General features: G+C 39.3%; 9 protein-coding genes across 16 annotated transcripts; 5 read left to right on the top strand and 4 right to left on the bottom strand.

Moving 5' to 3' along the window:
- The first annotated feature begins 5,767 nt into the window (after positions 1–5,767).
- LOC133725585 (myb family transcription factor PHL6) lies at positions 5,768–10,581 on the top strand. Of its 4 annotated transcripts, none has more exons than XM_062152884.1 (8): positions 5,768–6,131; positions 7,649–8,343; positions 8,701–8,908; positions 9,035–9,111; positions 9,209–9,248; positions 9,666–9,738; positions 9,825–9,894; positions 10,075–10,581. In XM_062152884.1, the coding sequence occupies exons 2-8, from the start codon at positions 7,720–7,722 to the stop codon at positions 10,426–10,428; spliced, it is 1,446 nt and encodes a 481-aa protein (XP_062008868.1). In that variant the 5' UTR covers positions 5,768–6,131; positions 7,649–7,719; the 3' UTR covers positions 10,429–10,581. The 4 variants fall into 4 exon arrangements, with proteins under 4 accessions (XP_062008868.1, XP_062008870.1, XP_062008869.1 ...); XM_062152886.1 differs by lacking the exon at positions 5,768–6,131 and adding an exon at positions 6,185–6,556 and having other exon boundaries at positions 7,353–8,343; positions 9,212–9,248; XM_062152885.1 differs by lacking the exon at positions 5,768–6,131 and adding an exon at positions 6,200–6,556 and having other exon boundaries at positions 7,353–8,343; positions 9,828–9,894.
- Positions 10,582–13,421: 2,840 nt separating this feature from the next.
- LOC133742245 (uncharacterized) lies at positions 13,422–16,842 on the top strand. Its single transcript, XM_062169923.1, has 3 exons — positions 13,422–13,643; positions 14,338–16,055; positions 16,184–16,842. The coding sequence occupies exons 2-3, from the start codon at positions 14,360–14,362 to the stop codon at positions 16,564–16,566; spliced, it is 2,079 nt and encodes a 692-aa protein (XP_062025907.1). The 5' UTR covers positions 13,422–13,643; positions 14,338–14,359; the 3' UTR covers positions 16,567–16,842.
- A 2,791-nt stretch (positions 16,843–19,633) lies between these two features.
- Positions 19,634–26,021, top strand: LOC133725584 (uncharacterized). 3 transcript variants are annotated; one of them, XM_062152880.1, is made up of 14 exons: positions 19,634–19,924; positions 20,063–20,287; positions 21,328–21,490; positions 21,610–21,700; positions 21,928–22,011; positions 22,360–22,473; positions 22,711–22,896; positions 23,058–23,195; positions 23,556–24,061; positions 24,385–24,484; positions 24,588–24,647; positions 24,789–24,881; positions 24,979–25,098; positions 25,193–26,021. In XM_062152880.1, exons 3-14 carry the CDS (start codon positions 21,450–21,452, stop codon positions 25,511–25,513), a joined length of 1,854 nt encoding a protein of 617 aa, XP_062008864.1. In that variant the 5' UTR covers positions 19,634–19,924; positions 20,063–20,287; positions 21,328–21,449; the 3' UTR covers positions 25,514–26,021. The 3 variants fall into 3 exon arrangements, with proteins under 3 accessions (XP_062008864.1, XP_062008863.1, XP_062008865.1); XM_062152879.1 differs by having other exon boundaries at positions 21,185–21,490; XM_062152881.1 differs by lacking the exons at positions 19,634–19,924; positions 20,063–20,287; positions 21,928–22,011 and having other exon boundaries at positions 21,171–21,490.
- A 611-nt stretch (positions 26,022–26,632) lies between these two features.
- On the top strand, positions 26,633–29,191 carry LOC133731044 (uncharacterized). Its single transcript, XM_062158520.1, has 5 exons — positions 26,633–26,889; positions 26,974–27,226; positions 27,324–28,095; positions 28,292–28,437; positions 28,520–29,191. The coding sequence occupies exons 1-5, from the start codon at positions 26,633–26,635 to the stop codon at positions 29,189–29,191; spliced, it is 2,100 nt and encodes a 699-aa protein (XP_062014504.1).
- A 5,120-nt stretch (positions 29,192–34,311) lies between these two features.
- On the bottom strand, positions 34,312–36,533 carry LOC133742236 (coniferyl alcohol acyltransferase). The gene is made up of 2 exons (XM_062169915.1): positions 36,037–36,533; positions 34,312–35,440 (listed from the first exon to the last, which is right to left on the bottom strand). The coding sequence occupies exons 1-2, from the start codon at positions 36,448–36,450 to the stop codon at positions 34,481–34,483; spliced, it is 1,374 nt and encodes a 457-aa protein (XP_062025899.1). The 5' UTR covers positions 36,451–36,533; the 3' UTR covers positions 34,312–34,480.
- An 8,562-nt stretch (positions 36,534–45,095) lies between these two features.
- Positions 45,096–47,146, top strand: LOC133731018 (uncharacterized). Its single transcript, XM_062158497.1, has 5 exons — positions 45,096–45,122; positions 45,387–45,456; positions 45,562–45,621; positions 45,829–46,310; positions 46,812–47,146. Exons 1-5 carry the CDS (start codon positions 45,096–45,098, stop codon positions 46,920–46,922), a joined length of 750 nt encoding a protein of 249 aa, XP_062014481.1. The 3' UTR covers positions 46,923–47,146.
- Positions 47,147–47,524: 378 nt separating this feature from the next.
- On the bottom strand, positions 47,525–48,798 carry LOC133725582 (uncharacterized). The gene is made up of 3 exons (XM_062152878.1): positions 48,263–48,798; positions 47,993–48,037; positions 47,525–47,863 (listed from the first exon to the last, which is right to left on the bottom strand). Exons 1-3 carry the CDS (start codon positions 48,652–48,654, stop codon positions 47,806–47,808), a joined length of 495 nt encoding a protein of 164 aa, XP_062008862.1. The 5' UTR covers positions 48,655–48,798; the 3' UTR covers positions 47,525–47,805.
- A 375-nt stretch (positions 48,799–49,173) lies between these two features.
- LOC133725581 (protein HIGH CHLOROPHYLL FLUORESCENCE PHENOTYPE 173, chloroplastic) lies at positions 49,174–53,738 on the bottom strand. The gene is made up of 13 exons (XM_062152877.1): positions 52,979–53,738; positions 52,658–52,870; positions 52,287–52,491; positions 52,097–52,172; positions 51,839–51,974; positions 51,633–51,737; positions 51,254–51,334; positions 50,769–50,858; positions 50,575–50,640; positions 50,026–50,082; positions 49,852–49,929; positions 49,732–49,779; positions 49,174–49,620 (listed from the first exon to the last, which is right to left on the bottom strand). Exons 1-13 carry the CDS (start codon positions 53,606–53,608, stop codon positions 49,549–49,551), a joined length of 1,857 nt encoding a protein of 618 aa, XP_062008861.1. The 5' UTR covers positions 53,609–53,738; the 3' UTR covers positions 49,174–49,548.
- Positions 53,739–54,065: 327 nt separating this feature from the next.
- On the bottom strand, positions 54,066–64,106 carry LOC133725580 (histone acetyltransferase HAC1-like). 3 transcript variants are annotated; one of them, XM_062152874.1, is made up of 17 exons: positions 63,722–64,106; positions 62,907–63,219; positions 62,602–62,710; positions 61,985–62,282; positions 61,425–61,910; positions 59,494–61,253; positions 58,528–58,824; positions 58,161–58,439; positions 57,666–57,794; positions 57,353–57,553; positions 57,116–57,258; positions 56,708–57,020; positions 56,356–56,495; positions 55,914–55,992; positions 55,430–55,822; positions 54,802–55,019; positions 54,066–54,690 (listed from the first exon to the last, which is right to left on the bottom strand). In XM_062152874.1, exons 2-17 carry the CDS (start codon positions 63,101–63,103, stop codon positions 54,579–54,581), a joined length of 5,154 nt encoding a protein of 1,717 aa, XP_062008858.1. In that variant the 5' UTR covers positions 63,104–63,219; positions 63,722–64,106; the 3' UTR covers positions 54,066–54,578. The 3 variants fall into 3 exon arrangements, with proteins under 3 accessions (XP_062008858.1, XP_062008860.1, XP_062008859.1); XM_062152876.1 differs by having other exon boundaries at positions 62,006–62,282; XM_062152875.1 differs by having other exon boundaries at positions 62,907–63,130.
- Positions 64,107–68,152: the final 4,046 nt, after the last annotated feature.

Genomic DNA, 68,152 nt, shown 5'->3' with positions numbered 1-68,152 from the left:
GGAACGACCTTTATGTGGGTCAGAGAGGTACTCAGCATCAGCAAAACTAACCAAAACATCATTTGGGGTTTCGGTATAGTGAGTGGCGCTTTCGCCATCAACATTTCCTTTAGGGATTGCAATTCCATCTGCGGTCCCTCTTGTCTCTCTATAGGGAAAGAACAGTCCCAAGTCAATGGTTCTTTTTAGGTATCGGAAAATGTTCTTGATACCATTCTAGTGACACTGCGTTGGCGCTGAGCTAAATCTAGCTAACAAGTTCACTGAGAATGCAATGTTTGGTCGAGTGCATTGGGTTAAGTACAATAATGCACCTATTGCAATTAGATAGGGAATTTCAGCTCCCAACACCTCTTCGTCATCTTCTTTTGGATGAAATGGATCTTTCTTTGCATCCAAACTTCGACCGATCATGGGAGTGTTAGCAGGATGCGCTTTGTCCATGTTAAATCGCCTAAGCATCTTTTGGACATATGCAGACTGGTGGATTAGTATTCCACAAACTTGGTGTTCTAGTTCAAGGCATAGACAGAATCGAGTTTTACCGAGATCCTTCATCTCAAATTCGGATTTCAAGTAGCTCGCGATTTCTCTTATTTCATCCTATTATGTTCATATCATTGACATATACAGCTACAATTGCAAATCCGAAACTTGTTTTCTTTATGAATACGCAGGGGCATAATTCATCGTTCTTATATCTCTTCCCAATCAAGTAGTCACTTAGACGGGTATACCACATCCGCCCGGATTGTTTCAATCCGTAAAGTGAGCGTTTCAACCTAATTGCAAACGCACTCCGTGGTTTAGAGTCACTTGATTTGGGTAATGTAAGGCCATCAGGCACTTTCATATATATCTCTGAATCAAGATCCCCATAGAGATATGTAGTAACCACATCCATGAGCTGCATTTCCAGTCCTTCGAAAACTACCAAGCTAACTAAGTAGTGGAACGTTATAACGTCCATTACGGGAGAGTATGTCTCCTCGTAGTCAATTTCAAGGTGTTGTGAGAAACATTGCGCCACAAAGCGAGCCTTGTACCTCAGGACTTCATTCTTCACATTACACTTTCTGACAAAGACCCATTTATGTCCTACAGGCTTTACACTAGCTTGGTGGGGTTAGCACTACCGGACCAAATACCTATCTCTTTGCCAGAGAATCTAGTTCTGTCTGGATTGCTTCTTTCCATTTAGGCCAATCTGCTCTTTGTTGACATTCTGCAACAGAGCGTGGTTCGTTATCATCGTGCTCTATGATTTCTTGAGCAACAGTGTATGCAAATACAGTATATGGTAAATATCATATCAGAAAATTCTCAATCTCTTATTCCTTTGTTCTGTTTGACTTGAAGTAGATCGGCCGGGCTTTGCTGCTGTCAATCACAATCTCAGACAATCAATTTGTTATTCAACGAGGCAGATAGTTGTGGCGGTGCCGAGCTTAGCGATGGCAGTCCTGATAGGCCAACGACAAAGCTCGTGATGCAGTCTTTTTTCTTTTCTTTTTTTGTTCTAGATTCTTGTTTATTTCTTATGATTCATTATTAATTTATTATACCATTCTATTATCATTCTCTTTTCCACCAAGTAGATGATGTTCATGATTTCTACCCCCAAAATCTGGAAAACAATTGACTTGAAATAATAGACTAGTGCAGAGATACCTTTCTGAAATGAATGAGTGACATTCAAGGTTTTTAGAATACATCCAAAGTTTAATATAGAACCCAGATTATAATATCAATGCCGAATGGCCTAGTTGATGTGGCGGAGCTCCGGGATCATCAAAGTCCTCGCTTCTCCGTGTTTTTGATGAAGAAGCTGATAAACCAGAATATATATGTCGATCCAAGACTGGCCTTGTCTTCTCTTTAGCCTCATCCCAAATGCCAAAATACTAGAAAACCCTCATCCTTTTACCATAACGGCACAGGATTTACAGTTAACACAAAGTTAACAGTCAACAAAGTTTCTGTGTGGAGGAGAAGAGGCCGCGTCATTGGGCCCACTTTGGTGCAAAAATATTTTGGTTCATTGCAGCCTACTCCGAAAGAAAGGGAGAAAGTAGCAAGATTCAATTTGATGAACGAAAAGGATGTGGAACCCCTTCCCCTTTTTATCTATAGTAAGCTAGTCAAATACTACCCACTATATATAATATTACTCGGAACATGAAAGCAGTGCATGCATTATATAGTTTTGAACGGCCATAACATTGTCTAATACCTTAAGCAAACGATTTTTAGAAATTCATGTGCGGAACACCACTAAAAGTCTAGTAATAGTTACTTGTACTAGTAGATCGATTTACTCAATTTGCATTATTCCTCAACATGAAAGCTTCGATCTCTATCCCCATCAATCAAAAAAATGTTCTATGAGGTTATATAGGTGTAAGAACTAAGAAGTCATGAGTATATGCCTTTTTTGGAGTAACTATATAGGTGGATGATATATAAGTCTCAAATTTCAGTGATTAGACCCAACAGAAAAGAACGTACACCAATAAGGAGCGAGGTTTCAAATTGACAAGTGAGCCCCTTTCATGTTCATATGCATGCATTATTTTTTCAAATCAGATACTTTTTTTTTCAGTTATTATTCAATTTTTTTTTCCCTTCTCTTTGATTAAATCATAGAAGAATACACTCTGCGTGATATCAATAGGATAATTGCAACTAAGTCCTCTCTCACCTAGAGAAACCCTAAGGCCGGCGTTTTCTGTTTGTTGCAAAATTGTTCTCGTCCGGCAACGCCCCAACATCTGGATGGCCTCCGGCCTCCCCACCGTCATGGGGTGGCTGCCGGACGGGAGATCGATCTCTACCGCCCATAGGCTTTGTTAGAGGGGTTGTGTTCCCGGTTTTGTCAGTTTCGGTTCAGCTGGGCTCGTGGCGTATGATGAGGTCATGCGGTTACAGGTCGGTACTCGGTCCCTGCGATTGGTCTCTTGGAGCGTCGACGCTGCCTGGAGTTTCAATCGACGGTGGTATGGGGCTGTGAGAACCCAGATCGAGGATAGTATTGTTCCATGGTGATGCAGATCAGCAGCGTGGCTCGGGACGACGTGGATCGGCGGCATGGCGGCGTGGATCGCGTCTACGGAGAGCGGCGGCCTGGATCGGCTGGAACTTTGCCGGAAAGTGATGTACAACGAGGGAATGGGAGAAGATGGTGGTCTGGGCCCGAATCAGGCTGCTGGGCCTGGAGTGCTCCCCCTGGGGACTACCCTATTAGGCTTAGTTGTTGGGCTGGGGTCCTATCTTAGTCCATTAACTTCTATTTGGGCTAGGGTTTAGGCTCTTGGCCCAAACCTATGTTTTTAGATTTTTTTGTCTAATTACAATAAGTTTCCTTGTATCAGGAACTTAGAATTTTAGCACCTCCGGCGTAATACCAAATGAGGATCTCCGCTATCTCTATGGTCTGAAATTTGTAATGAATGGGTCTACTTCTACGTACCATTGTGGGTACTACCACTACCTTCTTGTCTGTCTATGTCCTTAAATGATAGCGGAAGGGTATGTAATGGCCTATTCTGGCTTGTGATGAATATATTATTTCACCCCGTGGGCTTGATTCAAAAAAAAAAACAAATCATAGAAGAATACGTCAAGTTTTTTTTTTTTTTTTGATAATACACGTAATTAAAGACTAAACCTTCAATATTGCATAGGTAAGGTTTTCACTTTTAAAGAGTATTTAATCTGTGTGTTTGGAAGTTATGAATTCATATCATCTCCTCAAATATTATATGTATGAAACTATTAACCTCGTAAATATTGGAGAGTGAATATCCCACATCAGGAAAGTGGTTAAGTTGGACAAATATATCAATGCCGTAGTGGGACATGGGCGACGTTTATCGTTGTTTAACAATAAAAAGCTGTAAAGATAAAATCCACTATTGTATTTGCAGTTATATAACTGAGTTATGCTCTGCCATTTAGTTGTTTCCACTGGCACACTGTAATAGTAGCGAATAACTGCTGAGCAATTCCCTTATCACTTGAAACAAAAGACTTTTGCTTCATTATCAGAATCTCCTAACCTCTGAACGAGCAGCCAGCACAAGTTAAAGAAGTTATACGAGAAGAGACCGATTTGAGCCAACTCAAAAAAGTCTTCATCAAGATAACAATGAATAGAGAAAAAGAAATATGTATAAGGAAAATGTTTCTATGCACCGTCGGTGTAAATGAACCAGCAAACAAATTCATAGATAACCTTTTTTTCAATAATCTGAGTCATTGATAAATATGAATAGATCTGAGTCATTGATATTCCTAGATAACCTTTTTTTTTAATAATAAAAAATTATACTTGATGTTATCCAGTCGTTTATTCTTGTTAGTGATATATGCGTAAATACAAATCAGGTGGAAGAAATTTTTCACTCAACAAAGTAAAACAAGGAAGTCATTGAAATGATTATGTATTCAATTTATCCTTATAATACCCAAATTAGAGTTTGTGTGTATTAGTGTTTATGTTATCATTACAAAAAGGGTAAATATCACAAATGATCACTGAACTATAACATGTTCGACACTTTGGTCACTAAACTTTTGAATATATCACTTTAGTCACTCAACTTGTATACCGTCTATCACTTTAATCACGGCCATTAAATCTACCGTTATAAACTATTAAATCGAGGGTACTTTTGTCCAATCACTATTTCTATTTAAAAATAAAATAAAATAAAATATTTTACAAATTTCTGCCATCTCTTTCGTGCTCTTCTCTCATTACTCCTCCTCTCTACTAAGAAATTCAAAGATCTTGATCTGCTTCTTAATGAAATAAATGAAATAAGATGGGCATTTTCATATCTTGTTCATTGCCTTAATCTGGGCTTGAAGTTTGGGTAATTTGGTTAAATCACGATCATCTCTGTCTAGAGCTCTTCAAGCATTTCTTTCCTTCTTTCTGCACTCACCCTCTCTCTCATCTCATAGATATCATCATGGATTCATGGCTGAGATAATAGATTTTCATCCCCTATATCCACAAGCCCATCTCTTTTCAGACCTCTTCTTGTCTCTCCCAAGACCTCTTCAACCTGGCCTCCCATATCTCTGTGAATTCTCCGCTAATTGCAAAGCTACCAAATGATCTGCAAGTGTTCATATCTTAATTCTCTGTGATTCGCTTACCTTGGATCCAAGTGTTCAGATTTTGGTTCAGTTTCAGATTCTCGATAGCTTGATGACATGATTTGGATCTCTGGATTTTTATTCAATGGGGGGCTTATGAAAATTGGGTTCCTCCATGGGAAGAAAGAGACGAGGAGAGAAAGAAACAATTAAAGAACAGAAAAAGTTATAAAAAAAAGAAAAGAAAAAAAAAAGAAAGAAGAAGTTACTCTTTTTAGTAAGTTGGTCAAAATAACCTTGACAGAATATATTATTTACAAGATTTTAACAGATAAAATAGACAAAATAGACGGAAATAGACTAAAGTGATAGATAGTATATAAGTTGAGTGATTAAAGTGATATATTCAAAAGTTTAGTGACTAAAGTGTAGAACAGATTATAATTGAGTGACGGTTTGTAATATTTACTCTTACAAAAACAGAATAATCAAAAGTATGAGGACATGAGAGATAAGCTAGCGACAAAACAACCACTTTGTCCACTTGGCCTACCTAGTTTGGAATACCTCCCATTGGCCCGTGCCCTTACCTCCCCTCACAACTCGCGTGACCCTAAAGTGGCAAGTCGTCATCGTTTTGTCCTCTTAAATCTTAATCTTCCATGAGTCCTTTGCTTACGTACTCGAAGCTCTCAAGTGTCAAGCTCAATCATTTGCGCGCAGCCAAACAACCAAAACCGCCGCCCCTCCCACCCCCAAGAGCGTAAGCCTAAGCCTAAGGCCATTATTAGCTCACATTAGAGAGATAACATTTCAGTCTTTGCAGAGCCAGTAGCCCAAAGACTCGAGCTTTTATGAGCTTTGAGTTCAGAGTTTGTTGCTACGACGTCAAATTTTGGTTACATTTTACACCAGTATTAACGTTGGTGTAGTTTGAGCGACACTACATACCTGTCTCACTGACTCAGCATTTCATTTCCTCAGTTGCAAAATCCCTGCAAGTACAAGATCTCTGTCTCTCTCAGGCAAGTTCTCTTATCTTATCTATCCCTCTCCTGTATCTGTGTATGTCTGCATCTATATGTTATATCTATGTCTTCTTTTTTTCTGAAAGATTTTCTTTCTGCGCTTCTTTGCTGTGTTGGGTTTTTGTTGATTTTTCTATCATGAGCCTATGTGAGATTTTAGCTTCTGCCTCAGATCAGTGATGGGTTTTCTTTTTCTGTGGTGAATCGTGTGGCTTTTGTGTGGTTATGATTTGAAGGAAGATTTGGAGATTACTAGGAGAAATAGTCATGTGATCCTCTTTTGTTTCTTTGATTTTTTGTCTTCGAATTTTGATATTAGATTGTCAGTTAGAGGAGGAATGAATATCAGTACTGATCATCAACTCAGTTCAGAGTGTTCTCTTTGATCTTGAAGACTTGCCCAGTTTGGAAACATTAGATTGGTGGGTGAATTTTCCTGTGGACTCTGTGGTCTGTAGAGTCCTTTATTGCAATAGTTGACCCTATTATTTAGTTGAAAGGAGATTCATCCTATTTGACTGTTTAAACCTTCTTTAAGTGAACTAAAGCAGAACCTTTACATTGTTTACAACAGCATATTGATGTTGAAAATTTCCTGTGCAATTCATAATGCTAGTACAGTTTAACTAAAAGTTCCGAGAATGAAATTTGCAATCCACACTCCTCCTTTCTATTTTTCGTTAAAATTCTTATAAAAAGACAAAATTCAAGTTACCGACAATAGAAACATAGAGTGTGGATTGTAAAATTTTGGTGAACTCTGTAGCATATTTTTTATATCAAAGAAAAAAATTGCACACCTTCTTCTGACTGATGAGCGTAAAATTAGTCCACTTTTTCATCATCTAAGTGGTAGGATTTTCTAGAAATTAGGTTTTACCTGTAAATCTATGAAATGGTATGACTGTGATCTGTTAAAAGTTAAAGTTCTATAACGTAAGCCAGTTCTTTGTTTAAGTCTTCTACTATTGTGACCATGTCCTGCATGTAGGGATGAAAAATGGACTATATAATTAATTGCTGTATGATTTTGTACATTACCTATAAGATGATTATTTAGGGGTTCATAAACAGTTTTCCCCTCTTATTAGATTATGAAATAGATTTATCTTGTTTGTGACAATCAATGAATGGATTTGTTATGTCTGTATAAAATTAGTTCATATCAGTACTATATGCTAGAATTCTGATCACCTGTGTTGGTGGTCTGTTTTTCAGATTATGTACCTTAGAAGATGGCATTCCACCTGATAAGATTGTCTTCCGGCTAAGAAGATTATGCTTTATATGTCTCCTTGTACAGTTTACTTGGTGTGCTGGATTTGACTTGGTCGTTTCACCTCCTAGTACTTTTACTGTGGAAATGTAGCTTGTTGCTGATGATTCTTTGAGTGGATTTTGAATTTAAATGAAACTCAAAGTCTGCTAGAATAGTGTTCAGTGTTGTGCAGCCATATCTCACTTTTGATCGTCTCACTTATTCCTTTATTCTAATTCATTGTCTCCCAATCTAGACATATACATCCCTACCAGTAGATTTCCTCCACTTGATTGTGGCACATTTCACCACCTATCTGATACATCGATGAAGGTAGGGCTTTCACATGTAATCATGAGTCACCATGGAGTCAGTTCTGTATCACAAAGTCAGACTACCAAAGGAATCACAGAGTCATACTGTACATCCCTATCCCCAGTACATGATTTTTTGGGTTGTGAATCAGAAGGCAGGAGTTCAGTGGCCCGTGAATGTTCATCAGCACGCCTCTCACCTTTCATACGGACAGAATCTTTTAGCTCTCCTACTAATGTGCGAGAATCTAGTCTTCAACATTCCAAGAGCACATTTTCACGTTCTTCTGTTTTTTGTACAAGTTTGTATCAGTCATCTTCATCGAGTTCTGAACGGCAGCTTGGAAATCTGCCATTTCTTCCCCACCCTCCAACATACAGCCAGTCCATTTCTGCTGTTGATTCAAAATATCCAATGCTTTTAAGTGCGGATATGAGCGATCAATATGATGATGAACAATCAGAGTATCTCATGAAAGACTTTCTTAATTTGGCTGGAGATGCTTCTGATGGTAGCTTCCATGGAGTTGGCTGTGGAAGTGACACTGTAGCACTTACAGATCAATTGGAGTTTCAGTTTTTGTCAGATCAACTTGACATGGCTATCACAGACAATGGAGAAAATCCCCGGCTTGATGTAAGTACTCTGTATTCGTTATTCATTTCCATATTTGATCAAATACATTTTCTAGAAAAACGTATAGATAAATAGATAATACTGTTTTTCATTTTTAGAAATCTCGGATTGGGATTATCATGGTGTAAATTCCATAAATATTGTGTGAACCACAAGCATGGCATTTAAACAGATAGATTTTTTACTATCTGCAATGTAGATGTGATATTCAGAAGAATGGGTTGACTTATAAATTACTTGTATTTAAGTTAAATTTTGAATATTTTGTTCATCATATGCTTACTAATAATTTTGAATTATGTTCTTTGTGTAGGAAATATATGCTAACTAATAATTCTTTTTATGTTCTTTGTGTAGGAAATATATGAAATTCCTCAAGCCTCATCGAAACCAGCCATAGAATTAACATGTGGTAAGAGTTGTGGCTCGACAGCACCACCTGTTGATGCTCTTTCAAGTCACCCCTCTCCTGGGCCTTCATCTGCACATAGACCAAGAATGCGATGGACGCCTGAGCTCCATGAGCGTTTTGTAGAGGCTGTAAAGAAGCTTGATGGGGCTGAAAGTAAATACTACAATTTCTAATTTATTATGTCCTGTGCTTTAGTTCATTTTCAATAGGAGTGCTAGTTCCTTGAGTTAATCTATTATGAGTTGTACTTGAAACTCAATAGTTTACTATGAAATGCAGAGGCTACTCCAAAAGGCGTTTTAAAGGTTATGAATGTTGAGGGCTTAACCATCTATCATGTGAAAAGCCACTTACAGGTAATTTTTTTATTATTTTTTATGCATTTATCTGGTGAGTTAAGAATAATTGTCTTACTATTTGAGACAATATCATTATTTTTCATGTCATCTGCAGAAGTACCGACTTGCCAAGTATATGCCCGAGAAAAAGGAAGGTACGGAACATGTATATATACGAGAAATTAGAATCATGCTTATGCTATCCTTACATATCACAGTTATCTGTCCGAAAATAATGACATTTTTATCGAGTTTGCAATCTCAATTACGGATTTTCACTCTACAAGTAAATCTATGTTTTGGTCTGCTGCAACCTGACAACTGAAGTAACCTGACTTGAAAGATCGAGTACATATATAAAGGGATTCTAATTAGTTGATGACTTGCATACCAACGGATTTGTATATGTAAATTGAGTGCAATCATCATACATAATCAAATCCATATTGTGCATCCATTTCGCTTCATGGCTAGCTATTCATGTGTATCAAGTGTTGCTACAAAGTTGGAAATATTGATTTTCTTAATTCACTACAAAGTTGTTGACTCCCACTTTTCCCGTTCACCTTTAGATAAGAAGGCCTCTAGCTCTGAAGAAAAGAAAGCAGCTGCAAGCGGAATGGAAAGCGATGGACGAAGAAAAGGGTTAGTTAACATTGCTCTCCATGTATTTTCTTTCTCAGTTACGTATATGCATATCTTGTTTTGCTTAGTTTTGCTTGTTTTCCTAGGAGCTTCCATATCACTGAGGCTCTCCGCATGCAAATGGAAGTTCAGAAACAACTGCATGAGCAGCTTGAGGTGAGCGTGTGTTTGTTTTAATATCTGGCACAGTAAGAATTAATCTAAGCATGTTTGGTGATATGCTTCCTTTTTCCTCTTGGCTGCATTTCCGGTGTCAGTAGTGGTTCAATTATTGAACCATATTACATACTTTGGCTTCATTGTAAGCTCAATTTCTTCACCTGTTTCTGTAAATAGGTTCAAAGGTCTCTTCAGCTGCGCATAGAGGAGCATGCAAAGTACTTGGAGAAGATCTTGGAGGAACAACAGAAAGCCGGTAGTGCGTTACTTTCTCCACAAGCCTTGTCGTCACTGACTACTAATTCCATTAAAGACCCTGAACAGCATCCTTCCCCATCAGCTGGTGTATCACCTTCACAACCAGCTGAGTCTGACTCATTGTCACCTCTGTCACTGAAGCACAAAGCTGCTGACTCTAGTGACTCTGAGGCACAAGCATGCACTAAAAAGCTTCGCATTGAAGAAAAACCAGATGAGCCTGTAGTTGAAAATCTCTCGGCAACAGTAACTACTACTACTACTTCCCAATAGCTGCACTAAAATTCATTATTTGTAGTGTAATGTATAGAACTTTCGGGCTTTTGTAAGTAAAGTTGTAACAAGACGTGCTGCTTTGTATCTTTTAACAGTTGGTAGTTCAATGAACAAGAAAATCAGCTATTCTAGCTAAGTTCAGTCGCAGAACCCACTTGATCAACAATTCAGATTTTTTTTCTTTGCACAAAATGGCAGGGACCAAAAGCGGGATATGTAAAGCTTTATGAAGAAAGGTGCCAATGACAAGAGAACTAGAGAAGTATAAAACTTGGCACCGATACTGTGGTACAGAATGAAGCAGTCAGTTCCCTGGAGCATTGGTGGTACCATACATTGGTAATCTCAGTTCTACCGCTTGTGAAACTTTGGCAATATCCATGGATTACACTTATTGCATTGAAGCAGGGTTCCAACAAGATGAGATTGAAAGTGAGCAAGATGCTCGGGAAGTAAATCAAGTAATTGCGAGTTTAAATAGTCCTATGGAAGACCTTAGTGATGAAGGTGCATTGATTGCATGTTAGATGCATGTGGCATGGGATTGAAAGTTTCCAGTCAATTTCCAGTAATGTTCCAAACACCCTATGGAAATACTAAAACCTATTCCATTCCATATTGGTATGGAAAGGAAAATAAATCATTTTCCTATTTTGACATTCCTGTTAACCAAACGGGGGCTTACTTTTTGGCCTTCAGCTTAGTAGAGAACTTGAATATTAGAATGACGTGTTATGTGTGGACTACAAATCTAGGCATTGGCTATAGGACACTTGTTATATAGTTCTTAAATAGTTCTACAGCGATCAGTTATCAAACTTTCCAAAAACAACTTAGAGCAAGTGCACCGGTCTTGCTTTGCCCGGGCAAAAGGGGAGAATGATGATGTGGTGACCGGGCAGAAGGAAAATTTTGCTTCCACCGGCCAAGGTTTGCCTTTTCATGATCAAGGCCAAGAAAAAAGGCAAGGCCGTGACTTTTTTCTTGCCCAGGCTCGCCGGCTGCCAGCTCGGAGAGAGAGAGAGAGACTTGACGAAGGACGATGATCGGATTCGGTCTGATTTGCTCCGAGATCATCACTTCTTGATTCGAGGACGAGAACCAACATCAAAACAAGCCCAGACATTCCAGAATCGCCGCAGTGCAAGGTAACTCCGACGAAGCCGAAGGTACCCAGAATCGAAAAGCATTAAAAATCGATCAATTCCAACAAGTAAGTATACCCAGATTAGAGCTCGACGAGAGGATTATGTTTCATACCTTAGGTGACCCAAACGATGGCCGGAGTCGCAGGAAAAGTCAGAAATTGCCGGTAAAGCTTCAAGCTTCCGAGCTCGAATCTCTCTCCACAGTCCGTGCATGGACGATCCGTGGCCAGAGGTGCGCCGGCGTCGTCAAGACGAAGCGAATGCCAGTGGTTCTATCGCACTTTCTTCAGGTTAGACCACATAGGCCCTTTTTAGATCAAACGAATAGCTTAGTCTGAAACTTTCAATCCCATGCCACATGCAATGAGGGAGTCAATTTCCAGTCAAATCTCATTTTTTTTTTCCTTTCTAATCTCTTAGTACAAACAAGCGACACCTTTAAATGGAAAATGAAATTAATTCTCGTTCCATATCATAATTTCCTGTCATCCAACTGGGGCCTAAGTGCAATTCTAGTCATACCTCCCGTCACACGTCTTTAATTTGTCGGTTACATATTGGGCCGAGGCTCAAGAACCATCTATTAGAATGTGGTGTATATGAGATGTGTGCTTGATATCGCACTTACTTTCTATTATTTGTCAAGGCAAAAGAACATACTTTTTATACAATAATGTTCACCTGGCCAGTAATTGACCAAGAAATTTATGCTCAATCTTTCAATCATCTTTGGATGTAATTCAATGGTGGAAAAAATTATTTTTAAGTTGATTTGTTTTGTTTTTCACCCTTAGATATAAATTCAAAGATAAATGAACATAATTTTCTTGATGAATCATTGACCAAGTGACACTACTAACTTTTTATAAAAAGCTGTTAAGCACAAACTAATTTTTGATCAAGAACAATTAACACCCTCCTTCTTGATACCAACACTAAATAGGAATTTAAATTACAAGTCTACGCTAGAAGACCTGTGTTTAGTTTGTGAAATAACAGGACTTGAGAAAGAAATTTATTTCTTTCTTATGTTTGGTGTGCACAAGGAAAGAAATAAACCTTTAAGAAGGAAAAATATGGAAGAAATTGAATTCTCCGATCCTCCAAAAAAATTCATTTCCTTTTTTACTTACTCTGCATTAATTATGTAATATAAATACATTTATATCTTTTTAAAAATTATTATTCACAATTTTACTTAAAAAGTTTGAGAGATTTGTGTGATTATATTTTTTAGTATATGAGGATATTAATGGACTATTAATATGATTTAGTTTTATTTCTGTTTGAACCCACTGGAGCCAAACAATTTCCTTGCACATACTAAATACTAAAATGCAAACAAACATATATCTTCTCGTTGCTTTCCAAATATTCCAAACAACGGAGAGGAAATCTAGTGTGAAGCTTGCACAAACCAAACTATAAAATGGAAACAAACTTATATCTTCTCATTGCTTTCCGAAGATTTCCAAAAAGCGGAGAGGAAAGCTAGTGTGAAACTTGTTTTCTTTTTTCGTAAGAGATACAAAAAGAATGATTTCCTTTTTACGAACCAAACGAGACCAAACTAAACTAAATTAATATTTTGGACTGAAAAAAAAAAAGGAAAGGAGAAAAAAAAAAAGACTCAATACTTTAAACATGGAGAGTCACCATCCTAAAACGAAGAAAGTCGCATAGATTTGGACCAGTTTGACCAGTCAGTGTATGATGTGACAAAGTGCTGGATGAGTTGAGTGGGTCACCGGTCACAGGCTCCGCATCAGCGGCGCGTGGGTTGTGAAATCACTAAAGGACAAGTGCATGAGAAACAAGGGCGACTGATATAGGCAGCGCGTGCAATATAAATGTTAAAAATAAAAAGTTTTCATTTCCAGCCAAGTTTGCTTTGTCTACGTCAGCTGTATAACGCTTCACAAAACACATAATCAATGTGAGGGAGTCTGATGCTCGGTACCAGACCTCAACCAGACACCACCCTTTGTTTTGTTGCAAACCTTCTCAATCTATCTGTTCCAAACCTAAAGCTTCTGCTTCACTCTTCCTCCTCACTTTGCAAAGGTTTGTGCTCTTCACTTCTTCTTTTTTTCATATATACATTTGTGTCTGTATTTTTGTATCATGATTGGCATTTTAGATGCTTAAAGATTCAGTCTTTTTTTTTTCTTCCAGTTTTTCTTGTTTGTGTTTGTGTTCGTGTTCTTAGAGAGAATTAGAAAAGAGAGATGACCTAGGCTCAAAAATGGGTTCCTTTTCTCTTTCTCTTTCTCCTATATTGACTAAGTGGGTTGTGGGAGAAAGGACATCTTTTTCTGTTTTGATCACATCAGTTTCACCTATGATTTAGTATGTTCAATTTTGTTTGTGGAATTTTTCTGACCATTTAGTAAAGTTAGATTTTTTGAAAGTTTTTGGTAAAGAGAAACAGGGTGACCAGCAAAAAGAAAGATTTTTTTTTTTTTGGTTAAAAGATTCTTTGTTTTAGTCTAATTACTAGCTTGATCCTTTCAAAAAAAAAAAAAAAAAAAAAAACTTGCTTGGATTGAGTTTCACTAGTGACATGCATGATTTAGTATAGTTAAAATTTTCTTTGACCATTTAGTAAAATTAGACCTGATGAAAATGTGATGAAGATGCAAATTCAGATTGTGGGCAAAGATGAGATTTGTTCTGTTTTAATCCTTGTTTGGTAGTCTAATTACTTGATGAAAGTTTACGCATTGATCATAAAGTTTAGGCTTAATCTGCTCTGCAGGGCCAGCTTGCCAAACGGCTAGATGAACACATTGGGCATTTTCACAAACATTTCTCGAATCACTAATATTCATGATCATGGAAGAGTTGTTGATAGTAAAAAGGGTAGATTTCAATGCAACTACTGTGATAAAGAGGTGAGCGGTATCACCCGTTTGAAGTGCCATTTAGGAGGAGTAGGGCCGGAAGTAAAACCATGTTTAAAGGTTCCTGTTGAGGTGAAGGAGCTGTGGAGAAACAAGTTGCTAGAAAGTCGCGGCAAGAAAGTTAACCACTCTTCCAGCTCAAATGGTGTTAAGCGTAAGAGGCGTGAGACTTCTCAAACTTCTAGTTATCAGGATGGAAGCGAAGAAGATACAGACTCTATGTCAGAAGAAAATGCAACAGATCATGTCAGCAGTACCAATGGAAATATAGGCATTCAAAAAGGAGAAAGTAATGACATGAGAAATGTTTTGATATCAATGAACCCCGAAAGATGCATTGGTAGGTTCTTTTATGAAACAGGCTTAGAATTTACTGCTGCAAATTCTCCTAGCTTTAAAAGAATGATAAATTCTGTTGCTGGTCCTGGTGTGAATTACAAGATTCCTAGCTGTGAAGAGCTTAAAGGTTGCATCTTTCAAGATGAAGTGAAGGAGATGCAAGAATATGTGAGAGAGATTAAGGAATCCTGGGCTACTACTGGATGTAGCATCTTGTTGGACAGTTGGATTAATGAAAAGGGTAGAAACCTCGTTAACTTTTTGGTCAACTGCCCTCAAGGCCCTGTTTATCTCTGTACTCATGATGTTTCATCTTTCATTGGTAATGTCGATGCCACACGTGCACTATTGGAGGGGATTATTAAGGATGTTGGGGCTGACAATGTTGTTCAGATTGTGGCAGATTCTACAACAGGTTGGGTTGGTGCTCTAGGCAAGGAGTTCAGTAAGCGCAAAGGAGTGTTTTGGGCAGTGAGTGGATCTCATTGCATTGAGCTGATGCTAGAGAAGATTGGAATGAGTACCTCCACTAAGGGGGTTTTGGATAAAGCGAAGACTATTACAAAGTTCATTCATGGGCATGAAGAAGTTTTGAAGATTTTGAAGAAACATACTTGTGGACGTGACCTGATTAAGCCCTCCAAGATAAGAGGAGCAATGCCCTTTATGACTTTAGATAGTATTGTATATGAAAAGCAGGAACTAAAAGACATGTTTGCCTCATCTGAGTGGAACATGTCAATCTGGGGTTCGAGAGTGGAGAGCAAGATGGTAGCAGATATAGTGGAGGATCAGTCCTTTTGGACTGGAGCTGAGATGGTCTCGAAAGCAACTATGCCACTGGTTCGTGCTATTGAATTGATCTTTGAGGCTGACAAGCCACTTGTGGGGCACATATATGAAACCATGGATCAAGTGAAGGAGAGAATTAAAGAAGAATTAATAAACAAAAAGTCCCAATACATGCCTTTTTGGGAAGTTATCGATGACATTTGGGATAATATTCTCCATATCCCTCTCCACGGGGCTGGTTATTATCTTAATCCAAGTCTCAAATACTCGAGTGACTTCTACTGTGATGATGAGGTTTACCTTGGGCTTATGTGCTGCATTGCACAGATGGTGCGAGATCCTTCAATTCAAGATGTAATACACAATCAACTCAAGGAGTACATACGTGCTGAAGGCAGTTTCAAGGAGGGGAGTTCCTCTGGCCGAAGAATAACTCCTCCAGGTAAAGAAGATAAAAATGTATGAATAACTATTATATATGTTTTGTCACTCTGTTACAATTGGGTGCTTGAGTTTTATTGCTAATCAAAAGCCAAGATTTGAAAATGATTCATGTTAAACTGAATGCAGATATGTGGTGGTCTTCTTATGGGAAACAATGTCCTGAACTCCAGAGGTTTGCCATTAGAGTTTTGAGCCAGAACTGCGATGGTGCTTCAAGATATGGACTCAAAAGGACTCTAGCTGAGAAGCTGGTTACAGATAGAAGGAATCCTATCGAGCAGCAACGGTTGAGTGATCTGACTTTTCTTCATTATAATTTGCAATTACAGAAGTTTTGCTCAGGTGTGAAGAGTGGCATTGACGCTGAGGATATTCATCCAATGGATGACTGGATCATCGATGAAGCACCAGATATTGTTTCCCAGAATGGGGATGTGAAGGTGGAGCCTGCTAATGGAGCTACCAGTGAAGGATGTTCAAGATTTCATCTTAAAACAGAGTCCATATAAGATATTTGGACAGGAATAAAATCGATCAGAACATCTTTTGTGACATTTGATCAACTTTTTATTTTGGTAAAATATGTGGTATGTAGCAGCTTTCAGCAATAGAATCTATAAACTAGACATGCCTTGCTGTTTTGGCTTCATACTGTTGTGACTTTGAATCTTGGCATGAAGTGCTAGAAGAAATAAGAAAAGATGGTATCAGGTACCTGAAAACTATTGCAATATCCTTACTCTTTATGATGCCGGAGCATATGAGGCAACATCAACTACATTATTCCAGCATTTAATTATAGATTCATAATCTTTAATAATTTATTGTCGAGATATTTTTTAGGGTATCTTTTTACATTTAGTTTAAGATTTACTTTTAATTAGCTTTCTATTTTAGCTTAAATTTACTTATTCTCCAAGTAGTGTAAACCCTATAAGTAAGAGTATTGTAATCATTATTAAATAGCTTACGGTTTTATGATTAAAATGAGTTTAATTGTGATATGGGTTTACCTTATTTTACAATTCTGCTACTTCTTATTTCTATATTTGTTGAGTGAGTATTGGAAGCATGTGTTCTATACCAGATTCCCCATCACCTTCGAAATGCTTACATTCGGATTAAAATTATCTTGAACAGAAACAATATATTGTAAAATTCTAGCATTTTCTTCCATAATCGACTAGTGCTAAAGAATCCACTCAAATTACATTAGTGTAGTGTCGTTCAAAATTGTGTGCTACAACATGGCCTACAAAGAAAAAGGTTGTGGTGCCACTCGAAATCTCCTATGGGACTGAGAAAAAGAAAACACAAAGCACACAAATCATATTGTTCGAACAAGACGCACTACTCCCTTTAGCTTGGTGACCTTGCCGAAAGTTCTATCCTAACATCGAAAGACGTCTTTACTAAGCAGGTAGCAAGCCAAATGCCACTGCCGTCCTTAGCGGTGGAAACCCCATTTTGATAGCATGGACAAGCTTTGTTCTCCAAATGAATAAGCCATAGATGATATGACACTGTTCTCCAAAAGAAGGTAAAAATGATATGACACCGAGTTGAATTCTTTGTTTGGTTCTCTCTATTATTTACAATATATTCAGCTAATTTTATGTTCCCGACCAAAAAGTGCTATACATGATATTTTGGTCCAATTGGCCGCTTGACCGTATAAATTGTAACTACATGCACGGTAAGGTTCCTAAATATAGTTTCAAAGAAAGGATCGAGCCGGCCAAAAATCTATTTATAGTATTTTTCAATTTCTTGATTTCACAATTAAGTGGGAAAAGAAAGTGAGTAACAACTTTTGGTATCCATCAACGAAAGCTATTCTCCATTTCTGTTCTTGTTTTTCAAGAACTGTGAGTCCATGACCTTCATTTCAACACTGGTGCTAAACAAATTTTGAAATTGTTGTCTTTGTAAAACTAAGGGCTAGTTTGGGATTGTTGTGACTTTACAAAAAAAAAAAAAAACTGCTGCTGCTATGTTGTGAGAATAATCAGTTGTGAATTAAAACAGATATGTGTTTGGTAAAGAATACTTTTAAAAGTGTTGTCAGTACATAAAACAACTTCAGAGTGTGTTTTAATTGAACGCAGCTTCTAAAAGCAACATTTGGATTGCTTTTAAAATTTGCTGCCAGTGGCCTGTAAAATTCAGTTGTGAGAATAATCAGTTGTGAATTAAAACAGGTTTGTGTTTGGTAAAAAATACTTTTAAAAGTGTTGTCAATACATAAAACAACTTCAGAGTGTGTTTTAATTGAACGCAGCTTCTAAAAGCAACATTTGGATTGCTTTTAAAATATGCTGTCAGTGACCTGTAATTTTCAATTAAAGCTGTTTTTCATTTATTTACCAAACAGAATAAAATCTAAAATTTTAGACAAAAGCTTTTTTTTTTTTAAAAAAAAAAGCGAAGCAATCCCAAACGGGAGTCTAAGTTCTATAGCAAGAAATATTCGGTCGTTTTGGAATGCTTCCCACAAAAATTTTCAAAAACGATTCTAGACGCGTGGTGGGGTTCTACGCAACTATAATTGGAAGTTATGAATAGTGAGACTAGAGTATAAGCGTTTATCCTTTTTCTTTTCTTTTTGGTGTTGACGCAATTTTTAATTGTTTAGTGTAGCTAGGAGAGCTTTAACTTTAGTTTAAGTAATGTATTGCTAGGAGGTTGGTCCTCCTTGGCTAGTCGATTTATGTGATGCAAATAATGGTGTAAGTGCTTGAAGAGGCAGTTCTTGAATTTGGCGATTGTTAGCTAGTTCATTATCGCAATAAAGTTCATTCTTAATAAAAAAAAATTAAAAAAAAGTCTTGTTCTAGATTATTTGGTTTCTTAAACTCAAATAATTCCAAATACAGTAAACTTTCACTTCGAAAGTTCAAATCGAGTTAAATATGTTTAGATCGCGTTATCCCAAGGTATTTTACCTTAGATCTAAAGGCTTGGCCACCCAATTTGTGACTTTGAGCCACTATCAGACAGCCAATTCCACCAGAGAGAGGCTGACTAGGTCGGAAAAGACTAGCCGTGCATAGCAACTACGACCCAAACAAACCAAAAGAACAAGCAAACTGGAGGTCCGGAGGTCCGTCTAGCTGCCCTAAGTTTATGAACCCCTAACCCTAACGTGTGAAGCGCACAGCCAGACAGACACCTCCACGAGACTGTAGGCCTTGTTACCTGCACTTCCCAACTTCACTAAAATCCAAGGTCTAAAATTGCTAAAGACCTAACATGGGAAATAAAATGCTTAAAATGTCTCTCCATATCTGACCGACAGACCACCCTGTCATCTACATTAAGACCTCGCATTCAATGAAAGGATTCAGAAAATTAAGGTCTCCTAGTTGATTCATCACATTCATACACACAGAACTTTCGTCTCCCTAATAAACACCCTTAATTTACGTCAGAACCAGCCATGGTCAAACATAACAGCACCCTTCAAATTTTACCCAATATGCCCCTCTCCCCTCTCCCTTTTCTCATCTTCCTCGTGCTCTGGTAACTGTGAACAAATAATATCAAATCAAATAAATGCTGTTATTTTCACGCATCTCAAAGATGGAAACTGCTCTATATCACTCAAAAAGCTCAACTACCCATATAACATAATTAGCATGGTTTTCTGGCAATTGGGTCTTTTCTGTTTGTAATTTCAAATTTCAAACACCATTCTGAAAATGTGTATCTATGTGTGTGTCTCTATGCCACCCACGAACAAAATTTGAACCAAGCATCACACTTTTACTTCACTAAGCTCTGTGCAGAAACAGACAGAAAAACCAGCCGTGCATGAAACAGGAAGCTGTTCTATTTGATTATGCGTCACTGTTAGTCAAAGGGCAGGTACTATTTTAGTCTCTAGCTGGTTGGAACTAAGCTCCAATTCTCTCCGAACTTCTTGTTCCTTTGTTTAAACTAAATCTCAGTTACTAGTTTTAGTTGGTATTTCTTGCTCAGCCGCATCTTTTGTCACTTTTTTAGTGTGACCAGCAAGATTTGAATTTTGAGGAGGGAGAATATGGATGTGACTTCATACCCAGTTGACGTTTTGGAGAGACAAAGTAGCCTTTGAGTTCAAGTTTGGGACTTTTTTCAGATTTAGGGTCCTTTAAAGGAAGAAGAAGAAGAAGAAGCTTTGGAAATTTAGGATCTTTTTTGGTTCTAAAAAGCTTTCTTCAAATACCCATTTCAATCAAGGAGATCCAGGTTAGTTTCTGGAAACTGGGCCTCCATTTCTTTGTTCTGTTCTGTTTTGTTACCTTGTTTTAGATTCAGAAAAAGATGGGTATGGGTCAGGTCATGATCAGTGTGAAAATAAATGAAGGGTAGGGGTCTTAATCTTTTGGGCATTAGGGACCACTGAGATCCGTCTTTATTTCTTTGTTTGAGTAATTTGGTTGATCATGTCGTATAGATTGGAGGCTTCTGCAAAGCAAACGCCTTTGCCTTTTTGACTCTACTTTTGCAAGCACTGAGATGTAAACACCCAGTGGCGTTTCCCAGTCAAATTATGTGTGATGTGTGAGAAAGGCTGACTGGGTCTGTTTCAGACCTATCTATCTATCTATCAAGTTTTTAATTTCAGAGGAAGTAGGAAAAGAATGGGGCAGAGCAACCACTGAAGCACTACCTCTTTTCTTATGAATTTGAGAAGCCTTTTTCTGAGGGTATGTGGATTCACTGCGGTCCTGTTACCTCACAAGGCAAGCTGCTTTTGTCTTGCACGAGGGCTGAGAGTTAACCCCACTCTTTTCTTTTGCATTTAGTGTCCTACCTACTACTGTGAAAAATGCCCTTTACTCTAATCTAATCATTCATCCCTAAAGAGACGATAATTCCTGAGCTTTTTCGATTTAATGCCTTTTGAACAGCTCTGTTTTTTACGGAATGTACGATGAAATGGATTGCCATATGATGGAACTGCAGAACGTTGTTGGTCGAATTTCCCCATTTTCTCTTTCGAGATTTTAGTCAAGTGTGTTATTATTTGATAACAGTAGTTGGGGTTACAAATATTGTCATGATAATATTTGTAAGGTTGTGTTGAAAATGACTGGTAGCTAAAGCATTCATGAGATTGCTTGTCTTTATGCGGCCTCACAGGTGTACAGTCCTTTTTCTAGTTCTGCATCTCATGAGGGATGTCTCCAATTTATACTAAGATACTCGGACACAAAGCATCTTGAAGTTTCTCATTTTTAAAATGCAAAAGAGCCAGACGTTTTACCTTTGAAGTGGATTTGCAGGATTTGTGAAAGCTTGTTTGTACCTGCGTATAGTTTCTGGTCTTCTAGTACCAGAAGCCAGGCCGTTTCTGCGTTTGGAGGATTTGCTTTATGTGGTAAAAGCCAAACCCCATGATCGCAGGATGATGTGTGACTCACCGATTGTGCAAACTAAGTTGAGCCAGTAAGGCTGCATTCTTGTTCTTTGTAGTTACTCTTTCTTGTTTAAGTTATATATGCAGGGGATCTCTGAGCTTATCCTTTGTAATGATTTCTTCTTTGTTCTTTGGTTGCATTTTGCAGAAATGATTCCCTCTGTAAATATTCTCATTCTAGCATCTCATGTGATTCTGAATTTCAGTCAGAGGTTGTGAAAGATGACTCGTTTTCTAAGGTAAGCACTGGTGCACATCTTCCTGGCAAATGCTTTCAAATTTCTTTATAGTTCTGTTGGGAACCATGTGAATTCGATTGATCTGGAAATGAATCAATTTGTTCTGTTCATTTGTAAGTGAAGTCTACTGTTATTTAATGAAGATATTTCCAGGTTAGTTTAGTAAATTTAGGACATGGACTCTCTCTTCTACAGTTCCTAAATTTGGTATTTTGTTTGATCTTTAGGTGAGTAATCCTGATGAAGGTATTGAACGACTTGGATCATGCAATAAAAGTTCATGCCCGTACAAGTTCCAGCTTGAACAGGATGTAAGCTTTTTCCCTGAAAGCAACAAGCAAATTATGTTTCTCTTTTCTACTATTCTGTTTGCATTTGTAAGGGGTTCATGTGAAAGTTTAGGGATAATAGTACTTAACAAAGGAATTACTTTGGGCAGTTGTGTAATAGCATCAACTAGAGGGATTCATATTCCATACGGTAGGTAATGGTATGCTAGAGCCATTTTTAGCAATCCTGTATTGTCTTTGAACGTGAAATTCCTCATATTGCACCTAGTGAGCATCTGATTGTTCAAATCTCCTCCAGTATCCTAGAGTTGTTATATATTTAAAGACATATTTGCCATAGTGTCACCAATGGATGTGCTTCTACTATAGGTACAAAGATTGGAACAGCAGCTGCTTGAAGAAATAGAGCTACATGCTATTCTGGAAAATGCAATTGAGAAAAATGCTACTAAATTCTCCAGTCCAGCATGCCTTCCTTACAATGTATGTTTTCTAAACATTGTTTAATTTATTCTCTCTCTATTTCAGCATTTCCTAAATCATCTGCTCAACAAGCGAGTGAATGTCCTAAAATTAATCTAGGGGACATTTGCAAATTATTGACTCTAGGCTTCAGTGCAGACTAATATGTAGTTTGTGAGTGATGTGAGATTCCCCCGCTTAATGTTTGATTTTAATAGTTTATTTTTGAACCTTCTGTTACATAAAACCTATGTACAGGCTCAAGAGCTCCTAAGCAATATTGCTGCCCTGGAGGTTACAGTTTCAGAACTAGAACAAGAGTTGGTTGCTTTGCATTTCCAACTAAGTCAAGAAAGAAATGAAAGAAGGCTGGCAGAATATCGTCTGAGGCATCCATCTCCTCAGTCAATGTCTCCTCGCTTGTCTGGTATTATGAAACTGCCGGTATGATGTCTTGTCATATATTGTTCTCATGTTGTATAATGGCCTGGATGAAATAGAGTAATATTGCTTATTTTATGGATGTAGTCATTGATATCGTTGTCTGTGCTTATTTAGATTCATTTTAACAAAGTGATGTCATAACATGTTTTCACTTTATCCAGAGTTCATCTCCTTCGAGGTGTACAGAGCAGTCTAGTCCTGAAATTCATCATTATTCAGGAGATGACTCATGGCAGGAGCCACAAGATCAATCATCAGAAACTAGTGGTGAAACATCTTCCATGCAATCAGTAACTGAGGTATCTATTAGTGTTTCATGTCAGATACTGCTTTCAACTTGATGATATCGATAATTTTAATGTTCAAAACTAAAAGTTCAAAAAACCCTAAAGTACACGTACACAAAACGGTACATCTGAGATCCATGGTGACAAGATATTGAGAGTGATTTTCCTTGTTCCTGGGTTTTAATTTTAATCAATTTTAATCTCTTTTGGTTCTGGTCACAGAGTAAATTGACGTCAATCAGCTTCATTCATTGTAATTTTAAGTTGATTAACGATACTCTTTTTTATTATTATTATATTATGAACATTTATTTAAAAGATCCTAGTAGTAAAACCAGTGGCATAACATTTTTTTGTGGACTTTTGTATCAGAATGCGGTGGACTCAGTTGCATGTGGCCATGATATGAAAAACTGTAGGAAGATGGATCTCGTATCTTTGCAACCTTCTGACTTCAGGAAGCTTCCTAAAGGGATGCCCTCCAAGGGCCTGTGGGATCAGCCTAATCAACTGTCAGAGGAGATGGTTAGATGCATGAAAAATATTTTCATATCTTTGGCTGATTCAGCCTTACCGTCAAAAGCTTCTTCCCAAGAGAGCCAGTTGTCACCTCTGTCACCACGTGGACATCTTTCTAATTCCTCATGGTGGTCATCATCTGAACGGTCGATGATTTCATCATGGGTACAGAGCCCACAAGTAGATATACAGAGTAACTCTGAAGTATTAGCTTCAGAAAACGCCTGTGATCCCTATAGAGTTCGAGGGAAACTGAGTTGGGCAGACATTGGGAGCTATGGACTAGCAACTGAAGTTTCTTGGATGTCAGTTGGGAAGAAGCAATTAGAATATGCTGCTGGTGCTCTGAGGAGGTTCAGGTAAGATCTTCTTCAACTTCATTTGTTTTGAATTTTCTCATCTCTTTTGGCAAATTGTAATTGAGATTATGATCAAGAAGTTTCAAAGATGTGATTCATAAATTTCAAAATAGCCTTCTCGTATTTTGTTAAGACTAATTCTATAAAATTATACTCCAAGCTTTTAACTCAGTGTTGTCATCTAAGTCTCTCTTAGTGTAGCTATGTAACGAGGATAAATAACTGGAAATTTTATGAACCCACCTTTGTCTTGTAATACTAAATTGTTGTTTTGATAGAGCTGATTACAAATGTCTGTTTTTTTTCTTCTTCTCTTGGAACAGAGTACTTGTGGAGCAACTGGCAAAAGTAAATCCTATCCATTTGAGCTGCAATGAGAAGCTTGCTTTCTGGATTAACTTATATAATGCACTTATCATGCATGTAAGTTTCCTATATTTTATCACACGTTTACATTTTTTGTGATGGTCAACTTTGTAAAACATGCATATGAACACTGGAGTTATGTACCTCTTACTGTGAACAGGCTTACTTGGCTTATGGAGTCCCTAGAAGTGATTTGAAGCTCTTCTCTTTAATGCAAAAGGTCTGCTTTCTTATAAAGCTCCCCGTAGTTTTATATGTAAGATTTAGATGACATTGAAATGTCATTGATGTACAACTCAATGAATACCTACTGGCTTTCATATTCAGACTGTATTAATTGGTGGAAATTCTCCTTTTGCAGGCAGCTTACACTGTCGGGGGACATTCTTACAGTGCCGCTGCTATTGAGTATGTAATTTTGAAGGCGAAACCTCCACTTCATAGACCACAAATTGTATGATCTTTGTTCAATGCTCCCTGAAAATTTACCATGACTTTATTCCCTTCATATATTTCATTCCATGGCTGACATATGTAGTGAAAAATATCAGGCTTTGCTTCTTGCCCTTCACAAGCTTAAGGTCTCAGACGAGCAACGGAAGTCTGTAATCGATACATATGAACCACTTGTAACCTTTGCTTTAAGCTGTGGAATGTACTCCTCACCGGCGGTAATTGTTACACCTGTGCTATGTGCAGAAGGATTCTTTTAAGTTTTGTTTTATTTTGGAAGTTGACCTGAATTCTATGTCTTATTAAATGCAGGTAAGGATCTACACTGCTAAAAATGTAAGGGAAGAACTTCAGGAAGCACAGCGTGATTTTGTTCGAGCTTCAGTTGGGGTTAGTAACAAGGGGAGGTTGTTGGTGCCAAAAATGTTGCACTGCTTTGCCAAAGGCTCTGTGGATGATTCAAATTTGGCTGTATGGATATCACATTACCTCCCGCCCCACCAAGCTATCTTTGTTGAACAATGCATATCACAAAGGCGACAAAGTCTGCTTGGTTCGCGCAACTGTGGCATTTTGCCATTTGATTCACGCTTCCGATACCTATTTCTGCCCGACAAAATTCCATTATTATGATTCCCGGTAATACTACACTTAAATACCCTGGATTAGTCAGTTCAGGTTGAGCTAAAACCAGATGGTTGAAGTAATGGTACATTTAGAAACACAGGTCAGTTTGGTCTTTCACCTCATAGACCTCTTATAATCCCTCATGGGTGTTGTACATTTTGTTAATGGATAACAGGAGTTCAGATACAGGGTGTAGGAGATCGTTGTGTATTCATTCACTTGTATTCCACAAACGTCAAATAAGAGTGAGCAGTAATTGTCTGGTGACTTCTGATAGCTGAACTGCAATACTGTCAGTGTCCGAGAGTTACACTTTAGTGTTGAGGATTTTTGGTCGTTCAAGTTCTTGTAAAGTTGGTCTTGAATCCAGTAACATCATGAATCTGTAAGGAGATAATGTGCAGTCATTAGCGTTATACAACTGGCTGAATTTGCTGAAGGTGTAATAGTATTGCAACAATGTTGGACATTCTAATGGTCTGATGATGCATGCTCATGATTTCATATTTGTCAATCGTGTTTGCCTTGTGTGATTTTGTTACTTAAGCTTTGAAATCTTACCTAGAACTGGACGAGTGCTGGCCTATGCTGTAGATTCCAAATATTACTATGAATCGAGAAGCATGACTATTACAGGGATGGCCATGGGTAATGTTGTGTCGAGATGAGCTCAGTGCCTAGTATAACAAATCAATATATTTTAATCAAAAGGTTTTTTTTCTGCAATTGGGAACCAAGTTCGAATTAATGGAAAACTTTGTAGCTACGAATCGTTAGTTATGGTTATGTAGCAACGAATGAAACCCAGCAAAGAGCGCCCCCCGGGACAATGTTGACTACAAAGATGATATATCTCTTAACTAGTTCGATGTATTGTTAATACGAAAAAGACTTGTTAGGAATGAGAGCATTTAATGAATTCTCAGTTTCTTAAATACAACCTAATGGAATAAGAGGTATAATTTTTTCTTCATTCATCATGACTTCACATTTACAGTGTCAGTAATTTTTATCATCATTGTTATTAATTTATGTCATATTTTAAGAAATACAAGCTATTTTCGACCTAGTTGCTCTCGCACTAGGGTTACTTTCTAAGTTTTAGAAAGCAAGCTACGATCGACCATGGATTTGGACATCTTGAGTTGGAATTGCAGAGGCATATGCAATGACACCACAACTAGGGCTCTGAAAGACTTGATCTCTCAGAATCGGCCTCAAATCGTTTTCTTATGTGAGACAAAGATAAGCACACAAGGGGCTTTCCAAGCGCTGCATAGGGCATTAGGGTTTGTACACTCGGAGGCTGTGTTAAGTGATGGTCAATCTGGTGGCCTAGGGCTATTCTGGAATGACGATGTGAATATAAGGATGGGGACAACGTCTGCTCACCATATGGATGCAGTAGTAGTTGGTAGCCCAGGCATGCCGTCCTAGAGACTCACAGGTTTCTATGGCTATGCCAGGACGGTGGAAAGAGATAGGTCATGGCAGTTGTTGAAGGATTTGGCTGATCTGGATTCCCTTCCTTGGGTGGTAATAGGAGATTTTAACGAATTCTTAAATAGTGGTGAGAAGATTGATGGTCCGCTCAGATCAGAACGTCAAATGAGAGGCTTTCATGAGGCCTTGGGGCACGGGGATCTACTGGACCTAGGGTTTCAGGGTACCAAGTCAACGTGGTGGAATTCTGAGACAAAGTTGAGGCTAGATCGTGCAGTCTGCACACCTTCTTGGTTTGATATCTTTAATTGGATATGCGAAGGTTATTCATCTTGCTCCCAGTGACTCTGATCATATACCCATATTGCTGCAGGCAAGTACAGTTCCAATTCCAAATCGTCAACGAATTCATAGGTTCAAGTTTGAAGCTTTTTGGCTCCAACATCCGAACTGTGATGCGTTGGTTAAGGAAGCTTGGGCAACTGATGTTATGGGAGTTCCCATGTTTGTGGTCACCCAGAAGATTGCTCATACGAGAATGGTACTGGACAAATGGCAAAAAGATAGTTTTCGAGCTCGGCAGCAATCCATGTTGGGAATTAGAGCTCGGCTTGAGGAGCTTATGGATGGTCAGTCAACTGATGCAGTGCAACTTGAGAAGCAAACCCTAATGAGTAGGTTACAGAGTTTGCTATCTCAGGAGGAAATTTTCTGGCGACAACGGTCAAAGGTTCAATGGCTGAAGGAGGGAGATCGCAACACAAGTTTCTTCCATCGAAAAGCTTCCAATAGGAGGAGGAAAAATTTGATTCAGGGTTTATATGATGAAGAGGGTACGTGGTGTGAGGATGATGCCAGATTAGAAAGGGTAGTCTCTTCATATTTTACCAAAATGTTCACAGCTTCGGAGTTGGATTTTGAGGCCATGGAGACCACTCTTGCTGCCATACAACCTCGTGTGTCTACGGAGATGAATGCGCAGTTATGTTTACCATATACTGGGGAGGAAATAAAATGTGCCCTATTTCAAATGTATCCCACCAAATCACCCGGACCGGATGGGATGCCTCCTATTTTCTTCCAACATTATTGGGAGACAATTGGTGAAGATGTAGTTGAAGCAGTCCAATCTTTCCTTCATACTGGTCAGTTTTTGAAGCAAATTAATTTTACACATATATGCCTCATACCCAAGGTGAACAATCCGGAGCACATGTCGGATCTCAGACCTATTGCGTTATGCAATGTCATTTACAAGCTTTGCTCGAAAGCCATTGCAAATAGACTGAAACTTTTTTTTACCTTCTGTGATCTCACCTTTTCAGAGTGCATTTGTTCCAGGGAGATTAATTACTGATAATATCCTTGTAGCAAATGAGATGGCTCACTTTATACATAATAAGAGGGAAGGGTCAGAGGGTTTCATGGCATTGAAGCTAGACCTCAGTAAAGCCTATGACCGTATGGAATGGGTGTTTCTCCGTAAGGTAATGGAACGCTTTGGATTTGCTAAGAGATGGATTGACATGGTTATGTTATGTGTTACTACTGTGAGATATTCATTCTTAGTACGTGGTAAACCACGAGGTCGATCTTGTGACTCCTTCACGGGGATTGCGACAAGGAGATCCCTTATCTCCTTACTTGTTTCTCATTGGTGCTGAGGGATTTTCTGCGTTATTGCAACAGAAACAACGACTGGGTTTACTACCTGGGATTGAGATTTGTAATGATGTTCCTGTTGTTAACCATCTTCTTTTTGCGGATGACAGTATGTTGTATGCCAATGCTACTCTGGAGGATTGCTATCAGATACATGAGGTGCTTGAAATATATGGGAGGGCTTCAGGGCAATTGGTGAACTTCAATAAAAGCTCAATTGTTTTCAGCAAGAATGTCTCTGTATTTGTGCAAGAAGAGGTTGCTAGTCTACTAGGCATGGAGGTAGTGGAGTCTCACGAGAAGTACCTGGGATTACCAACTTATGTAGGCCGGAAAAAGACTGCAACTTTTCAATACATTAAAGAGAACCTAGCCAAGAAACTGATGAATTGGCAAGGTAAATTATTAAGTGGGGCGGGGAAGGATATTCTCATTAGAGTGGTTGCTCAAGCTTTACCAACGTATGCCATGAGTGTTTTCCAACTTACGAAATGTTTCTGTGAAGATTTGGAACAAATGCGTGCAAGATTCTGGAGGGGAAGCACTTTAGACAAAAGGAAAATCCATTGGAAGTCTTAGGAATTTTTGTGTAATCCGAAGGAAGAAGGTGGGTTGGGGTTTCGCAGCCTTACTGAATTTAATTTGGCGATGCTAGCAAAGCAGGCTTGGAGAGTTATTTCTGACCCTCATTCTTTGATTGCTCGAATTTATGGGGCTAAATATTATCCTTCAGGCACTTTTTGGACAGCAACAACTCATGCTTGTCCTTCATATTCATGGAGGAGTATTGCTGCTGCAAGGGATTTAATTCTTCAAGGCTCTTACTGGCAGATAGGGAATGGTGTGCAAGTGAGGGCATGGTTGGACCAGTGGGTGCCAGGGATTCCCAATTACACACCGGTTGTATTAGCTCCTGTGGTGAATACTTCGCTAAAGGTCAGTGACTTAATCCTTGACTTGTCCTACTGGAATGAGGTGTTAATTAGAGACTTGTTCTCTATAGAAGAGGCTGAGGCTATCTTAAGAATTCCCTTAAGTACTAGGGATGTTGAGGATAGATGTGTTTGGAGGATGGAAGGTGATGGGACCTTCTCTGTCAAGACTGCCTATCGACATTCCTTTGTGCAATCTTCTTCTAGAAGACCTAATACATTACATGTTCCTGGTGAGTTTTGGAAGAAGATTTGGAAGGGGACAGTACCAACTACGGCTAAGCTGCATATCTGGCGAGTGTGTAACAATGTTCTTCCATCTTTGGAGCGTCTTGCTTCTAAACATGTGGTGTTGGAGTCCCAAGTTTGTGTGTTATGTGATGGGGAGATTGAGACTACTCTTCATTTAAGTCGTAATTGCTTGTTTACTAAGCAAGTGTTGCAATCTAATAGAAGAGTGAGTCAAATTGGCTTGGATATGCAAACGGACAGTATGGATGTAGTTGGGTGGCTTAGTTTTTGTGCTAAGCATCTTCCGAAACAGGCCTTTGAGGACCTAATGTATCTGTTATGGAGCATCTGGAAGGAGAGAAACAACAGAGTTTGGGATCAGAAGTCATCTCAGGCTAGTGATGTGGCTTTGCGTGCTAGTACAAGACTAGCTGAATTTCGCTTCCATAATGGGAAGACAGGGAGTACTAGTAGAAGGACCAGAGACATGGAGTGGATGTGTCCTCCTCTGGGGGTTCTAAAACTCAACCTAGATGGTTCTTTTCACGCTGCTTCAAGGAAGGGAGGTATTGGGTTTGTAATTCGGGACTCGACTGGTTCCTTTATTGCTGGAGGGGCACGACCTCTTCAAAATCTGCTCTCAGCTGAACATGCCGAGGCCTTAGCATGTCAAGCTGCAGTGAGCTTTGTTTTAGATCATCACATGATGCCTGTGTTGATAGAGACCGATTCGAAGCTGGTGCAACAACAGGTTTCAGTTAACTCCATTTCAAATACTTCTTTGCTGGGAATAATTTATAACGATATTGGGGAGAGATTGCTCTCTTTTCCAAATGTGAAGATTAGTCATATAGGTAGGGAAGCCAATAAGGTTGCTCACCTACTAGCAGATCATGCCAAGTCTCTGCAGCAAGAGCTGGTTTTTGTTTCTCCACCTAGTTTTTTGCTGGCTGCTGTAGCAGCTGATTCTAATGCTTTGTAGTTCTGCTAATTCTCAATAAAGGGATGACCTCATTTTACTCAAAAAAAAAAAAAAAAAAAATGAATTCTCAGTTTCTTGGTCAAATTATTAAAACCTCAATGCTTTTTTTTTTTTTTCTTGGTCAATAAAAACCTCAATGCTAAACTGTCAAATTCTTCATGGGTTAATTTGCATGTTTACTTCTCCCCAAAACCATTTCAGGTATATAAATAATCGAAGTTTTTAACACTTGCAAATATGCCTACATAATAGAAAGTTATTCTAATTACCAGTTTCGCTACTCTGAGTTTAACAGCCCTGATTAAATTGGAGTCATCTACTCGATATAATCAATATTTGGGATAATTTCAACAATATCCTACTTAAGCTCAATGTTTTATTGGAATTATTCATTCATCTGGGTTAGTAGACTTCTGGGTAAATATCCAACTGAGAAGAGAGAAGAGAGAATGCTCAATCCTGGGTTTGTATACTTCTGAGTTTGTACGAGATTCAATATATGAATGTGGATTTATTCATCTGGGTTTGTAGACTTCTAGGTTACATTAGATGCCCACCACGTTGCATTGATCCACCCAACATATGTCTTCTTCCATGCACATACCCATCTTCTCATTATCAAAATTGATTCAGATAAGAGATTCACATCTTATGGATATATGATTGGGTTTTTTTTTTTTTTTTTTTAATACCTCATGAATTTCAGTGTGGTGGTTTCGCTGGGAGGTAGATACCAGTGGAGATGGGAGAAAAGTTGCTCGAAGGAATAAGGACTCCGCAGAAAGATTGAAGGGAACTGGATCGTCAACCCAAATGATATTTTACAGAACTCAGTTTTCAAAGTGAAGCGTCACACAAGCCATTTAGTGTGACAGTAGCATGAAAAAATTTCTCCTAAAACCGTGGGGAGGGGGGGATTAATATAATTGTAGATAAAGACCAGAAGGCAAATCATCCAACTAATTATTAGTATTTACTAGGAATGGAGGACAATTTGAAAATCTTTCGTACCATGCATGAATTTAATAAGATAAAATACTCTGCCAAAGTTGTAAGAAGCATATAAAACTAACGGTGTCTAAACTTTTTAGGGATAATGACCATTTACACAATTTTGGGATAAAAATTGCACACTTACCCAAACACTCTAAGAGATTGCTCATTTACCCAAACACTCTAAGAGATCATTTCCATAATACCCAATTAATTATTTTTTTATTCCTTTTTATTTATTTTTGGGACATTTTTGCCCTCTCCTTCTTTGTCACTCAGAGAGATAAGTCATCGGAGACCTTGCCGGACTCCGATGACCGGTGGCCGGCCGCGGACTCCGGCAACCAGTCACCGGAATCCGGCGTCTGAATTTATTGTCCCATAATAATACCCAGTAACCATATTATTGCCCCCCAATGAGAGAGAGAGTCTGAGATAGAGTTGAGAGAGAGAGAACTATAATCATATATATATATATATATATATATTTATTTATTTATTTATTTATATTTATATATTTCTCTTAGTATAGTCCTCAACTGACCTTGACCTACCTTAGCTAAGAACTATAATCACAAATTTTTAAAGTCGTGTAATATATGTCCTGGAGTTGTTAAGCTGATCTATGTAATATCTTTATTACTCCTTAATCTCTAGTCGCTGGCTTCCCTCACCCACAAGCAAACCAAACCCTCACAACTTACATATAATCGAGCTATATATAGACCGTTTCTTTATTTGTTCATTTCTCTAACAAAATGGGATGAATTGTAAATTGTGGGTTTGGTACTAGAGGTAACTTTATCTATGGGGTAGGTCTTTCAAATGTTAGATGCCATACCAACTACGTAACCATATGTGGAAATATATTAGGAAGGGTTAGTTTCATTATAGGTGATCCACTTGTGCCCAAGCAAGCGATCCCAGTCCCATTTATCTTATTGCCTGTCATCAGTCACATAAACTGGGAAATTAAAAAGTATGAACTAAGGTGACCCACTTTGTACTTCTTACAATTAAGTCAAACTGTTGAGTACAGCTAACACACTAATAAAAGGGATGGTGGTTAAGTCTCTTGCAAAATCTATGCTCCTCTTCATTAATTGAAAGCCTAACTAATTAATTTTGCACGTACACCTCTCATATGGGGCTCTCATATATTTCCACTACGTTACGAAACACGTTAATCCAGATTCTATGTTACTCATGAGATAGATATATATATATATATCTGATCGAGAGAGAATTCAATCAAGAAATAATAGAGAAAAACAAGACCAATAGCGGTATAGCCGTATCAATTAATTAACTCAACTATTTCTTCATTCACTCTTGTTGATTAGGTCTTCAGCTGGCTGCGGCCTCAAAATAAAAGGCTCTTGTATTTCTTTCGACAACAGCTCAATCAATTGTACTGAACGGTGGACGTTCTGCAGACTTTACTGTATCAGAGCAGCTCCATTGCATAGGTCAAAATTCAAGTACTGGAGAGATAACGGTAGTATTTGGCGCATGAAAAACAACTAAGGTTCCAAAATCACTTGAGTTGTCAAATTCAACTTTGATGTATCAATTTGACATCATCATTAATTGGAGATGCTCTCACTAGCCTCAGTCCATATATATAGCTCAAGTTAGGGTTGATAATAACATATGATAAACTTGACAGAAGAAGCAAACTAGTTCTGATCCGTTTGGAGCAGGTGGTCATGAAACCATGGCAGGCATATGCGTACCAATTCAGCTGTTCTTATCAATCCATATCATTGAATTGTACGTGATTGATAATAACCTGATATACTTGGGTTTCGTGAACTAAGAATGTGATATATCTCAACTCTGAACAACCATATCTACACCATCCTCACGTACCAATTCAGCTGTTCATTTCGATCCATATCATTGAACTGTACGTGATTGATAATAACCTGATATATATACTTGGTTTTCGCGAACTAAGAATGTGATATATTTCAACTCTGAACAACCATACCTACACCATCCTCTGGATTTGGATCGATGCTGACTCGCGGCACTCGCCATCGATAACGATGACACTGGACCGAACTAAGGATTTGGACTTAAGTTGATAATGGTGCTCACATTTGTGTACTTAGGCCTCGTTTGGTATGCGGAAAGGAAAGTAATTCCTTTATTTTTCCTATAGGATGATAAATGAAATTTCCGAAGAACTTTTCATTCCGATGGTTGATAATATAAGGAAAGTTATCCAAAAAGTTGTTAAAAAAGTACAAATTAATGCAATAAAACAATGTGATGTGAGTAATAAATGCAAAGAAAATATGGGAGAAAGTGATTCAGTTGAAGTATGGAATGAACTATTTTCCCCCTATTTTTCTTTGCTTCAGGAAAGTATTTCATTTCCTTTTGCATTCCAAACACAATAAATGAACAACTTAACTTTCCGGATGCTTACTTTCCACACCAAACGAGGCCTTAAAAGCTCTATAGAAACGTACTGGATCGAGTCTATGATTGATTGGAAGTTGAAGAGCGCGCAATATATGTCCTCAAGATCAATATTTTTGGTACTAAACACATTTGCAAAGAGAACTGACAATGCCATATATAATAGCCAGATACATAAATACGTACACGATCGATACTGGTAACTAGTGTGAAGAGTACTGATTGATAATGGCACATTTAGCTAGGTACATAGATGGTACTTTACCTAGCTAATTAATAGATACCAGTAATAAAATTTAACTAAATAAGATAACCAAAAGTCAAGGGCCTGAACACATGACCAGCCTCCTTCTCTATCACTTCCAACTGCCCTTTCAACATGTGCATGTACACGACCCAGTCACCATTCCCGACCGGACTCGGCATCGGCATCACATACCCGGAACTGCCTCCCCATGGAAAATGGTATGACCCGAAAACCGGTGCTCCCCAACCGAAATCCACCTTAGAAAGCGGAAATCTTTGCCCGGAGGATACCACAAAAGCGGGCCCCTCTTCGCTCCCATTGCAGTATATTTTGGCCAAGCCTGGCACCGGGCGGTGAGCCTCCACCCAGTCTATCAGTCCCAAAAAATGTTCCTTCGTCACCGCACATTCCAGAAACTCATGAACTTCATCAGCTACCCAATTCAGTGATTTTTCTTTGAGCTCTTGTATTTTTTTAGCACCGAATGGAATAGACAACACATTGCCAAAGTAACTAGCCATTAAATCATTTTCATCGGCTAATCTAGACCGTCCGTCAACTACAATCCCCATTTTGCATAATGTTTTGACATCATTGCTGGTCTCGCTTCCGGCAACCATTTTCCACAAGAATGCACAAAAGGACTCCAGCTTGGACCTTTTGCAACCATTGGAGCTGGCGAGTGCTTGGAGTTTGATAAGTTGCTCGGCTGTGACGTAGTATATGCGACTGACGAGGTGGTCCTCATGATCATTGATCTCCATTTTGGGAGGAGGAGGAGGAGGAGGCAGAGATGTGACGGGGACGTACATGTCATTTAGGGAAGGGTGGATCTGACCGGGACGCCGAGGGTTTAACAAAGAACGACGGAAAGATGGGACTTTAGTGAGTGGCGATTTTGAGTTGGCCATCTTGGCCCATGAAACGAGAAACATGTTGGTTGAGTAGGCATCTGCAATGCGATGGTCGAATGTGCATGCCACCACCATCCCTCCACACTTGAGCTCAGTTGCCTGCAAATTTGTACATTATTTCAACAAGAGAAATTTGATCAGGATATTCCTTCAATAAGAACTTGAGATGAATACATTATTATAACTTTTGGATAGCGATAGCGACACTTCAATTTTAGCATGCTTTTTAAGGATTGTTTGCGTTAATATTGTGTTATATATGTCCAAAATCAAGTCGGCTTTAGGTCCTCATTTAATTATTTTTCGAAAACAAACTCTGAGTCTGAAGTAGTACACCTTGAACCTGGAAATCTTTAATTTTGTATACCCTAAAAGCTTCACTGTAATGCAGAAATTAGTCCCAACTCCCAAGCAAAAGACTATTACTGAGCACAGTATGAACACTATCATTAATTTTTTTGTATTGTAATTAACACCCTAGTATAATCTGGTCAGTTAGGCTTTTAGCGTTATTATACTCTTTGTATTATACTCCTACAAAGTTGCTTTCTCCTCCTCTGTTTTTTGGCCTTTAGTTGCTAGGCTGCTTTTGCTAAAGGAAATGGGTCAACTTCTGGTCAAGATTCTACACATTCCATAGATAGCTAGAAAAAATTAGAAGGTTGAAATGAGGGATAACAGGAATCAAGGTAAACCTGGACAGCTAGAATTCCATGCTTCTTGATGGGAACCAATTTGCCTTCAATGGATTCATCAGGGTTATAAAGGTTGAGCTCTTTAAGCTCAACGTCTGCAAAAGCTTCAACGAAATCAACCCCACGGTTGTTGCACAGAATCTCAGGCTCCCCAACAGAGTTGGCCACCACCTCACCCGAAAAGGCATAGTATGTCACCAGGGCTTGGGCCAGGGCCTTCTTCAGAACCCCGACCCTGGCCTCGGCCGCAGAGGGGCTGCTGTGGTTCTTGTAGCAGAAGAACACTCCCACATCGACCGGAGGAAGAAGCAAGTCGAGGTTGGAGAGTGGTAGCCAGTGCTCTTGCAATGGCAGTGCAGCGGCCACCACTTCTTGCTTCCTCGTACTCACCTCGAATTCTCTGACTCCAACCATGTTTCTTTGTTATTTGCTGATTACGCTTGGTTTGGTTTGGTTTAATTGGTCTGTGGTGAGGACACTAGCCGGACGAGGCAGTCAATTTATAGGCAGCAGTTAGAGAGTGAAATTAATAATATTATTGACAATATAATGCTAAAACTCAGCTATAATCATTCACCAAATGACGTTGGTAGCTATTTGTAATTCTAATTACTTGATATTATAAAAAAAATATCTTGAATGGCTTAAATTTAAATGAACTAATAAAAAAGTTAAAAACATATATGAATCGTTTGATGAACAATGACTGGAAACTACCATTAAACGTACAGGAATCAATGACGAGGGAATGATGAGCTAGCGAACTAACCTTTCCAAAATCTACCAACTTCTTATGGGTAAACCTGGAATCTTTGGAAAAGTTAGTGAGAAATAACTCCAAATAAGTAATTCATGATTGTGAGTCAGCGACAATGACGGTTCAAGCCTAGATTTGAACAAGGAAAACGATTATTATAAGCTACGGTCATTCCAATTAAGTTGCTTTGTCAAGTCAATGGGGAAAATTTCTACTTTTTACTCAGAGCCGTTATTACTTATGCATTTATTACAGGGTTGATAGTTAATCCTGTTGGAATCTCTAATTTGGTGAAGTAAGTTGGAAATGATCCACGTGTCTTAGTCAGAAACAATTATTAGGTCTAAATATTAATAAAAGTAGGGAGAGAATATAGTAACTGATAAAGGCTCAGTCCATTTTTTTTCAACGAATCCGTCTACTCATGTTACCTACTCTAGCTACCCATAAGTGCCTTTTTTTTAAGTGACTAAAACTCTCTCTCCCGAAACCTAGCACAGCGAGAGCGTTCTAAGAGCTAGTTTGAGATTGCTGTGACTTTTAAATAAAACTGCTATTGCTGTGTTGCGAGAATAATCAGCTGTGAATTAAAACAGTTTCGTGTTTGGTAAATAATATTTTTAAAAGTGTTGTCAGTACATAAAACAACTACAGAGCGTGTTTTTATCCACAGCAGCTTCTAAAAGCAACCTCTAAGCTGCTTCTAAAATCTGCTGTCAGTGACCTGTAACTTTCAATTAAAACTGCTTTTTATTTATTTACCAAACACATTAAAAGCAATCCCAAACGGGGCCTAAGCTTGTTATTGCTCTCGTCCGACGGTGGTCGACGACAGCGTAGGCTCTGCCACTTTGTTTGTTTGGGTTGTTGTCGGACGAGTATTGCTTTCTAGCCTTGGTCTTTGAGATCGATTGGTTTGATGGTCGGTGTCGATCTCTGGTTCGACGCTCCTCAGTAGCAAGGACGGTTAGGGGCACCGAAGCAAGAGATGGTGACTGCATGGCGGTGGGAGCGAGGCCGGTTTTGATCCAACTCTGCCTTAATTAGGCGGCGGCGCAGGCAGCATCGAGAAAGACGCCAGCGACCTAGTGTGCGAGGTTTCCAGATTCGTACGATCTGATTCTGGGCTTGTTGCATGGGGTTTCTCTGATGGCTTCGGTGAGTGGAGTCAAGGCGGCGTGGTAGTCTCTTGCGGTGTGGCGGCAGTGGCAGGTGAGTTGCGATGTCGGCGGCGATGTGTGTGGACTTGCGATGAGTGGTGTTGGCTAGACTTGGATTGGGCCACCCCCATTTGGTTTTGGGCCTCTTTAGTCCTTTTTTTTTTTTTTGCTAGGTCTGCTTAGTGCTTACGTGCTTAGGGAAATTTATCTTAGTTTTTTGCCTTTGTTCTCTAAGTAGGGTTATAGGTGCTCTTGGGGAAGCCCCCTCTGCGTAGAGAGGTCCCGAAAGTGGCATAATAAGTTGGGTTGGGAATTTGTTGGTCCGGTACCTTTTCTGATTATGTCATGATTACTTGGTTACTTGTTCTTTGGGTGCTATCAAAGTCAGTTTTACGTAGGGTTCTAGTACATATTAGGGCTCTTAGCAATAGCTCAATTCTGTCAGGCCCTTCATAGGGCTAGTTATTGTGTAATCACTGTAATGTTTGCCTCTTTCTACCTATTAATGGACTGACACCCTAATTTGATAAAAAACAAAAAAAATGTTACCTACTCTTTTTTTTTTTTTTTTTTTTAAATAATGAATTTGGAACCTAGTCAAGCTAGGAGGCTTATTCCCACGTTGTTACCAGCTCTTTTTATATACTCATGTTCACCAATGTCATCGATCCTGCTGTGATTGAAAATTAGATTGCTGAATTGGAAACAGCCATCCTACAAACTCCTTAGTTTTACCTACAAATAAATTTCATCTTCAAATATCCGGTATTACCATCACATAAAATTAAAGAAAAAAAATAAAACAGAGAAATAAAAATAGAAAACAAACAGCAGAGCCCCTCGCAATCGCATTCTCCTCCTTAAGTGACGGCCGTCTAACTGGTTGAAATTTTTTGCCATTTATCACATTTTGAGTTCTAGCTTTCTGTCAAATGTATGTGATTTATGGATTTATTTTTATGAGTAGTTTACCGACTCTTGAAGCAAATGGAGGACCAAACCTAGATTTGAAGCAGAAGCAATTGATTTTCAGTGGTACCCAATGATGGGAGAGCCAAGAGGTTGGCCCAGCCCCCCTTCTTTATATTCTGCAGTTTCATTAATTAAGACTTGAAGGCAGCCGCACTAGCTCTTTTATATATATATATATATATATATATATATATATATATATATATATATATATATATATATATATGTATATATATATATATATATGTATATATATATATATTTTTTAATCTCAATATTTGATATTAAATTGAATGATAAGTAAAATCATAAAATTCTTTATTTTTTTGAAATGGGGCTGGAGCGGCTGCCCTCAAGGCTTGATTAATGAAATTAAAGAATACAAGGGGGGGACATAGAGCCTGAATCCCATATTACAATAAGCATAAAGAGAACATCCTGAAATAATATCAGGACTCTCCACAAAAGCTATGTATTCTAACAAACACCAATTAGCAAAAAGTGCACGAATGGCTACTCCATTTACTTTGACATAGCGGTGACATACCGGAAAGATAACTCTATAATAATGAAGAAGCATCATTACAAATAGTACAGCTTTCCCACTATGTTGCCGCACGGGAAAAAATCCAGCGGCACTCAATTTCATCCTGCCACTAGGATGTTGCGTCCATTTGATCAAGCAAATAGTTCGCCGCCTCGCTAGGCCAGACAAGACACACTGAGTGTGCATACCGGGACAAAGTCCACGTCGCCCTACCAAATAATGGAAGAGACTTTATTGCCGGTAATAAGCCACATATTACTAAAAATAAAAAACAAACAACATAACATAAAAATAGAGACAAACTGGGCCAAGAGCCAAAGCCCAAGCCCAACCTCCATCTAGCCCAAGCGCAAGTAGCAGACCGTACCACCATCCCGTCTGCATCTTTGATAGCAACCATTGCCTTCAACCCATTTATATTGATCCAATGCCTTCTAGCCCATATAGGATTAGCTAAATATCTTCAAGTCCTATGGACAGGTGTCGTTTTCTTCCAGCTGTAAGGACCTTGGTCCCAGATTGTTATATGCTGTACGAAATTCCCATTCTGAGGCAGATATGAAAATATGAATTTCCCTTGAATTTCCTTTGTTTTCTTTTCTACAATTCCTTGTTCTTATCATTTTGGTATCAAAGCCATGACCCTGCGGTTCAACCAGACCCAAACCCCCTCCATCCCCATGACTACCACTTCCATTCCACCATTACCTCCCCACAGCTCCGCTACACAACCCTCTTCTTCTCCATCCCCACCCATGCTCACCATGGCGCAGCTGCAATCCCAGCATGAAGACCTTCATCACTCCATCAATTCTCTCACCCACCACTTTGCTGCTTTGCAGGGCACCGTGCTTCAGTCCCTTTTACATCGACCCACCACCGGCCCTTCCTCAGCTGCCTCCCCCACCCCAGCCACTCCAACTACTTCGTCCACTGCCTCTTCCGCCACGCTTTCTTCCCCAAGCCCACCAATTCCTTTCGGCTCTTTTTCCTCCGTCCCCACTTCTGGGTCTGGCTCCGTTTCACCCCCACGTTGCTCAGCTCCACCCCAACCTACTTCCACCTCCACTCATTCACCTCCACTCCCTTTCCATCCGGCGGCCCTTCGTTCTCCACTATCACGTCTACCCAACCGCCCCAATTTTTTTACCCAGAAGGGTCTTTCCCTTACCCATACCCACCTCCGATGTTTCCATACCCATATCCTCCACCCCCATATCCCCCACACTCGTTTCCTTACCCACCACACCAGTTTCTATACTTCCCACAACCACAACCACTACCACACCATACCCAGGAGTTTCGTCCTCCCAAGGTGAACTTACCTCGTTTCACCGGAGCCGACGTGGTGGGCTGGCTGTCTATGGCCGAACGCTACTTGCGCTCTCACAGAGTTCCTCCGACGGAAAAGGTGGCCACCATAGCCACCCACTTTGGCCCTGACGCATCTATGTGGATGAGTGCCTTTGAGTCGCGCCACCCCAACCCTTCTTGGGAATGCTTTGTACGAGCTTTTTTGGAACAATACGGTGCTGGGAACATCACTGACCTCAAATCCACTCTCTCCCATATTCAACACACCGCTTCTGTCGACGAGTTCGTCACCGAGTTCACGAAGCTGGCGTGTAGGGCGCTAGAATGGAAGGATGCAGACCTCTTACCCATCTTTCTGGGAGGCCTTCGTCATGAGATTCGCCATGATGTCCAAGCTCTGGAGCCTCAAACGCTGAATGCCGCTCAACGCCTTGCACGGCTGTTTGAGGCCAAGCTTAACGATGCACGCGCTGCTCGCCCACCCAAACCTACCCCGTGGGCCCACTCTACACGATCCATTGGTGGTCCCAGCCACAGCTCAGCACCCGCAAAGGTACAGTCCACCAACCCAAATATTCCATCCGCCTTGTCCTCCTCCGCAACCTCTGTACAACGACCCCAAAACAGAGGTACCTTTAGACAGTGGTCCACCATGGAGCAGCGCGACCGCCGGGCACGTAATTTGTGCTTTCATTGTGAGGAGCCGTACAGCCCTACTCATGTTTGCAAAAAGCCAGTCTTGGCCATCCTTGACTGCCCCGTTCCGTGCATCGAGGACTCCCCACCACCCACCGACTCCATGCCACCGGAGGAACCTCCCAACCCGATCCCTGAAATTGGGTACCCTCTCAATTCCATTACCCACACCAAATTCGGGGAGATGATGCGCTTCCAGGGCTCCCTCAATGGCAACCCAATCACCATCTTTGTCGACTGCGGGTCCGCAATGAACTTTCTTAATCCTTCGTTCGCCCAGCGACTGAACCTTCCTATCGCTGGCACCCCTCCTATCCATTTCACTTCCGCCTCCGGCCACTCCATTTCACTTTCTGGCCTAGTCAACGATGTCACTATCCAAATTCAGGACTATACTTTCCGGGACTCCTTCTTACTATTAGCTGTGGCCTGCTGTGATTTGCTTTTAGGGGCTCCTTGGCTTGATTCCTTAGGCTTTGTGGGGTGGCATTTCTCAGAAAAACTCATGGTATTCACCTCCAATGGCAGATGCCATGTATTACAGGGTATCGTTTCGCACCCCAGACAGTTGTCCTCGATTTCTCCGGCCGAGTTAATTTACCTTTTACCTCCAGATCACTTTGAGCTCCCTTCAATGGATACTGGGCCTCACCCTACCTCGTCAGCACCTATTAAGGCCATCCAGTCCCTATTGGATCGTTTCCAGGATTTATTTACTCCTTTCTCGGGACTTCCTCCTCAGCGGCCCATCGATCACACAATTCCCTTGCTCACGGGCACAAACCCCATCAATGTACGCCCATACAGTTATGCTCATTCCCAAAAAGATGAATTGGAGGCCCAAGTGAGTGAGATGCTTTCTCAAGGCATCATCCGGCCAAGTACTAGCCCGTTCTCATCACCGGTACTTTTGGTCAAAAAGAAGGAGGGCACATGGCGTTTTTGTGTGGATTACCGCCAACTCAATGCGGTAACGGTAAAGAATAGATTCCCTATTCCTATTGTCGATGAATTGTTGGATGAGCTCCATGGTGCCCAATATTTCTCCAAATTGGACCTACGGTCCGGGTATCACCAAATCCGAATGCACCCGAATGCACCCCGAGGACATAGCCAAGACCGCTTTTAGAACGCATGAAGGACATTACGAGTTCGTCGTAATGCCTTTTGGTTTGTCTAATGCCCCTTCTACATTTCAAGCCCTTATGAATCATATTTTCAAACCTTTGTTGAGAAAATTTGTTTTAGTTTTCTTTGATGACATATTGATCTATAGTGCGGACTTGGAGTCCCATATTACACATCTTGCGGAGGTATTTACTATTTGGCAGGACAACAAATTGAAGGTCAAGCTTTCTAAATGCACATTTGGTCAATCCTCAGTCAATTATTTGGGTCACACCATTTCTGGGCAGGGGGTTTCCATGGACCAAACAAAAATCCAGTGCCTGCTAGATTGGCCGAAGCCCACATCTCTCAAGGCTTTGCGTGGGTTTCTTGGTTTGGCCGGTTATTATCGGCGTTTCATCCGCAACTTCAGCTTGATTGCACGACCACTCAATGACATGCTTAAAGCTGATGGCTTTAGCTGGTCCTAGGCATCTGAAAATGCTTTCCTTCAGCTCAAACATGCCATGACTACCGCACCCGTGCTCGCCTTGCCGGATTTTTCTAAGACATTTACTATCGCAGCAGATGCTAGTGGCATTGGTATTGGGGCAGTCTTGTCCCAGCAGCATCATCCCATTGCTTTCCTCAGTAAAACTCTGTCACCCAAGAATCAGCTCCTCTCCGTCTATGATCGGGAAATGCTTGCCGTCCTCTTCGCGGTGGAAAAATGGCGCCCTTATATCTTGGGCAGACACTTCAAGATCCTAACTGACCATCAGACATTGAAGCACATGATGGATCAGCGGATTACTACCCCCTCACAAGAAAAATGGATGGCAAAGTTATTGGGCTATGATTTCACTATTGACTACAAACCTGGGAAATTGAATACGGTCCCTGATCTCCTCTCTCGTCGTCATGAGGTCTACCCAATACTGAGCATTAGTGCCCCCTATATTCGACTGCCTTACACACATTGACAGTGCCTGCCGTCGGGATCAAGAGGCACAGAGCATCATCTCCGCCCTTCAACAAGGCAAACCAACAAAGAAGAATTATTCTTTGCTCCATGGCCGATTGCTATACAAAAACAAAGTTTATGCTCCAACCTCTTCTGAATGGCGTGCCAAGTTACTCACTGAGTTTCACTCTTCCCTCCAAGCCGGTCACTCAGGGTATTTGAAGACTTACCTCAGGTTAGCTCGTAATTTTTGTTGGCCTGGGATGCGCAAGGCAGTCAAACAATTTGTAGCTTGCTGTGATCAGTGCCAAAGGCAAACCTACGAAACAATCAACCCCCCTGGTTTACTCAATCCCCTTCCGGTCCCAGCCAATGTATGGCTAGACATCTCTCTCGACTTCATCGACGGCTTACCGGATTCCTCCGACAAAAACTCCATCTTGGTGGTAGTGGACAGACTCTCCAAGTATAGCCACTTTATTGCCATCACACACCCATACTCTGCTGCTACCATTGCCGAGGTGTTCCTCAAGGAAGTATTCCGTCTACATGGCATGCCACGGTCAATTGTCTCGGATAGAGACCCTATCTTCCTCAGCAATTTCTGGACCGCTTTGTTCAAACTCCAAGGTACCAAGCTTTGCCACACATCTGCTTACCACCCCCAATCCGACGGGCAAACGGAGGTTGTTAATCGCTCATTGGAGCACTACCTTCGCTGCTTTGTTGCTGACAAACCACACTCTTGGAGTAACTTGCTGCATTGGGCAGAATGGTGGTTTAATTCCACCCATCACTCCACCATTCAAATGACCCCTTTCGAGGCTCTCTACGGCTACCCACCACCCTCTGTCTCGATGTACATGCCCGGTACCACATCTGTGCAGGCTGTCGATTCTGCTCTCCAAACCCGTGATGACATCCTTCGCTCCTTGAAGTCCCACATGACAATTGCACAAAATAGGATGAAACAGCAAGCGGATCTCCACCGCACTGAACGAGAATTTGCAATAGGCGATTGGGTTTACTTGAAACTCCATCCATATCGTCAACAATCCCTGGTAAAGCGGCCATCCCACAAATTGGCTCCAAGATACTACGGGCCATTCAAAATCACTGCTAGAATCGGGAAAGTGGCTTACCGGCTTGCTTTACCAGCGACCTCTCGCATACACCCAGTCTTCCATGTGTCTCTGTTGAAGCGCCGTGTGGGCAACACAACGATATCATCCCCCACCCTTCCACCCTTTGATCAATCTGGCGAATTGCTCTGGACACCAGAAACAGTGCTTGATATGCAGGTGGTCAAAAAGAAGAAGTCTCAGATAACACAATGGCTCATCAAGTGGGAGGAGTTACCAATCGAGGACGCCACCTGGGAGTCAGCCCAGGATATTGTAACATGTTTTCCTTCCTTTGGCACTTGGGGACAACTGGCCTCTTAAGGGGGGAGGAGTTGATAGCAACCATTGCCTTCAGCCCATTTATATTGATCCAATGCCTTCTAGCCCATATAGGATTAGCTAAATATCTTCAAGTCCTATGGACAGGTGTCGTTTTCTTCCAGCTGTAAGGACCTTGGTCCCAGATTGTTATATGCTGTACGAAATTCCCATTCTGAGGCAGATATGAAAATATGAATTTCCCTTGAATTTCCTTTGTTTTCCTTTCTGCAATTCCTTGTTCTTATCATTCTTCCTCGTCATTCCATCACCGGTAGTGCCTCCGCCGGCACCTCCTTTGCAGCAGGCGAACACAGGTCGACTCACCAGCCCTTCATCATTCCCAGCACGTCATAGAGATGAGCCGCCTCTCCCACGAGGTCCTCTCTAGCCCGTCCGACGACGACGCCGCCACAGGGCGTGCCGTCGGAGAGGGCATACCGTTATCAATTTAAGCGCAAGTGCGGCGTGTTTTCTCTCTAGGCAACTGTCAAATCATAAAATTCTTAATTATTATCGAAGACCGTGTGAACATATTACAGTTATCATGAACATGTCATTTGTAGGTACGTATGGTTGGCTAGGTGTTTATCCGTATAAGGTCCCAAGCGTCGAAAGGGGAGGAGGTACGTAGACACATGTTAATCATATGGTGATAGCAACCATGCAATATTAATTAACCTACCTAGCTAGCTCATATAGTCATATGTGGTGGTCGGTCTAAGAAACATATCAATTGAGATCCTCGAACACAATCACCTTCAAAAAATTACGACAGTACTCGATCTGGATCAAAAGCATTAAAGGAAATAAGGAATTGATGATGGGCACAGATGAAAGCTCGAGGGTCAATCAAGGAGAACTATACTCCCCAGCTCACGCAATCAAAGTGATCAGCAACAAAGAAAACCATGAAAGCTCCGTGGACGTAGGTCAAGGAGAGTTGTACTCTCCGGCTCACGCAATCAAAGTAAGCAGCAACGAAGAAAACCGAGACGAAAAATCGTCGTCGGAGCAACCAAGGACGACGTCGAATGCGGCGGTGGGAGTGGTGGAAGCAACAAAGGAAGTAGCAATGGACATGAAGAGGAACTTGGGGGCCGTCAAGGATAAGATACTGGAGAAGCTTGCGGCACACGCACCTGCTGTTCCCGCTGATGCTTTGGACAACGTGCGCCACTTCTTGGAGAGTGTTGTCAAGGAAGTGACCGACGCGACCGGGGTGGCGCGTGGTGTCACCACGGATGCGTTGCACCGTATCAAAACTCAACTTGGTGACATGCTGCCCAACCTCTCTCCAGACGCCACCAAGAAGGTCTCCTCCTTCTAGCTTTACGTTCTCTCTGTGTCAATTTGATCTAGATGTATTAGTTTCTACCTCCCAAGCCATTTTTACTCCAAATTCATTACTTTGCTATTGTTAGTATTTACTTTTGAGTCAATTTAAGATGTTAGTTCAAGTCTATTGATCGGAGTAGTTTCCTTTTCGATCGATCGTTTGTTAAAATGGTTTATCAATTCGGAATTGGTCATTTAAACATCTGTTATTGTTTAAAAGTACAAAAAGGAAATTCAAATGAAGGTAATGTGTAGATCAATTTAGATTGGTTTTGGCAGAGATCGATGATTCTAGAAGAGGACCTAAAAATTGAATGTTATCAATAATAGATTGCATCATTGAGAAAAAACAAGAAGAGGATATTAGATTGCATATGTCACGCCCATTCATCCTTGCTTGTATATACACTAGCTTAGTCTCGAGCATTTTCATTCCTATATGCCATGTTGAGAATACCTTGATTTTTAATGATGACAGATGGTGGATGAAGCGGAAAAGGAATTATTAGCTACTAATGAAGATGGTGGCAGATGCAAAGATGAAAGAAACCACAAGGAAGGAAATCAAAAACAATCATCGAGGCTTTGACTTTGTCCAATAATGATCGATACCTATGCATATGCACCTTTCTAGCTTATTACAAAAATTTGAATTCTCTTTCCCATCCACCTCTCTAGCTTATTACATAAATTTGAAGTCTTTTTCCTTTGATGGTTCCGAGTATTAATTAGTTGGCCAATACTGATGCAGTGATGCAAGTATTATTTCCTCTCTAGACATCACAATTGAATATTCCCATATATTATGTTTTACTCTTTTGGGTTAAATAGCTACTTAAATTGAAAACTGAAAATGAATTGGTTATCGTACTGAGCAATGTAAAGTTTACTACTTATGCTCAGCTTAGTTTTACCATCTCCTGTCCGATTGAGTGCCTTGGCAAGGATTAGGTAAATAGGCCACTGGTGTAGGACTGTTTCTGTCAAGAGTTTTTCTTCTCTTGTTTAGTTTTTCCTAAATGAGAAAGCTCTCTCAATTAATTGGCGTTATTGGCTATAGATTACTCCAATTTTAAGCCAAATAGGATAGGTATGAACTTTCTGGCCACCGATAGCACACCTTGGTGCATGGTGCATGTAATACTATATATGGCTTTTACCCCATCACATTCAACACACTTTGCCTCTAAGTAGCATTCCAACACAACATGATAAATTCATCTTTGAGAACATGCACTTGCAATACAAGAAATTACTAGCCGCGCCCAACCGCAACCAAAAGGGATTTTCAAGCATATATCAGCTACTAATACCTAAGCCAAGGGGTTCACGAGTAACAGAAGTAAATTGACAGTGTTTAAACTTTGAATAAAAATCTAGAAATTCTCGAGGAACAGATCTTTTCTTCGATAACGAGCATAAAACTAAGGACTATACAATTGCTAGCTGATTACAAAAATTTATAGTTTCAATTAAGGCCCATCGTCACCATCTCGAATCAGATTACATATATCTGAGCACTCCACCAAACTGCCAAAAGAAAGAGTACAATTCTCACATAGCTATAAATTAATGGCCAAAATGGAAATGGAAGACAGTTTCTGTAAGCTAAAATAAAGACTGACGGTGAGCAGAACCAGAGCTCTTTAAGACATGTACCAGTATTGACGGCTTCGGAAGCCTTGCTTGAAAACAACTATAGGTCTGCACCAAAAAATGAAAACCATACTCTTAATTCTTAAGAATTTGAGTAAAGCAAGGTCAAAATTGTACTCATATCAAATGAGACGATGCAAGCACAAGTTTAGAAAGAATGATGGTATTGTACAATGCCATATTGCCATAGTTAACATTTTGCGTTAGTATCATAAGGCATTTAGAAAATATAAGTTGGCTCATAGGATTTGTGAACCAACTAGGAATGTGTACCTTCTGACATTGAAGGGGCCTTCACCGGGCGATCCCTCGCCCCCCCTGATACAAGTAGTTACACACTTGATTGTGCAAGACTCCGCTTTTCTTGATTTCGGCTTTTGAATCCGAGCTTTCTTGCAATCCTTGGGCAAAATGCACTCACCGGATAGCGTCTGCGGTATGTTGGCTAGAGTATCACCTTGTTCAGGGGACTCGATTGCAAGACCTATTGATGCAGCTGAAGCTAACACTGCAGCAGTTGCAAGCAACCCTGCAGTTGCTACAATGCAACTTCTGCTTGCTCTTGCAAACTGGGAAGTGCTTCTGATGATGATGCCATTAGCCTTCTTGTTGTTGGTGTTGATTGTATTAAGTAGAATTGGAGTAGTTGAGCCATAAATTAGCATTCTTTTGCTGTATGATTCTGAAACTCAGTTTTGGTAGGTTCATTTCAAGCAAAGGAAAACCTCCCGAGTTCTCTCAGATTTTTCCTTATCCCTTCATATGTGATATGGGGTCCTTGGCCAAGAATTGCTTCTTTTTGCTCATCTACGTGTCAACTCTGGTGCCCTTAAAACATATTGAATACAAGTTTGCAATTAAGGAGAACATCCTGATGCCTGAGTTCCAATTTGGAATTTTGATAAAGATTCTCTAAAGTAACAATATGATTTGACGGTTAAAGCAACAGTTACACCTACTTCAAAGTTCTGGTTTCAGCCACTGTAAATAACGACTTTTAATACCGGGTGATTGCACATATTCGGGTACTTATCTTGAACGCTTTGCATCTGATGAAGGTTTTTCTTTCTACCAAGTTATACTCATCCTCTTAATCCTCACCAACAGCATTCTCAATGTTCACATCATCGAAACAGTAGGACATCTTCTGAATCGCACATTATCTTTTTAACAGAAGATGCACATTTGCTTAAAGAGTATTTGATCATTAATTGCCAGCTGCCTGGTATATCATAAGAATGTAACTTTTACAAGAATGAATTAAGACTGTAACTTCCTTTCTTTCCGCCTATCTTGGTGTTGTCACTCTCGATCAGAAACAAAGCCTTGTAAGCATGCAATTGTAGTGCTTGATATTTACACTTCGACCTGATTTATGATGAAGAAAAATGCATACCCTTCAGGCATCTACACATGAATTTACAGCAAGAATACGTTGACATGAGCTATAGGATGATCAGGTATGTCGATCATCCATACCAGATCATATGTAGCTCCATATGTATCTTTACAATTGTATTCCCATTTTACGAAATATAGATCAACCATGCTGGGGATGATCAGGTGTTCTTCTCTAGAGCTGAGAGTGCTGGCGTCAGATAATTATTGGCTTTGTCCGGCAAATGTGCAACCTGCAGAAGAATAGGCATGTAGTTCCAAGTGGTTACAAACTTATACATTAAAAAGAGGTGTTTTTCTTTTTGAAATAGAGAAACGACATCTCAATTTTCCTTAGTCCTTACCAGCTCATAGAGTTCCTTCCCTTGATCAGCCACATATTCGTAACATACCTGGAAAAATTAAAAATCATTTTAGCATTTGTCACTTGAAAGTAATATAATGGCAAAGAGATGGCTACTCACATCAAAGCTTTTGTTCCTTGCAGTTGAATCATGCAATGCCTTAACACAGATATCAGCTACATCAGCACAGCTGATCCCCTAAATTCAGATATGGTAGTTGATATTAGAAGTTCGCCGATGTTATTTATCACCCAAAAGTTAAATCTTTTCTCCACACTGGAAGTTCATTTTCACCTGAGAAATCCTGTTTCCTTGATCAAATATGAGAGCACGTTGTCCGCCAGGTTCTTCCTGTATAAACTAAATGTCAGTAAGTAGTCTACGTTTCCATCACATGGAATGGAAACTCCATGCAGAAGTATGCCACTTCTGTTTTGCCACAGAAATGACAAATATGCTCTTAACAGAAGCTAGATGTGTAGTTTTGCAAATTGCAATCACACAATACTACAATAAATACAAAAGCAGAAGCCACTATCATTAAAATAAGCACAAACAAACTTCACTCTTGAAACTGAATTTTTATATGCTTTTAAAGGTACAATTTTTAAAGTATCTAATTCCTAATTTGTAACTTTGCACAGACTGCTTGCAATGTGGAGCTCAAGTGCAGCTTGCATGGGAAAGGGATTTTTTTTTTTTTTGAACAAATCATGGGAAAAGGATTTGAGGGCATTAGATTTTAATGTACTTCAAGTCATGATTATAATGCTATTTTCTTAGAGGTGTGCAAATTACTAGATAAGCCAGTAAGAGTTATGAATTTTAGTATAAGAACTCCACCTTTAGGGGACCAGGTCGAATAATTGTGTATCCAACTCCTGATCTTCGCAATGAATCTTCCCCAGCCTGGAGAAATTTCAACAATAAAATCATTAGCAATGTTGAAATATTTACACACAAAAAAGACATGAAAAGAAACTTTTCAAACAGTCAAAAGTGAAAATCACAAAGTAGGAAAAACAAAAAGAACCAACCCTCTTGGCTTTAAGAACTTGCTCCCTTCTGTTAGGTTCTATTCCTGATCCCGTACATGAAACTAGAATGAAGTCAGTTTCTTGACCGGCCTGCAAACATGTAAAAGAAAACACTTATTCTCTATATATAGTTCATATATATATTGCTGGAAATGTACACGCTGTTCCTTCTCATTATCTAGACTTTACACTCAGTTACATAATCTTCAAAGCAATAGCTCCTCTGATGGAATTGTGAAAACCAGGAACCTCAGAAGATATCTCAATTCTCATGGATACTCAAGTGACTAAAAGTTATCTCTATATGCTATTGTCGCCAGATATTATGAAAGGGTTGAGAGAGAGGCAGACCATTTGAACATAAGATATTATGAAAGGGTTGAGAGAGAGGCAGACCATTTGAACATAAATTGACTCAAATGTATAGAACAATTGACAGAGGAATCAGCAGCAATACAAAAAAAAAAAAAAAAAAAAAGCCTTACAGGTAGAGCTTTGATGTACTCCAATATAAGCTTAAAGCTTCTGGGGTCTTGTTTCTCTCCTGGACGTGCTTCAACAGCTTTCTGTGCCCAGAATAATAAGTTGATTCATCAAGGATTTGTATACATGAATTTCATCAAAAATTGATGTGAGGTTTATACTTGTTGATTGTAATAAGTAGAAAGATTCAATTCAAAATATCTTTTTTTATTTTTTATTTTTTAAAGGTCAGATTATTCCCTCCAACATTATGAAAGATGCAAGTAGGAATGGCAAATTTATTTGAAGGTTCTGGAACAGCTAATAAGGCACCAAGGGGATAACATCAAAACATATGACACAATATACTTTTTTTATCTTACATCCAGGAAATGGGCAAACCTGTCTTCTGGGCTCAAAACGTATAGTTAATGTATGTACAAGGAATGGATCCAATGGCGGATCATCAGGTTTCACCGGCCTGAAGGATGAAAATGGCACCCTGACCTGCCAGTTTCATATATAAAGAATTAGGTAGATTATATTAAGAAAATCATCCAATATAACACAAAAAAAACACAGCTACACAGAGAGGAAAGAGCCCTTACCCTACAAAATCCCGCTTTTGTGTTAAATCTTGCAAAATATAGTTTACTTTGAGATGTATCTGCTGAAGGACCGGCTTCAAGAATTAATATATAAGCCCTTCCATTCCCACCAACAGAAAGAACTAGACCTTCATACCTATACATTATAATTTTGGATAATGGACGACTTGATAAGCCTTTGCAGTTCAGTAATCATGCATATAGAGAACCTATCATTGCTAGCTTCTTTATGACATTGAGAATGCAACAACAGCATACCTGTCAAGAGTGCTTCCCAAAGGAAGTGAAAGCTTTGTTGATAGTTCAACATACCCTCCCCTAGTGAAAACATATCCTAGAATGGAGCAAGAAAGAGATTCCAAAGGCATAGTAAGTATCTGTATGCACTTGCATAGTCATGATACACATAATTTATGTCAGATACGAAATCCCACTAGAGCTTTGTTACCTGAGAAAACCGCATCTCCAGTAAAAGTGAATTCGAATTTAGCATCCATGCCTCCATCATACTTGGAAGCAACCACATCCTGGAAATAAGTCCCCTTATAAACTTCCCATCCATTTACTGACTCCGGATTCTTGAACTTAGCAAGCGTGAGCTTGCTTTTGCTACTTTTTCCTGCTCGTAATTGCGCAAGTTTGTTGTTATAGTCCTGCACTTCATAAAGTCATCAGCTTCACAAACAACTCCCTAATTCACATCATCAGCTCACACATGTGACACAGACAATGACCAACCTAACAGTAACAGTAAACAGTGACACATGAAGTTCCAATCTTTGTTGTTTAATAGAAGTATTTCAAGGAAATAGGTTATACCTGAAATGCTTTAGTGAGGTTGTAGACTCCTCTATTATCAACCCTGTAGAGGTCTCCACTAATAGTAGACCGTGCAGTTGCACAGTATATGATCTTGTTGCAGCCCTGTACGGCGGCTCTTAGACTATCCGGCTCACCCACATCCCCAATCACAATCTCCACCGACCTCGGCAACATGTCCACCACTTCCTGATCCGCCTTCCTCACCAGAGCCTAATTCATCATTTCCCAAAAACCCAACTCATTACACACAGAAGCTAAATGCAAATAACCTACACAAAACCCGCAAATGGATTAAAAAAAAAAAAAATACATACATACCTTAACCGTGTAGCCTCTGAGCATAAGCTTGCGGACAACTATCCGGCCGATCTTAGACGTAGCTCCGACTACCAAAACCGTGGTGTTTTGGGCTCCGGGAATAACAAACTCGCACATGGGACCTTCCCTGATGAGAAGGGCATCAAGGGCGTCTCTTTCATCGGGTAAGCTAGTCCTTGAGATCTGCCCCAGCCCAGAAAACTTGCGCCACACTTCATCAAACAACTGGCGTGATCTCCGGCCCAGCCCAACTGGGTTCACGTCTTCCAGCTCCAGCCTCCTCTGCTGCTGCTGCTTCTGCTTCTGCTCTTTCTCTGTCAGCACTTGACTAACAACTTCACTCTTCTTATTCTTCTTCTTCTCATCAGAAGCAGCACTAGTACCACCAACTGTTGTGGTCTTGGTCTTGGTGTTCTTGCTTCCTTCATTTTCCGGCTCCGGTGAGGAATCCCCAGAGGCTCTAGGAATCAAGGACGACGATCGGTTCCTGGTGGCGATTGTCAAGTTCTGGCAACTGGGTTTCGGGATTGGCAGCGCAATGGATCTCCAACATGTCTGACTGCACCACTGGTAATGGTTAGGACTATTGCTCAGGCTGTTGCTACTAATGGCTCTAGTGGCAGTAGTCATGGTGTGATATTACCGCCAAGAATTCAAGCCCAACTGAACAAAGCCGTTTGTGTATCAGTATATTCTATTTTTGGATTTGGATAAATTGGTGTCTTTGAAATTTGATATCAGTAAATCAAAATGGTAAAGCAAAGACGAATGGTTGGTGTAGGTCACACATCAAAGTCAGAGAGAGACAGGGATGGAGTTCTTTCTTCCAGCACATACCACATCCACAATTTGAGGTTTGAAACTGGCGAAAGGGTCCCTGAGACGGAACGAGCCACGTAGCGCTTATTTCTTTCTCATGCTAATACAAAACCACAATAAGTGGTTTGGAATTGTACAAATCAGATCCAATGTCAATGAGAGAGAGAGAGAGAGAGTCAAGGCTTTCCAGCCGATTGATATGGAAATACTGTGGACTATATATATATATATATATATTAACATGAGATTGAGCGTCAATGAGAACTAATTGAGACAGTTTAAACGAAGCTACTTATTCCTTCAATTAAGAACACAACTACAAAAGGGGAGGGAAGCTGAAAACCATTGATCTTAAACTAACCTCCCTTCCACATTTCTTTGTAAGAAGTATGATATAGTACATTTGCCAAATGGCATTTGATAAACTACAAGAGGATAAAATCAAAGAATCACCGAACTGGGCCACACTGAGGAAAACCGACTACTTTCACTTCAACGGGGCATTGCTGGCAGCTGTTGAAGAGGGCAAGCTCGAGTTGATCATTTTTGCATGTCTTCTCTTGGGGACGATTGAGTCAAGGAGATAAGAACCAAAGAATTGTTCCCTAAAAGTGAATATAAACCAATATGCTGTATGGTAAAATGCTCCCCTTTAGTCTTCTATGAGCGCTCCTTCGGGTGTCTCCCCTTCCAAGCAGCAGAAAATTACTGTCCCCATCCGAAATTTTTTTTTTTTTTTTTTTTTCCTCCAAGACTTTACAATCTTATATTTACAATTTTATTACCCAGAATTGTTTATCTCGGCAGCTCTCTGTCTCATCATCTCCATCACGGCAGCTCTTCGCCTTGAATCAGACTGTTGCTGCAGCCTCCTCAAATGTTCTTTTAGATCTCTGAGAAAACATACATTCATAATTACAATCTATTATATAATCCAAAAGGGAAGAGAGATTATCAAGAGAAGGTAACTTTAATACTCATCATAAAGTAAATTATTGACAAACCTGCAACGAGGCACATGGCACTCGGATACTTTGCAAGCTCGAGCATGAAGTTGCAGGAGATACCACATTTTCTTACAAAGAACACAACCTCCAGATGCACGAACTTTACATTGAATTCCATGGCGAAAAAGTCCCTTGACCTTGCGACAATTGGGGTACATACATTGTGCAGAACGACATTGTGATGCGTGCACTAGAAGATCAAGCATTCTCCTAAGCTGCAAAAGTGAAAAATAAAATAAATGTTAGTTATAGCAATTTGACCAATCTAGGATAATTCCAAGCCCTTCCCTAGATTATAAGTCCATTTCAGACTGATTAATCAAAAATAAAGATATAATTTAAAAATATTAAAAATAAATTAGCACCCACGATCATCAATAATTAATTAAATCTGAAAATGTAAGTGAATACTAAGGAAAGCATGTTCTCAATGCACTTGCTCTTTTCCCTCGTGATATATTTGTTGTCACAGAAACCACACATGCAAACAAAATGCATTAATCTAACATTAATCCTAACTACATGTAAACTCCATATTTCAGAAGCAAATTCTTTATTTGGGTATCACTATGACCACTTCCAATAACATGTAAGAATTAATCACGATAACAGAAATATAAAGTACCTGTACAACTCGCATTTGCCTAGCTTCCTTGTTTTGTGCATCACGGTCAGCAATGGATGGATGATTTGTCAATTTATGATGATGATCGACACCACCATCCTTCTGATAACAACTATTGCACACATCATATTCAGGGCAAACTTCACAACGCCAACCTTGACCTGCTTCAATGTCGAGATGACATATATTGCATGTTGTCACAAATGCAGGAGCCGTTGGATTATGAAGATGGTAAAGGACCATCATTGAGGAATGTTTAGCCCTCCGTAAAGTATCATACTGATAATGATTCCCTTGACAAAGACTCAGAAACGCCTGTCTAGTGTCAAAGAATTCACTCTCAAGAATCTCATCTCTGTCCTTCGTATCCACTGGTACATCAGTGATGTCAAACTGCAGTACAGAATCACAACAGCATTGAGCATCAAGAACGGAAGAAATAAGGAAGATTTACATAAGAACTATATAAGTACAATTCACATACAGGACGGAAGTCATGTTTATCCCTCATATTCATAGGGTGTCTCTCCCTTTCTTCCCGTTTCTGCTCTGCTTCATAACACCTGGGGAACATATGACATAAGTAACAAAAAAAGACAAGTCTTTAATGGGCGGACGAAAAGTAAAAAAGAAAAAAAAATTGTTCCAAATCAAGCATGTTTGTGAATTCCAACAAAAGCATGATCCAAGTAATTAATAATACCAGGACCTCAACCATTCTTCTACACATTTCCTTTTTTATAGGAAGCAAAAATTTTACTGAGAAAAGAAGCCATTACAATGATGGACGAGAAGTATAAACTATTAAAACAACCTAAGCAGATTATAAACACTATCCCATCATACATGAGAAGAAAGACGCAGTGTACTAGGATAAACTGATTGATACAAACATAAAGCAACAATGCAAGATTCAGAATTCTTACTTATCACATAGCTGAAAATATCTGCATTGATTGCAAGCCCAACGTTTTCCAGATACCATGAGTACACAGCAGTGAGAGCAAGCGTGCTGCAAATGAACCATGATGAAATCTTCCTTCATCGGGCTAATAGTTTCACCAAGCTGGGAAATGCGCACACACGTCAGCAAAAGAAAAGGAAAAACAGACAACAGCCAACATTTTATAGTAATTGAACACAAGGGACATTACATCAAATAAAATCACTTTTAAAGCAAAATCATCAATACCATAAATCTAATATAATACACTAACTAATAGCAAGAGCCACATACAGTGGAACAACTTATTGGGTTAGAGAATAAGAAGTATTTACTTTGTGCATTAGGAGCAGGTCCTTTGACGCGTTACCAGAGAGATCAGTCTGCCCAGATGCTTTTAGAGCCCTTTTTGTTATAGTCTTTTTGGTTGATCCTTTCTTATTCTGTTTTCTCCCATCCTCATCTTGACGCATTTGATAAATGAGATCCTCGGCAGCACCGGGCCAGTAGTCACCATCAAAGTAGGGCAGCCTAGCTGCAGTGACCTTAGCCTTGCCTTCACCATTAGTTACAAAGAAATGATCGTATAAATTAGTGAGCTCGACTACGATGTTTTCCTTAGAGGCTTTCCTAAGCATTGCCAAATACCTGAAACAAAACAGGTTGGAAAAAACAAAAAAAAAAGTAAGAAACCAGATACTTGAAGTGAACTGTATACAATTCACAAAATTCTGCAGACCAACCATTCACGAAGCTTATCAGATTTCGGTGTTTTCTGAATTTCCGGATGACAATATAAAATATAATCTTCACCCTTCAATGGAGGACATGCCCAAATGTAGCAGCTTGTAAACCCTCGTAGCTTGCAATATTCGAGGTATCCAATCTGGGAATGGAATCAAAAGCTTAGACAATTGCTCCAAGAGAAGATAATAAAATAAAGATTGCAAAGAGATGATGAAGAACAAGATCAGACTCACTAGAATTTCATGGTAAACATATGTACGGAGAGCTTCTCCAGTCACCGCCTTAACCTCGGGCCTGAAATACTTAACCGAATCCAAATACGATAGATAAACACGGCGCTGATTTGGAAATTGACATTCGGCTCCAAATTCTTGAACATACATGCCGAATAAGCATACTTCTACACCTTCAATTTTCTGGAACAGCAATACAACCTAGAAGTAAAAGTGTTTTGTTAGCATACTACAACCACCCCTGTTATGGTATAACTATTTAAGTGTATTTCAATTTCAGTCAAGCCTGTTAAGCCGTGGATATCTTCCAGACCTTAGATTTGTATGGGAACTCCGTGGGATAATTGTCTTCCTGAAATATTTCTAAAAACCGCTGCTTTACTTCCAATTTTTTGTCGACAGAGGACACAACTCTAATTACAAGTGATTCTGCTCCAGGAACCTAGTAGCAACAGTTAAAAAAGAATTAGCCAATCACAACATCCAGGCAGAAGGAACGATAAATTGAAGCAGACCATGCAGAGCAGATATAACCAAAACAGAGACAGACATGTATTCAATCTTCAAAAGTTATTAAGACCAACCTCTTAATTGGTCAAGTCTCCATCTATAAAGGAGAAAATGTCTTGACTAGTTCTGAGCTATAAAACAGTAATTCTCTTTTTTTTCAACAATCTTATTATTTATTTTTTTAGTGGAAAGACCTTTAACTGATTATTTCAAAAACAGGTATAGATTTAGGACAGAAGAAAAACAAATAGAGCATCATATCCCATAGCATTTTCTGTAACATAATATAATATCTCACCTCATCATAACTTTTCCCCTGCTGTCTTGCCCTCTCTAGTCTTTCCACCTTTAGTTTCTTAAATAACCGTTGCTCTATGTGGTCGCTGAGTATTGTCCTTGGCAAATCTTTGGCCCCCAAAACAGCACTCTGCGGTAATGGCTTACGCTCTCCCCTTTCAACCTCTTGTATATAGCAATTAGGGCAAGTGTACTCAGCTTGTCCACCATCATTTCTTCGGCCATTGAACAAAGCACAGATTTGATGTTGCCAAGCTTCACACTTGTCACATTGGACCCACTGTAATAAAATTTAGACATGAAAAACATAAGAATAACTGTCTAGAATCAGACTACGAGCCAAAAAATAAGTTACGGATAACGCATACCCATTCTTCTGTTTCCTCATCATTTTTCTTCTTCTCTAGCCTTGCCTTTGGAATGGCAGTCCCATCAACAATTATTGTATCTCCACGAGCCTCATTATAGCATGGAATACAAAAATAATGCCGTGTGTCACCAGCCCCCATTGTATAATACATAGAATTGCGCTTTATACGAGCACCACAAGGTGTACAATACATAGGCGGTGGTTCAAACGTAAGCTTCTCTACTGCACACAACTGACAGGAGTTCTCACTCATTGCATGTTCCATTGCTTGGTTCTTCTCTGCCTTTGCTTTGCTCTGTACAAATAAAAAAATAATAAAGAAATCAGCATCTGATGGAGTTTGAAACAGAAACTATAAGTTCTCATAAATGGTACATGCAAAAAATGATAAAGCCAACAACAAGAGAACTTTCAGAGACATTACTTTGTATCATTACCCATCAGCTGCCCAACCACAAAGCTAAATTAACATGCAATAAATTCCTCAACTCCAATGTAGTTTCAAACAAAAAATAATTTAGTTGTTCTCCCATCCATGTTAGTAAATATGTTTTTATTAAGGCATAAAACATGAGACCTTGAGCTCGAATGCCTGCCACTACATCCTCTCAAAATAAGCTGCATTCCACGAGTTAGGAGCTAATGGTAGTGAGGGGGACTGTGAGAATGAAACTATTGTTGCAGAAGATCTATTCATGAAAAATTGTCAAGATGAAGAAGTACTAATATTAATTAGGGTACCTTATCCTCTTCTACTTAGTGCCTGTTTCTTCTATAAATCAATTTAATATGCTTGACCAAATTAAACATGTTCTACAGCGAAATACGTTCTTTAATGTTTCAGTTGTGTCCGTATTCCTTAATATGCTTATACACATTTGTGTACAATAATGAAATAAACAGAATCGACCATGAGGGAAAATGTTGGAAGGAGAATACAAACCGTTGGAAGGAGAATACAAACCTGGCCAACCCACTGTCTGAGACCTGTAATGTGTGCCCTAACTTGCTCTGGAGTGAACAATTCAGTCAACGACACGCCCTTTATTTTAGGCTTCCCAGACTTGGTTCCAGCTGGATTTTCCACGGTCTGCATAGCATTTTCTTGTTTAGCTGGATCAATTTCTTTCTCAAGTTTGATGCTTTCTTGCTTAGCTAAACCAGCAGGCTCATTATAAGGGGCAGGCACACTATCCTGCCTTTGATTGCAGTTCTCCTCAAAACTATCCTTCATCTCATCAAGATTCCCATGTCCAGAACTTAAAGAAGCTTCTATTTTCACTTCCTTAAACTCAGATTTAATTGGCATAGAAATTTCACTCTGTTGGTAATCCTGAATCTGTGTATCCTGGGATACATGGGGTTCTTTAATTGCAGAAGCTGTTGCTGCATTACTTACAGAATCAGGAACAATAGATTGAGAGGACTGCTCTATCTTCAAGCGTTTCATAGATGGTTGCGGCTCTTCAGAAGTTTCAGCAACTGGAGGAATCTTAGAAATCAATGTAGCAGAAGTGTCAACACTATCATAGGCTTTACAAGATCCATTCTGAACACCAGATTCAGGAACAAGACGGGTCTGCACCTTACTATGTGTCTGAATATAATTCTTGACAGGAACACAAACTGGGCAAGCTGAATCCGAGCAACTCTTGTGATGATGAATCAACTTCTTGGTACGAGGACAGTAAGGATATGTGCATTGGAATGACATGCATTTTCCAATATGTTTCAACAACTTTTGCGCTGTTAAACAATGAGATTCTTTACATTTCCCTTCAGAAGATGGACATTTACGAGCATGGCGCAAGAACAAAAGCCATCTTTGTTGATTTCTGAACCGATCCTGATTCTGGGGATGAGATGTGCTTCTAGAGGCAACAGTTTGACTAACATTAGGTCCTTCTGAAGAAAGATTATTACACTGAGCTTCATCTTGCCCAGATATTCTCTGACGGAAATCTTCTTGGACATGCTGATCATGTGACATGTGGACCTGCCTGTGACTCCCATCTTGCAATTGAGGACGCCATTGACCCTGAAGTGCTGATTCTGATTGAGCTCCAACAGAAAGAGAACTGAAATCATTTCGAGTCTCTGCAATCAATTGGTGAGGATGCAACATTTGTTGCATTTGCTGAGAAGTTTGGGACGATGAAGAGGAGAGATCATGCTGACCAGATGTGTTATGCTGAGTATTCCTCAAACGATCTTCAGCAGAGTGCTGATGGTATTGATTATGCATCTCCGACATTTGGAACTGTTCTGTTTGTGAGTGCATAACTTCATTATCACGCTTTGCTTGACTGCTTAAATCAGATGTCATCGGAGACTGAACAAAAACATCATTACTTGACAAATGCTGGGCTTGCTGATTTTGCTGCTTCTGTTGGCGTTGGTTGTGAACTAATTGCTGCTGCTGTTGAAATTGATTGGGTTGCTGCTGAAATTGCTGGTGCTGATGAGATTGGAGCATATTGTCTCTTGAAGAATTTTGGAAACTCATCTTTTCCAATTGATCAAATTGTTGAGGCTTCACATGGAGACTTTGTTGTTGAGTATGCATATTGGACTGATTACTTATAAGGGGAGAGCTGGTCTTGGATATAGGTGTCATGCTGACTGAATTCAAATTTTGAGGATTCATCATTGACCCAGAAGCCGGTGCACCATAGTAATTTCCAGACCCAAAAGAATCAGCATTGTTTATGCCGTAGCCATCACCTGGGTATAAATTATTCATTGGTCAAACAAATATTATGTAATGGTAAAGTTCTCAAATATCGGAGTAAAGCATAACCTGCAATTTTATATGGTAGATTTATGATTTATGAATACACACTATACCTGTGTGCTCATGTGCACACACACAAAGAGGCAGGAAAGAAAGCATACCTTGCATTACAGGCCGCTGATGTGGATCAAAGTGTTGCTGTAAGGGTTTGGAAGAATTGGCATAAGCTGTGGGGGTCAGATAGCTATCCGAAATGCCAGTTTCATTAACAATTGGTAAATTGTTTGCAATCATTCCCATTCCACCATTTATAGACCCATTTGACACCCCATACGATTTCTGCTGCAAGCCGGACCTCATTCCACTACTCCCTTGGCTGCCAAGGTTATGAAGCATACGGCTGTTTTGACTACCAATATGCTGCTTTTGCTGTTGCGGTTGCGTTACCATTGAAGAATCAACAGTAGAGAACCCACCACTGTTATTAGAGGATTCCAAATTCATGTAAGATTGGTTACCACTGTTATTAAACCCAGGAGTGGGAATCATTTGGCTTGCAATTCTTTGTGCACCCATCGACGACATGTTTCCTCCAGAACCAATGGAGAAATTGGCAGGAGACTGCTGATATCCATTAGACATAGAACCTACAAAAGAAGATTTTGTAACAATGGTTTGAAGATTGACTAATTTAGGGGAAAGATGATAAAATTAAGTTTACCATCAGCTCTATTAAACGAACCATGTAAGCCACCACCTGGCAACATGTTTCCTGTGCTGACCGTTGTGGGTGGTATGCTAGTAGTTCCACCAGTATTGATCATAGAAGCGTCCATGGAAGAAGTAACCATCATATTTGAGTTCCCACTGTGTGACATGCCAGGGGTCGGTATCATCGTACCAACAGGAGAGGAAGAATTAACAAGCTGTGGATACTGTTGGCTCTGGTTGGTCTGAGGAGGACGCTTGATCAGATTATGCAAACGGCTCTCTAATGTGTCCAGGTTCATATAGTCCTCCTGAAATAGAATTTGAAAAATGCGGGGCATCAAAAAAACTAAGAAAACAAAGTTGACAAGAAGCTACTAAAAGTTTCTTTCTTCTACCAAAAAACAAAGTCATCATATGTTTTATCCGAAACAAGAATCAGATAGGATGAGAACAGTTTTAAAGTACTGAAACATAAGTAGAAGGTTAAAATTAGCCTTTCTTGACTTGAAGAATCATCTCAAAACATAAATACAGCCACAAAAAAGAAATTTCCTATATGAGAAAAGTGGGAACTACATCTGATAAATAATCTAAAAGTGACTAGAACAGAAGAGAAAATGAAGTAACCTTGTTGACAGCTGATCTCAACAATCCCTCCTCCAAGCGTTTAACAATATCCCTAAACTTCTTTTCATTCATTGGCTGGGGAAGTTGCCGCTGCTGTATAACACGACAGCTGGAAAGTAGGATGGTAACGTCATTAATCATTTAAAAATTTGCTTAAACATCAAAAGCAGAATCCATCCAAGGACAAAGAAGACTGAGGGTCAGGATAAAACATGCTAAGAAACAATTCAAATCCATAAATAAAATAATAATAATAACAAAAAAAAAAAAGGCAATGATGAGGAATAAAAGGAAATGAATCTTACATCTTCTCCTGCATAAAGTGACGAGCTCTAAGAAGCTCAGGGTCCATAGCGTTGATCGCACGAGGTGGCCCGCCTACATTTTGCATTTGGGGAGGAATGGCATTTCCGTTATGTTGGGGCAGTACAGGCAACTGAGAACCTGTCTGATTGGGCACCTGCCCAGAGATTTGTCCCGACATATGCGCCTGTGCATTCATCTTCTTTTATCCTTCACGATGCTGACTCTAAGTATCAAGTACCACATAACTTAGAAAGAAAACCTTTACAATTGCACCGCCTACTCATCTTTAGCTATCATAGACTCCCCTCCATACTGTAAACATAGTTGCAAACACATATCATACAACTCATTCAACCAAAACACCTACTACTTCTCTATTGATATCAATAACAAACCAACGACATTGCAAGTGAATACATAAAGTTGAATCCCTTAAGCTACTAAACTTTTAATACAATGGCAGGAAAAACAAAAACACAAAAATGAGACTCAAATTACTGTATCAAGAACAAAACTTTGCAATCAGTATCGAATTAAGCACACTCAATTGCAACTTTCAATAGGCTCATAAACACAATGAGATACAAAAAAAGCAGTCAAAAATTGAACTTGGGCAATCAATCAGCAACCCAAAAATTGGGGGTAAACAATCGCAATCAAAACCCCAACACAATCGGAAGGGGTAATTAAGTAATTCAATAGCTAACAAACCCGCCTGAATCCCCAATTCGTAATTCCAATCATTCCAGTAAGTAACCCTAAAACACTGAATCAAATCGAATAAAAAAAAAACCCCTAAAAAATGACGACGAACCTGAAATCAATCGAAGCAGCGATCGGAGCTCGGAATTGATAGAGGGCTTCGAAACGGCGCGACCCGAATGAGCTACGACGATCGGCGATTGCAGGTGCGAGTTGAAACAGAGAGGGGTCGTATGGCACCGTCGTCTCCAAATGGTTCGCTCTTCTCCCCCACACGTGCGAATTGACACGAAGCGAGTCTGGAATCGGGGACGAAGAAATAGGAAGAAGAAGGAAGATGGGTCCGAGAAGAAGAGGGTCAGAATTATTTCGGACTTGGGTTTTTTGGGGCTCAAATCTCAATTGCCTCAAATTGGGGATTAATCGGAAGCAAAACTGCAATTGGAAAACCAAAAAAAAAAAAATGAAAAACTCAATTTTTTATTTGTTTATGATTTTAATTAAGAATTTTTCTTTTCGGGGTTTATTTACTAAGCGGCAAGCAAAAAATAATTGAAAAATAAATTAATACACACACAGTGACGACAAGAGGACGCAGATAGAGAAGATGGGGTGTGATTCTTCCTTAGTCCACTGTCCACACCATTGAAACAAGCTCACAAATTTACAGAGATGCCCCTGAATCTATCTTCTTCTTTTTTCTTTTTTTCTTTTTTTCTTTTTTTTCTTTTTTTCTTTTTTTCTTTTTTTCTTTTTTTCTTTTTTTCTTTTTTTTCTTTTTTTTAAAAACGAAAATACTTAAGATCAACAAGATAAGACAAATAAGAAGTAAACCTTAAAAAGCTCACCGAAGATTTGTTACTACTCTTTTTTTTTTTTGTGATTATATAATATCAAAAATATTTAAGATCAACAAAGAAAGGAAAAAAAAAAAAGTAGATCTTAAAAAGCTCACACAAGATCTTCTAGACATGCATCTTCATCCAAGTTATCTGGAGAGCAAGAGTAGCATGAGGAGGGGGAGAATTGAAGGAGATGACTCCATGGCTCATGGAGCCATCTATTTATTCATAATTTTAGATGCAAATGTACATTTTTTCTCTTTTGGAAAAAAGACTGAAATGAATGGAATATGACAAAAAAAGCAAGTTTTGTAAGGAATTGAAAATGGTGTACTTTCTACAGCATTAGGGTCAGATTCTCTCATTATTACATTTATTCTATTTTTCTAATTTTGTAAGATTTCTATATAGTCTAGATGCGAATTGAACAGAAGTTTAGTGTGGTTAAATTTACAAGAACTCAACGTAAACTCTTACTTTAACAAAATGCTAGAGAACTAATCGATCGATCAAAAGTAAATTAGTAAAATAATTATTAAACATAAAAAGGAAAACATCAACCGAAAATAGCAATTATTTTTTCTTTACTTGAGTTTCTTTTAAATTGTGACATGTTCGCTTACCTAGAATTGATACATGAATAAGACATATTATTTATACATATGATTTTCATAGTGTTTACTAACACAGCCTCATATGGGAATAGAAGTGGATCCCACATTAAAGCAGCTAAGAACACATTTTTAAATAATATGAAGCTGAATTACTTAATGGAAGTAAGTAGTACAAAACTATTTCTCTAACTTGACTTATCTACCAATTTTTTACTTAAGACCTCAAATTACCCGCATTTTTATAAATAACTTAATGAGAATGAATGTTTGTCATATCAATTTTTTCTAAGGTGATGACTTCATGGCTCCATGAGATCATCTATTTATTCATAATTTTAGAAGAGAGGAGTTGGGCTCAAGGTGGTGGACGGGGAAGGATGGTTTCCAAACGAAGTCTCTCGGGATGTTCGCGTCGCGTTGTGCAGTGATGGGATCGACTCCGGCGTGGGCTCCGCAGAATCAGGCGGCGACATGGTTTCTGATAGGTTGAGCGGCGGCGTGGTTTCTGAGGAACTGTGAGGCGATGAGGAACTAGAGGATCCGGGTGGCTTGTGATTCTGGTGGAGTGCGCGGCGAGGCCGAGTGGTGGCCGTGGTATGCTGGGTTGGGCCGACGCGGCTTGGTTGACCGTGGTCGGAGCGGCAAGGTACGGCGAACAGGTGGTGGAAGCAGCCGGCGCTGCACGGACGCGCGAGAAGGTGAAGTTTGGGCCGGTTCCAAATCCTGCTGGGCCTTGTGCTGTTGGGCTTCTCCTTTTGGGCTACCCTACTGAGCCTTTAATTGGGCTAGGGCTTTGGCTCTTGGCCCAACTCTATGTTTATGGCTTTTTAGTCTATTTACAATAATTTCCTTGTATTAGGAACCTAGATCTCTAGCGCCTCCGGCGTAGTACCAAAGGAGGATCTCCGCTATCTCTACGGTCTGAAATGTATAATGAATGGGTCTATTTCTACGTACCATTGTGGGTATTACCACTACCTCCTTGTCTATCTATGTCCTTAAATGACAACGGCAGGGTATGTAATGACCTATTCTGGCTTGTGACGAATATACTATTTCGCCCTGTGGGCTTGATTCAAAAAAAAAAAAAAATGTACATCTTTCCTCTTTTGAAAAAATAAAATAAAACCAACATGAATGTAATATGCCAAAAAGAGCAAATCTTGTAAGAAATTGAAAATGATATACTTTCTAGAATACTGGGGTCAAATTGTCTCATTATTACATTTATTCTATTTTTCTAATTTTGTAATATTTCTATATATATAGTCTAGATTTGAGTTTAACAAAATTTTGGTGTGGTTAAATTTACTAGAACTCAATGTAAACTCTTGCTTTAAAAAAGTGCTAGAGAACTTGGAGTAGCTGCACTCTTTGCTAATTGGTGCTTGTTAGAATACATAGATATAGTTAAGACTCCTGGTATTATTTCGGGACGTTCTCTTGATGCTTATTGGAATATGAGGTTCAGGCTTTACATCCCCCTCCCTTGTATTCTACAGTTTCATTAATTAAGACTTGAGGGCAGCCGCACCAGCCTCCTTTCAAAAAAAAAAAAAAATGCTAGAGAACTACAAGCTAATCTATCGAAAACAAATTAGTAAAATAATTTTTGAGCAAAAAAAGGAAAACATCAACCGAAAATAGCAATTGTTTTTATCCGTGATCAAAGTGTCACAAGACTCACAACCACCCCTGAACTCAATTCTTTTTTTACTTGAGTTTGGTTTGAATTGTGACACTATTGCTTACATAGAATTGATATGGAAATAATATAAATTATTTAAATACATGATTTTCTTGGCTTTTATCAACCCAGCCTCATAAGTGAATAAAAGTGGATCCCACATTAAGTTAAGAGCGCATTTCTAAATAATCTGGAGTTCAATTACTTAAGGGAAGTAGGTTATAGAAAACTATTTCTCTAAAATGATTTATCTACCAATATTGTTCTTAGAACCTCTAATCACCTGCATTTTTATTTAAATTTCATATAATAATTTTTTTTTGTCAGAAAATTTTATGTAGTTACTAAGGAGGGTGTATTGTATATGGAATTAGTGTAACTTTTAAAGAAATCTATGGAATTTAAAAGTCTGGGTGTATTCAATATAGACTTTTAACAGTCCATGAAAGTCTTGAGGTATTCAATTAGGATTTTTAAAGACTTCATGAATTCTACCAAAATCTAGGGGTATTCAATTAGGATTTTTAAAAATGAATAAAAGTACAGAGGTATTCAAAATATCATTCATACTTATGGAATTAGAAAATCATGGATAATCATGGACTTTGTAGTGTTAACTATACATACCAAACTCCAATAATTTTCCAGCCTCCAGACCAAAGATTTGAAAAAGTCTATCAAAGTTTCCTCTTAAAAAAAAAAAAAAAGGTCTATCAAAGTTCTTCTCTCTACGCACGAAGAAGTTGGTCCTTCATCATCTCTCTTTCTTAATTTTTTGTTTTTTCTCTAATCTTTTATGATATCAACGTTTTTTGATACCTAACATGTTCATTGTAGTTCTTGAATGTGATTTTTTTTTTTTCAATTGTGATACTTCGAACCCTAATAGCAATAAAAATGATTTATGAAACCCTAAAACCCAAATATTGTGGTCTACCCCTAAGACCTTGAATAGTGTTGCTATGGCATACTAAATTTTATCTTATTAATTAATTATTCTCATTAATTTGAATTTATATTATGGTTCAAAGAAAGGTTGAACAATTGAATTTCAATTGATTGATTATAGATCAAGACATTGACCAATATTTGCTACAATATATGTTAATCGGCGAAAACAAAATTGATGAGAATAATTAACCATCAACATCAAGTGATCTATATTGCATATTTATGTTGTTGGGAGATTAAGAATGAGAACAAACTCGCTAGACAGACTAACGATCATTCATTTGAGTCAATTTCTATTAGAAGAGCATTGAAGAGACAACGAGTTATTATCTTGTTTTGTGTTTGGGCTGCTTTTGTTTTGTTTATTGTTTTTTGTTTTTATATTCATGCTAGGAAATCTGTAGAAGTCATTCATAATAAAGTATATAGATTTTCATGAATCAATCAAA

This window comes from Rosa rugosa, chromosome 1 (genome assembly GCF_958449725.1).
Source record: "Rosa rugosa chromosome 1, drRosRugo1.1, whole genome shotgun sequence".
Lineage (NCBI taxonomy): Eukaryota > Viridiplantae > Streptophyta > Magnoliopsida > Rosales > Rosaceae > Rosa > Rosa rugosa.
Note: the sequence above shows the minus strand (reverse complement) of the source record. Positions and strands in the feature narration are given on the sequence as shown.

Bases quoted from the DNA above. Each gene is read 5' to 3' on its own strand.
- LOC133731018 (XM_062158497.1), top strand. From the start codon at position 45,096: ATGGACAGGTGTCGTTTTCTTCCAGCT. The intron at 45,457-45,561 runs GTGCGGCGTGTT...TGTCATTTGTAG, and splicing joins CGTTATCAATTTAAGCGCAA to GTACGTATGGTTGGCTAGGT. The intron at 45,622-45,828 runs GTACGTAGACAC...TGATGGGCACAG, and splicing joins AAGCGTCGAAAGGGGAGGAG to ATGAAAGCTCGAGGGTCAAT.
- LOC133725584 (XM_062152880.1), top strand. From the start codon at position 21,450: ATGATGTGTGACTCACCGATTGTGCAAACTAAGTTGAGCCA. The intron at 24,485-24,587 runs GTAAGTTTCCTA...TACTGTGAACAG, and splicing joins ATAATGCACTTATCATGCAT to GCTTACTTGGCTTATGGAGT. The intron at 25,099-25,192 runs GTAATTGTTACA...TATTAAATGCAG, and splicing joins GAATGTACTCCTCACCGGCG to GTAAGGATCTACACTGCTAA.
- LOC133725585 (XM_062152884.1), top strand. From the start codon at position 7,720: ATGAAGGTAGGGCTTTCACATGTAATCATGAGTCACCATGGAGTCAGT. The intron at 8,909-9,034 runs GTAAATACTACA...TATGAAATGCAG, and splicing joins GAAGCTTGATGGGGCTGAAA to AGGCTACTCCAAAAGGCGTT. The intron at 9,249-9,665 runs GTACGGAACATG...GTTCACCTTTAG, and splicing joins TATGCCCGAGAAAAAGGAAG to ATAAGAAGGCCTCTAGCTCT.
- LOC133742236 (XM_062169915.1), bottom strand. From the start codon at position 36,450: ATGGTTGGAGTCAGAGAATTCGAGGTGAGTACGAGGAAGCAAGAAGTG. The intron at 35,441-36,036 runs GTTTACCTTGAT...ACAAATTTGCAG, and splicing joins ATGGAATTCTAGCTGTCCAG to GCAACTGAGCTCAAGTGTGG.
- LOC133742245 (XM_062169923.1), top strand. From the start codon at position 14,360: ATGAACACATTGGGCATTTTCACAAACATTTCTCGAATCACTAATATT. The intron at 16,056-16,183 runs GTAAAGAAGATA...AACTGAATGCAG, and splicing joins CCGAAGAATAACTCCTCCAG to ATATGTGGTGGTCTTCTTAT.
- LOC133725582 (XM_062152878.1), bottom strand. From the start codon at position 48,654: ATGCTAATTTATGGCTCAACTACTCCAATTCTACTTAATACAATCAAC. The intron at 48,038-48,262 runs GTACACATTCCT...TTTTTGGTGCAG, and splicing joins GGCCCCTTCAATGTCAGAAG to ACCTATAGTTGTTTTCAAGC. The intron at 47,864-47,992 runs GTACATGTCTTA...TTCTTTTGGCAG, and splicing joins TTCCGAAGCCGTCAATACTG to TTTGGTGGAGTGCTCAGATA.
- LOC133731044 (XM_062158520.1), top strand. From the start codon at position 26,633: ATGGATTTGGACATCTTGAGTTGGAATTGCAGAGGCATATGCAATGAC. The intron at 27,227-27,323 runs GTCTGCACACCT...ATATTGCTGCAG, and splicing joins AGTTGAGGCTAGATCGTGCA to GCAAGTACAGTTCCAATTCC. The intron at 28,438-28,519 runs GTAATGGAACGC...ATTCATTCTTAG, and splicing joins AATGGGTGTTTCTCCGTAAG to TACGTGGTAAACCACGAGGT.
- LOC133725581 (XM_062152877.1), bottom strand. From the start codon at position 53,608: ATGACTACTGCCACTAGAGCCATTAGTAGCAACAGCCTGAGCAATAGT. The intron at 52,173-52,286 runs GTAACAAAGCTC...GCTCCATTCTAG, and splicing joins TGGAGATGCGGTTTTCTCAG to GATATGTTTTCACTAGGGGA. The intron at 51,975-52,096 runs GTATGCTGTTGT...TATAATGTATAG, and splicing joins TTGGGAAGCACTCTTGACAG to GTATGAAGGTCTAGTTCTTT.
- LOC133725580 (XM_062152874.1), bottom strand. From the start codon at position 63,103: ATGAATGCACAGGCGCATATGTCGGGACAAATCTCTGGGCAGGTGCCC. The intron at 62,711-62,906 runs GTAAGATTCATT...CCTACTTTCCAG, and splicing joins CACTTTATGCAGGAGAAGAT to CTGTCGTGTTATACAGCAGC. The intron at 54,691-54,801 runs GTTTGTCAATAA...ATGTTTTCTCAG, and splicing joins TGCCATGTGCCTCGTTGCAG to AGATCTAAAAGAACATTTGA.